This window comes from Tamandua tetradactyla, chromosome 6, assembly GCF_023851605.1.
Source record: "Tamandua tetradactyla isolate mTamTet1 chromosome 6, mTamTet1.pri, whole genome shotgun sequence".
Taxonomy (NCBI): domain Eukaryota; kingdom Metazoa; phylum Chordata; class Mammalia; order Pilosa; family Myrmecophagidae; genus Tamandua; species Tamandua tetradactyla.
The window spans coordinates 69,516,147-69,588,235 of record NC_135332.1 but is presented as its reverse complement, the minus strand read 5'-3'; the positions used below and the strand labels follow the sequence as shown (position 1 = coordinate 69,588,235).

Genomic DNA, 72,089 nt, shown 5'->3' with positions numbered 1-72,089 from the left:
ATTCACATGTGAAGCCTTCTGGTCCTGGACTTTTCTTTTTAGGAAGCTTTTGAATGACTAATTCAATTTCTTTACTTGTGATTGGTTTGTTGAGGTCATCTATTTCTTCTTGAGTCAAAGTTGGTTGTTCATGTCTTTCCAGGAACCCGTCCATTTCATCTAAATTGTTGTATTTATTAGTGTAAAGTTGTTCATAGTATCCTGTTATTAACTCCTTTATTTCTGTGAGGTCAGTAGTTATGTCTCCTCTTCCATTTCTGATCTTATTTATTTGCATCCTCTCTCTTCTTAGTAATTGCATTCTTAAGTTTTTCCTAAAGGAAATGACAAGACATGCCTACGAAAAAGCCTTACCTACAAAGTCTTAGAAGCTTCCTTAATAATGGTCCAAAATTGGATAAATAGCACACATATACTTTTTTTTTAACTTTTTACTTTGAAGTAATTTCAATCCTATAGGACAGTTGCACAAATAATACAAATCCCTTACAGAGAACTCCAACATACCCCACACACCCCGGATCCACCAATTTTTACATTTTGCACTTTTGCTTTTTTCTTCTTCCTTCCTTCCTTCCTTGCTTCTTGCCTTCCTGCCTTCTTTCCTTCCTTTTACATTCTTTCTTTCTCTTTCTCTTTAACTATATCTATATCTATCTATCTATGTATCATCTATCTATCTGTTTTCTAAACATTTGAGAGCAGGTTGCATGAATCATACTCCTTGTACATATAATACTTCCTGTTCATTAATTGAACAAGGACATTCACTTAGGTAATCACCTTAAATACATTTATCAAATAAAGTCAAGAAATATAACAGGAAGCTTACCTTCTTGTGCTGGTTTGAACTGTGGTATACCTTAGAAAAGCCATGTCCTTTAATCTTCATTCAATGTTGCTGGGAGGGAGCTTTTTGATTATCCGTGGAGATGTGACCCATCCAATTATGGGTGGTAACTTTTGATTAGATGGTTTCCATTGAGATGTGTCTACACCCATTCAAGGTGGGATTGTTTACTGAGCCCTTTAAAAGGGAATTATTTTGAAAAAAGTTTTAGAGCCACTAGAGCCCGCACAGGCAGAGAACTTTGGAGATGAAGAAGGAAAACACACCCGCGGAAGCTTCATGAAACAAGAAGCCTGGAGAGAAAGCAGACATTGTCATTTTCACCATGTGCCTTTCTAGTGAGAGAGAAACCCTGAATGTCATCGGCCTTCTTGAACGAAGGTATCTTTCCCTGGATGCCTTATATTGGACATTTCTATAACCTTGCTTTAATTTGGACATTGTCACAGTCTTAGAACTCTAAACTTGCAACTTAATAAATTCCCCTTTCAAAAAGCTATTCCATTTCTGGTATATCACATTCTGGTGGCTTGCAAACTAAAACAATTCCACATTCCAATTTTTTCTTATGTCCCCAAAATGTCCACTTGAGTCTTTTCTCCTCCACTCTTATATCCTATCCAGTATCATGTATTGCAGTTAATTGACATAATCTCTTTAGTTTCCTCTTCTATTTTTTAATTGTGGAAAGATATAGAACATAAATCTTTCCATTCCAACCCCTCCCAAGCATTCCATTCAGTGGGATTAATCATGTTCACAATGTTGCAGTACCCTCACCATCATTCATTACTAGGACGTTCCCTTCATCCTAAACAGAAACTCTACCCTCATTTTGCAGCAACTCCCTATTGTCTCTGACCCTCATCTCTGGTAAACTGTACTCTACTTTATGCCTTTATATTTTCTATGTGGTTACCCTGGGGCACAAATTTAACCTCCTAAATCTATGTGCTGGTTTGAAATGATGTATGTACCCTAGAAAAGCCATGTTTTAATCCTAATCCCATTTTTTAAAGGCAGCCATTTCTTCTAATCCCTATTCAGCATTGAATGTTTGAAACTGTAATCAGATCATCTCCCTGGAAATGTGATTTAATCAAGAGTGGTTGTTTAAAAAACTCAGAAATGGACAGCACAATACTACCTAACTGTAATACAATTATGTTAAAACACTGAATGAAGCTGCATGTGAGAATGATAGAGGGAGGAGGGTTGGGGACATAAATGAAATCAGAAAGATAGATGTTAAAGATTGAGATGGTATAATCTAGGAATGCCTAGAGTGTATAAAAATAGAGACTAAATGTACAAATTTCAAAAATGTCTTTGCATGAGGAAGAACAAAGGAATGTCATTACTGCAGGGTGCTGAAAATAGATGGTAATTAATATTTTAAAATGTCACCTTATGTGTGAGACTAAAGTAAAAAATGTTTATGTGGTACAAAATTTATATTATGACTAGTGCTTTTCCTAATATAACTTATGCAGATAGTTTGATTGAACACCATAAGTACTTGGAATCTCAGGTAGGACATGAGATTTTGTTGGTTTGCCCAGAGTGATGCCCCGATAAACCCAGAGTGACTTGATCAGTGAGTAGAAAAGTATTTGCAAAGCCCGCTTCAGGGAATGGTGAGAACGGGGAGAAATGCAACTTCCCCAAGTTGAATTCTTGATATTCTCACAAGCAGTGTGGACAACCAAAGCTATAGGCTGAGCCCCCAGTCTTGGGGTTTGTTCATATGAAACTTAACCCCACAAAGGATAGGTCAAGTCTACTTAAAATTTAGGCCTAAGAGTCACCCCCAAGAGAGCCTCTTTTGTTGCTCAGATGTGGCTTCTCTCTCCAGCCAATACAACAAGCAATCACACCACCCTCCCCCTGTCTACGTGGGACATGACTCCCAGGGGTGCGGACCTTCCTGGCAACGTGGGACAGAAATCCTAGAATGAGCTGAGACTCAGCATCAAGGGATTGAGAAAAACCCTAGAATGAGCTGAAACTGAGCATCAAGGGATTGAGAAAACCTTCTCGACCAAAAGGGGGAAGAGGGAAATGAGACAAAGTGTCAATGGTTGAGAGATTCCAAACAGAGTCAAGAGGTTATCCTGGAGTTTATTCTTACGCATTGAGTAGATATTACCTTGTTATTCAAGATGTAATGGAGAGGCTGGAGGGAACTGCCTGAAAATGTAGAGCTGTGTTCCAGTAGCCATGTTTCTTGAAGATGATTGAATAATGATATAGCTTTCACAATGTGACTGTGTGATTGTGAAAACCTTGTGTCTGATGCTCCTTTTATCTACCTTGTCAACAGACAAGTAGAATATATGGAATAAAAATGAATAATAGGGGGAACAAATGTTAAAATAAATTTAGTTTGAAATGCTAGTGATCAGTGAAAGCGAGGGGTAAGGGGTATGGTAGGTATAATTTTTTTTTCTGTTTTCGTTTTATTTCTTTTTCTACTGTCTTTTTATTTCTTTTTCTGAATTGATGCAAATGTTACTAAGAAATGATGAATATGCAACTAAGTGATGATATTGTGAATTACTGATTATCTATGTTAATTTTTATTTCATTTGTTAATTTTTTAAATAAATAAATAAATTTTTTAAAAATGAAAAAAAAAAGAGTGGCTGTTAAGATGGATTAGGTGGAGGCGTGTCTCCACCCATTTGGGTGGGTCTTGATTAGTTTCTGAAGTCTTATAAAAGAGGAAACATTTTGGAGAATGAGAGATTCAGAGAAAGTAGAGCAGAACGACATAGCCATGAGAAGCAGAGTCCACCAGTCAGCAACCTTTGGAGATGAAGAAGGAAAATGTCTCCCAGGGAGCTTCATGAAACAGCAAGCCAGGAGAAGCAGCTAGCAGATGATGCCATGTTCACCATGTGCCTTCTCACTTGAGAGAGAAACTCTGTGTTCGCCAAGTGCCTTCTCACTTGAGAGAGAAACCCTAAACTTCACTGGCCTTCTTGAACCAAGGTATCTTTCCCTGGATGCCTTTAATTGGACATTTCTATAGATTTATTTTAATTGGGACATTTTCTTGGCCTTAGAACTGTAAATAGTAACTTATTAAATTCCCCTTTTAAAAAGCCATTCTGTTTCTGGTATATTGCATTCTGGCAGCTAGCAAACTAAAACAATCTAAAACCATGTCATTTCCTTTTATATCAGTTTAACAACTTCAATAGAATACATAAATTATGCTCCTACACCCCTCCAACCCTCTCACCTTTATATATTTTTTTTACCACAAATTACATGTTTATGCACTATGAGTATACTGATTTATCATACCATTTTTTGTATTTTCATTTTAGATCCTGAAGAAAATAAAAAGTACAGTTACAAATTTAAAATACAATAGTGTTGGTATGCATAGTCATTATTTTTTCAGAAATCTTTACTTATTAATGAGGCTTCAGTGAACTGTCTAGTGTAATTTCCTTTCAACCTGCAGAACTCCCTTTACCATTTCTTATATGGTCAATCTGTCTCATGGTGATGAACTCCTCCAGCTTTTGTTTATCTGAGAATGTCTTAAACCCTCTATGAATTTTAAAAAGATAGTTTTTCCAGATGTAGAATTCTCAATTGGCTTTTTTTTTGCTTTATTTGGCACATTACATATGTCTTCCCATTGCCTTCTTGCCTCCATGGTTTCTGATGAGAATCTTAATCTCATTAAGGTTCCCTTCTACATGACACATTGCTTCTCTTTTGTAGCTTTCAGAATTCTCTTTATCTTTGGTGTCTGACAACTTGATTATAATATGGCATGGTGTGGTTCTATTTGTGTTGATCCTATTTGAATTTTGTTGAGCATGATGACTATCTATAGTCATGTATTTTTTTAAATTTGGGATGTTTTCAGCCATATTTATTTGAATGTCTCTAGTCCTTTTTCTTTTATTTTTATGGGATCTCCACAATGTGTATGTATATTGGTATGCTTGATGATGTCCCATAGGTTCCTCACACTCTGTTCACTATTTTTTTTATTGTGTTCTTTCTGCTCTTCAGACTGGATGATCTCAATGGTCTTATCTTCAAGTTCTTTGATTTTTTCTCCTACCAACTCCAATCTGCTGTTGAACTCCTCTAGGGAATTTTATATTTCTGTAACTGTGGTATTCAGCTCTGTTTGGTTGTTTTTCATAATATCCATCTCTCTATTGATATTCTGTTTGTGTTCAACTATCATTTTCCTGATTCTCTTTAGTTGTCTATGCTTTCCTTTGAGAATATTCCTTTGAGATATTTGAGAATATTCAGGACAATTTTTTAAAGGCTTTGTCTGGAATGTTCCAGGTCTGATCTTCCTCATTGATAGTTTCTAATGCTTTAATCTTCTCCTTTGCCTGGGCCATCACTTTCTGTTTCTTTTTAACATTTCAGTCTTTTGTTGAAACCTGGACATTTTCATATTTTAATGTGTTATCACTGGAATTTAACTTGTATCAAATAGTGTTATGACAGTACTTTCCTTGAATGCCAGGAGCTAACCAAAAAAAAAAGGAGAAGAAAGAAATGGAAACATCTTTTCCCAGTCTTTGTAAATAGACCTGTACAATGCTGCCTTTCAAAGCTAATTTAGAAAATAGCTCTAGGCCAAATTGTAGGGGCCTCCCTGGTCTTTTCTGCACATGTATCTTGTCTCAGGTATGCACAAATGGCCCTAGGAATATGCTTATTTACACATATATGAATATCACATCTTTCCTAGGAAGCAGTTTCCATATGATCCCTGGGGCACTGAACCATATGTCTCACAGCCAGCAATGCCTTGCCCCAGGCAGCCACCTGACTGCTCTCCCACAATGCTCTTTGAATTGTCATCTGCATGCAGGGAGAGTCCCTTGGGCTACAACCAGACAAGCTGGGCCAGATATATATGTCCCAGTATGTGCATGAGGGTTAATCTACTCCTTTTGGAACTGGACCTGGGACCTGTACTTGGAATATGGCTGACTCCATACTGAGCCAGTGAGGTGATGGAGGAGGGTCCAGCTAGGGCCCCAAGAGATCCTATCATTTTTAAGTGGCTTATATTTTCATTTGGTACTTGCCCTGTGTTCTAGTTTGCTAGCTGCCAGAATGCAACACACCAGAGACAGACCAGCTTTCAATAAAAGGATATTTTATTTAGTTAATGTATAGTTCTTCAGAGGAAAGGCAGCTAACTTTCAATTACGGTTCTTTCTTGCGTGGGAAGGCACAGCGCAATCTCTGCTTCCTTCTCTTCAGGCCTCTGGGTTCCAACAATGTCCCCCAGGGTGATTCCTTTCTGCATCTCCAAAAGCCTGGGCTGAGCTGTAAATGCTGAGATGAGGTATGCTGAGCTGCTTGGGCTGGGCTGCATTGAGCTCTCTCATTTAAACACCAGCCAATTAAATCAAACATCATTCACTGCATCAGGCATGCCTCCTAGCCAACTGCAGATGTAATCAGCAACAGATGAGGTTCACATGCCATTGGCTCATGTTCACAGCAATAGAACTAGGCACCTTCACCTGACCAAGTTGACATCTGAATCTAAGTACCACATGTCCACCCCTTGTCAGCTTGGCAATAACACACATCACTTTAGAAAATATTAAAGTGCAAACAATTTTCTTCTATCTGTGGACCTATGAATCTCAAAACAAGTTATCAGGTGCAAAGGAGGACATAAACAGGATACAGGTTTTCATTTCCATAGGGAGAAATTGAAAGGAACACAGGAGTGACAAGACCCAAGCAGTTCTGAAATCCTGCAGGACAAACACCGTTGGATTTCAAAGTCTGAAAGTCATTTTTCCTTTGGCTTTAGAAAGTGGCAGTCCCACCCTTTCCAAGGGCCTATGCAGTGGCCCACCTCTTTCCAAATCAACCTCAGGGGACATTGAGGAGACCACCTTTTTCTTGGCTCCACCCTCTCCAGGCATCGGAGCCACAGCTGGGCTCTCTGCCATTTCCAGGGCACATGCTCAATCCCTCCATGGGGTGGCAGCCAGGCTCTCCCCAGTCCCCAAGGTGTGTGCTGTACCTTTTCCAAGGCCTGAGATGGCACAACTTTTCCACTGCAACAAGGTGGGAGACTCATCCTCCCCATGTATATGGGTGGGTCCACTCTCCTGGCTGAGGTTCCTTGGGTTCAGGCCCGAGCTTCCATGGTTCTCACTCTGCAAACTCCAATTTGTCAATTTTGTGTCCCCCTTTGTCCAGATTGGAAGTGATTTCTTTTACACCAACAGTCTCTTCAAGCACTCCAGGACTTCTCCATCATTCTCTTCACAGTTCCTCCAAAATCTTCCCCTTATCCATCCAAAAAACTTGTCCAACATGTCTGGTGTTTGCAAACTGCAGCAGCACCCCACTTCTCTGGCACCAAATCTGTTCTAGTTTGCTAGCTGCTGGAATGCAACACACCAGAGACAGATTCGCTTTCAATAAAAGATTTATTTAGTTAATGTATAGTTCTTCAGAGGAAAGGCAGGTAACTTTCAATTATGGTTCTTTCTTACGTGGGAAGGCACAGGGCGATCTCTGCTTCCTTTTCTCCAGGCCTCTAGGTTCCAACAACTTTCCCTAGGGTGATTTCTTTCTGCATCTCCAAAGGCCTGGGCTGAGCTGCAAGTGCTGAGATGAGGTATGCTGAGCTGCTTGGCCTGTGCTACATTGAGCTCTCCCATTTACACACCAGCCAATTAAATCAAACATCATTCACTGCAGCAGGCATGCTTCCTAGCCAACTCCAGATGTAATCAGCAACAGATAAGGTTCACATGCCATTGGCTCATGTCCACAGCAATAGAACTAGGCACTTTCACCTGGCCAAGTTGACACCTGAATCTAACTACCACACCGTTACTGCAATCTTTTAATTGTTTTCTGTAGATTTGAGAATGTTCTTCCTGCCAGATTTGCTGTTTCTTTTGAAGCTTCTATGGGGGGACAGGGCCCCAAAGTGTCTCACTTTGCCATTATGATCGGATTGGGGACCCACATATATTTTAAATGGAATATTTTATATACTTTAAAATTTTTTCACTTTACAGTATATAGAATTTATTAAATACTCTTCTATAGCATAATTCCTAATGGCTTGATGGCACTTTGAGGATCCCAATAGTTTATTCAACCAAGTCTTTGGTTTTGGTCATTAAAATCTTTTTTTTCTCTCATTTTGACTATTAAATTCAGAATTACAATAGTCTTACCTGGCTATTTACAAACAGGAAACACCTGTTTTAATCAGTAAATAAATAGTTTAAAGAAATCGCCTGGGCTTTACACACATTCTAGGAGAAGACAGGCTAGAGGATGAAACCTCTACCCTATCAGGTCATGACAGAGAAAACAAACTATCTAAAGCTGCAGGTATAAACACGTCACCCCCACCCCCCCAGCCTACTCCAGTGATTCTGAAACCTCTGCCTTATCAGGACTGAATGAGGCCCATACTGTCCCCAGGTCTTTTTGCCATTTGCCCCCCTCCAACGTGTGTGGAGCTCTAGAGTCACCACACTGGTGCTGGTAGACAAGCAAGGGCCAGAAAGTCGAACCTTGTTCATAGAGAGTGTATTTAACTGAATATAGGACCTATACTGGCTTGAAAGGATTATGTGCCCTAGAAAAGTCATATTTTAATCCTGATCCATCTTGTGGAAGCAGTTGTTTCTTTTAATCCCTATTTAGTACTTTAGGTTGGAAACGTGATCAGATTATCTCCATAGAGATGTGACAGACCCAATTGTGGGTATTAACCTTTGATTAGAGGGAGATGCGACTCCACCCATTCCAGGTGGGTCTTGATTAGTTTCCTGGATCCTTTAAAGAGGAAGCATTTTGGAGAAACCTTCAGAGTCACAGGAATCACGAGAGCCTAGGCAGCCAGAGACTTTTAGAGATGAAGGAAAACATCCCTGGGGGAGCTTCATGAAACAAGAATCCTGGAGAGAAAGAAAGGTAGCAGATGTCACCATGTTTGCCATGTGCCTTTCCAGTTGAGAGAGAAACCCTGAACTTCATTGGCCTTTCTTGAATGAAGGTAACCAACCTCTTGTTGGTTCCTTAATTTAGACATTTTTATAGACTTGCAGAGCCTTAGAACTGTAAACTTGCAACTTAATAAATTTCCCCTTTTAAAAGCTGTTCTGTTTCTGGCATAGCACTTTCTGGCAGCTTACAAACTAGAACAGGACCCATATGGTAAATCTAGTTCCAGGGAGCAGGGCAGGTACTGGACCAGGATCTCATTCATTGAGTTCATTTTGAGGGTGTTAACGGAAAGCCTCAAATGATCATCATCTGCACAACAGAGTTTCATTTTCCCCTTTGTACTAGCTCATGGAGTCCTAATTCCTCTATGACACAAGCCTGCTTATGACCTCAGACTTAGTACCTTGCTAACAAGGTTATAGATGAGAAAGAGGAAGAATGTATCATGATTTGGCTGTGATTTATTACAGTGTTCATGGTGAAGGAGTGGAATTATTGTGATAGGACTTGTAAAGTTATATTTGGAGTCTTATAAAATCTTTATAACTCTGAGTCAGATTGGACCTGGAACATTTACTAATTCCCATGATGTAGGGAAGATCATGTGGTCACTCCAGAATCCCAAAATTCTATCAGCCAAGTGGTCTCTGCCTCAAGTGTTATTAATATCAGCCAAGGCCCTATTGTATTTTCATGCTATATTGGTACGGGGAGGGTTCTCTTGGGAATGACCAAACCTCTTTGATGCTTCCAGTTTTGTGGCTTCAGCAGGCTGAACATGCCATTCATGTTGACTTTACTGTATGAGGTAACTTCACCAAGAGGAAATCTGAGTGGTCTTAAAAAGTACTTTTTCCCAAGCATTTCTCAAAAATCTCTGCATTTTAAGTCCCCTTGGGGATCTGGGGATAAAGAAGGAAGTATTCAACTTTCCCATTTGGAGAATTTCTGATACTCTCATAAGCAGTGGAGACAATCAAATTAATAGGATGAGTCCCTGATCTTGGGGTTTGCCCCAATGAAACTTATTCCTGCAAAGGATAAGATAAGCATACTTACAATTAGGTCTAAGAGTCACCCCCAGAGAATCATTTTGTTGCCTTACTCACTAATCCAATTCAGCAGGTGAACTCACTGCCCTCTTTCCTATGTGGGACATAACTCCCAGGGGTGTAAATCTCCTTGGCAATGTGGGACAAAAATCCCTGGATGAGCTGGGACCTGGCATCAAGAGATTGAGATAGCTTCTTGACCAAAAGGGGGAAGAGAGAAATGAGACAAAATAAAATTTCAATGGCTGAGAGATTTCAAACAGTCGAGAGGTTATCCTGGAGGTTATTCTTATGCATTATATAGATTTCCCTTTTTAGTTTATGGTGTTTTGGAGTGGGTGGAGGGAAGTACCTGAAACTGTTGAACTGTGCTCCAGTAGCCTTAATTCTTGAAGATGATTGCATAAAGATAAAATGTTTACAATGGGACTGTGTGATTGTGAAAGCCTAGTGTCTGATGCTCCTTTTATCCAGAGTACAGACAGATGAGTAAAAAAAAATATGGATATGGATAAATAAATAAATAATAGGGAGGACAAAGGGTAAAATAAATTGGGTAGATGGAAATACTAGTGGTCAATTGGAGAGAGTGATAAGGTGTATGCTATGTTCGAGTTTTTTCTTTTTGTTTCTTTTTCTGGAGTGATGTGAATGTTCTAAAAAATGATCATGGTGATTAATACACAACTATGTGATGATATTCTGAGCCAATGATTGTACACCATGTCTGGAATGTATGTGTGTGAAGATTTCTCAATAAAAATATATTTTAAAAAAATCTCTTCATCTGAAATCCTGCTGTTATATACAATTTCTTTGACACATGAAGCATTTTTAGGATATTAATTTGGTGTTCTCACTTCCACTATTCACTTTTTTAGAGAAGGAACTTTGGAACAAGGGAATTCTATTCCAGGAATGTTCTAGGGACTTTTTTGGGAGCAAGCTCTTATAGAGTCGGACAGAGTTAGCTATAAATATGACATTTCCTTCTCACTTTTGCTCTGTAACAATCCTGACTTCATTGGTCATTTATCCCCACTAGAACCAGAGCCTCCAGAGAGTAAGAAAGGATATAAAGGACAAGAGGTTAGTGGTTTAGATTCAGCTTTAGCCCGATTATACTCTAACTTTCTTCCCTTCTGCCTTATAAAAGACATGAACATTAGTCTTCAAAAAAGTCATAGTTTTCAGCGGAAAACACAAGTTCAAAATCTGCCCAGAAGAATTTTCTTACCTAAGGATAATATCAGTGAAAATATCACACGAACTATTTTCTCAGATTGCTGGGTTGTCCTGGGATACCTACTGCCTTGGAATGTAGAACATCAGGATTTTTATGATAGTTATATGACCTTAACCGACAGTGTGGTGTTTTACTCATATGAAGGGGTTAGGAGAAAATCTTGGTGTAGTGGGGATGGATGAGGCTGAAAGTAATCCTGTTTACCTTAATTATTTTGCTACCCCATAAATTCTCAAAAAGTTCATTTCCTTCTTCTAGAGATTTCACATGGAAAGAATAACCCTTCTTTTCCAATTTCTGTGGATGTGAAATTATCAAAACTTTGAGAAGGCAATTTTATTAAAATATGAATTATAAAAAGGATGTGATTGCCTGGTAATGGCCAAGATGTGGTAGAAACAGGCTGGTTCATATAACTGATGAAAGTGCAAAGTTTTGGGAAGGCATTTTGGCAATGTATATTGAAAGAACTTATTGACATGTATACTCTGCACTAGCAATTCCATTTCTAGGGATCTATGGAAAAAGTTAAGGTTGTTTGCAAGTATTTTCTATTACTGTTATCAAGATTGTGTGTCTTACAGTAGAAAACTAGAAGCAATTTCCTTAGCTCTTCTGTTCCATAAGTAGGGTCTAGTTTTCAAGACATTATAGGAGATTGTTCCAAGTTGAGTTCCCCAGGAAGCAGATTTGGAGATGGAAATTTGTTTGGAAGCATTTGGATCACAACCTGTGGAAGAGAAGAGAATGAAGCAAGATTGGGTAAAGGGAGAAATTCGGCTGTTACATAGTCATAGTGATAGCATTAGCGGACTCCACGAAGAGCTCCAAAACTGATACGGCCCATCATATAGTCCCAACTTTGATTTAGATGTCCTTATCTTATACCCTTATGTCAACCAGTCACTGGATGTGGGTTGCCCCAGAAATGTGGTGTGCTCTAAGGTCTGGTGATTTTCTTCACCTGAGGCCTATTTGCCAGCACCATCCTGCAGTTAGTGAATAAATTTTTCAGTTCAGAAACAGGAAACTGGACAGCATATCACAACATTCACTATAGTTCAGACTTTTCACCACTTATGTTCAAGTCTTCATACAAATTTTGGGAGAGGCAACTCCATGATTATATTGGGACTTTTTCTCCTGAATGAAACTTATAAGAGATAAAGAGTTGAACTATAGTCCTTGTCTCTGCAAGATAAAGAAGACACTTCATAACATCAAATGTACAATTTACTGGGAAGATTTATGTTCTAACTTTATATTCACTTAGAATACAATTTAAACACAATTTAACTGAAAATGACATAAAGTAAAATTTAATGGCACTAAAGTAAGGAACAAAAAAATCTGCAACCATGATCAGAGAGTTTAAGAACCTTTTATCAATAACTGATAAAATAAACTGACAATCAGTAAGTACAGGGAAGATTTTAACAACATGACTTATAAACAAGGCCTCTTGACTTGATATCTAGAACACTGTTTTCAATAACTGCAGACTTAACATTATTTCACATGCATATAAGATGTTCACAAAATTTGACCTTGTGCTGGACCTTAGAGCAAGTCTTAGGGTTGCAATTTGAATTCATTGTTGCCCTTCTCTGTTATCCATTCTAGGTGTCCCTCAACCCCAGTAGCTTCTCTGCTGATGTTGGTGGCTTTTGTGGCATGACATAGACACTCATTCTTCAGTCCCTGGACACCAACTGTATCTCAGGATATGACTGCTGTACTTATCAATTTACTATTAAAATGGAGCAAGATAGTACTAAGAGGCATTCCAGTATTAAAGTGTATTTCACCTGGATGCTAAACATATTTCTCCCTTATCTGCTCCTGAAGATCAGGGTAAATTACCTACCATATATGGCAGCACTTCCTCTTGCCAGCTGGTCCCTTGGCAGCTGTAGCTTAAAACACAAAAAGATTCCTGATACATTTACTGATTTCCCTTCTGGCTCTCTAAACTTGCAGTGTTCAGATTTGCTGAGAAAGGAAGTACATATTTCTCAAAGATTCCCCTGTTTTTAGCCCTTTGTTCCCAGTGTGCATTCTACCTATCAGGAACACAACCATATAGAGGTAGTTATTTCAAAGTATACACTGCACCCTGAGGATAGTAGACCATCCTTGTAAATTAGTGTTTTTAATAAGTCACTTCACCCCTATCACTCTTTCAGGCTGACAGCTTCTGGGGAATGTGGGATGTGATAAGATCAGTGTATTCCACGGTATATACCCATCCACTCATCTCCTTTGCTATAAAGTTGATTTCTTTATTTGGTGTGTTGTTATATGGGATCCCATGCCACTGGCTCAAACACTCTTTAAACCTACAGATAGTAAGTGGTTTTGTCTCAGGCCCTGCAGGTAGGAAAGTCAAACACAAACCCAGAAGATGGACTGAATCTGACCCAAAAGAATTTTTGCTGCTTCCATAATAGAAGAGATGAAATGTAACCAACTTGCCACCAAGTGTCTGATTAATCCCCTAGTAGGATGGTAACCATATTGGAGATTTAGCATTGGTCTCTGTTGCAGGAAAGTTGGACGTTTACAAGCTGCAGCAGCTACAATCTGTCTTGTAAAAAGGCAACCCGTGCTATTGGGTATAAGTATAACCTCATCCCTGCCACCACGGCTACTCAATTCATGCTTCATTACGCTAGCACTGGTGGATAATGACAGTAGCGGCTGATGTTAATTATCTTTGAAAAAAAGGAAATATAAGAGGTGAGCTATACATTTACCTGGCTTTTCTTCTGTGAGCAATTTGTAGTTCGCTGAGGCCAAGGAGAAAATAACACTTATTTTCAGAGTTTAGGTATACTACTGGAAGTAATTGGCAATATCCTAGAGGTGGTAGCTTAGCACTTTCATTACAGTTTTCCTCAACTCTTGAGCTGACTACTCGGCTGTCCATGTGCATGATGAGAATTAGAGAAACCCAGTGGAAAGCGGATGCTAAGAGCTTAAAGAACTGAGCACAGATTTTAGCAGCTGCCCAATACTAGGATGACAAAGATTACAGCTCAAGATCAAGCTCTTCCAGTTAGAGGGGCTTAATAAATATCTTGGAATTTATATTGAGATCCCCAAAGAATCAATCTATAGAAGTAAGGGCAAAACTGAATAGACCAGGCCTCACAAAGCATAAAATCAGTCATAAATGGGATGAGGGTGATGCACTAATACTTTAGCTATTTGTTAAAATAAAACAATCCTCATTGGTGGGAGATACATCAGGAGTCTATGGATTTTTCTTCTATAATAATTGGGGTCATATTAAAGAAGGTATGATTAAAAAAAAAACAGGATCTGGTAACCAAATGGAAGAAAAAAACAACAATAAACATGAGAACAGACTCACACATGATTCAGATACTGTAGTTAAGCCAGGGAATTTAAAATAAATATTAATATGTTCAAGAAAAAAAATGAAGAATTTCAGCAGACATCTAGTATCCATACAAAAAGAAGAAAACAAATTATAGAAATTTAAAATCTGACTAAAATTAAGAATTCAAAAGTTGCATTTAATAACAGATTAAAAACAGAATAAATATTAGTTAACTGGTCAGTAGAAAGTGTCCAGATTAATGTACAGAAAGAAGAAAGGATGGAAAATACAGAAAACCTTGAGACACTGGACATAATGTAAATATCTAATATATATATAATCAGAACCCTAGAATGAGGCAGGGGGAAATGGGCAGAAGCAAAATTTGAAGAAACACTGGCTGAGAATTTCCCCACCCTGGTGAAAGATCTCATAGCAGTCTCAAGAAGCTCTACAAGCTATAAGCATGATTAAAAAAAATACCTACACACCTAGTAACATACACCACAATAAAACATTAAATCCAAAGGCAAATAAAAAATCTTAAAAATAGCTATTAAAAAACGCAAGTTGATAGCTGACTTTTAATAGAAACTGTTAGCCAGAAGACAATAAAATGTAATATTTTTAGAGTGATAGTTAATTAGTCACAAGTACTCACAAGCCAGGGGAGGACACAAAAGCCATTTGGGGTCATGGTGGGAAGTGGGGAAGTAAGCAAGTAAAGAATGAACCAGCAGGAGCTATGGGAGGTGGGAGTTGTGTTATAGGATGGGGTGAATCCTACTTCTTGCAGAGGATGTGATAATCTCGTTTGAATAATTCCACAGATTGGCAGGGAACTGCTCAGGGATAAACAGAAACAATGTCCTCAGCTAAAGACGGTTATTTGGCTAAAGGACCCAAAAGGAGCAGAGAGGGAGGCGACCTTACAGTTAGGCCATTGGAGGCCCTTCCAGTTTCCCCAGATGTCAAGGCAGCATGTTGTATTCGACCTTAATTTTGGGCCTTACAACACAGAAAGGCATGAGAGAGGTAGCCACGTGGAGATCTAGGGGAAGAGCATAGGCGAAACCATCAGTACAAAGGCCCGGAGACAGGAAAATGTCTGGTCTGTTTCAGGGCCAGTGGCCAGAGCTGAACAAAACCGCTGGGGAATTTGGGGGGTTATTCTGCAAAATGACATTACAAAAAGAAAAAAAAGTGCTGACAATTTAAAAAACTGCCAGCCTAGAACTCTATTCCAGGTGAAAATATCTTTTCTAAATGATGCAGAATAAAGATATTTCAGACAATGGCAGCATACCTATAGTAGAAGAAATGCCAAGTGGAGTTAATCAGACAGAAGTAAAATGATCCTAGTTGGAAAAAGTAACTTCTGGAAAGAATAAAGAAATACCAGAATGTAAAAATATATATTGGTAAATATAAATAAATATTGCTTAAAATAACAGCAATGATCAGTCAGGGTTCTCTAGAAAATGAACCAAAAGAATTTATATATACAGAAAGAGATTTGTTTTTAAGAATTGTCTCACATGATTGTGGGAATTGGAAGGTCTGAGATCTGTATTGCATATTGCTGAGACTATGCATAGCTTCCATCCCTGCTACCATGGCCACTTTTTTCATGAGTCCATTGGACAATGACAAGAGTGGTTGAGAAAAGATGCTGAATACTGTTCACAAACAGGTCATCCTATCCACTTGATTATTAAAATCTTTCTGTGCTAAGGTCACTCTTTGGTGAACATTAAAATGGTCTTAATGTTTTTTGCCCACTCAAAAAGGTCTATTCACATATTGTTCCTCTAAACGTTCCTGTCATCAACTCTCCAATCATGTTCCTTCAAAGTTCCTGACCATCCAGACGAACCATTGGCCACAGCCTATAAATTGGTTTATAACCACACCTCTAACAATTTCTCCTTCCAAGAAAAATGAACAACCAAGTGCACGACATGGTCTTGGCCACTGGATTCCCCTCATTACTGTCCTGCAAAGATGTTCCACAAAGTGGCAACAGTGCTTCAGCTATCCACTTTCATGTGGTACCTGTACGTCCTGCAAAGCCAACATAAACCAGGTCTGAATTTTCATTTCCTTAGTCAAATGATCTTAGGGAACTCCCTAAGAGCTCCAGGCTGGGAGTAAGAAAGTAATGTGGGAGGAGTAGATGCACTATGTATAACTTACTTGTGCCTTATGTCCTGCTTGAGTCTGCTCTCATATACACCACTTCCATTTGATAATGGAGTCCTTCTGTGCACATCTAAGTTTACGGCTTTCTTGGTCACGTAATCTGCACGGTAACTTGGTGGATCATGGTTAAGTGTTCAGTCTCTACTAATGCCCAGCAGCAAGCAGTCAAAAGTTGTTTCTCAAAAGGAGAGCAGTTATCTGCTGAGATTTGACAAGAGCTTTGGTCCAAAATCCATACCCAAATAAGGAATATGCTGTCTCCAAAATCCAGAAAGGTTCATTTGGTATTGCACTTTCTTTTTGGTTGTAAGCAACACTTTATTCTCCACCTTAAAAGGGCAATTTTGACATGCTCCACACATTGTGTCCTACGTTAAGCACATAATTGGATCCCTGAAAATTTCACTCATGTGGAAGGACCTCGAATTTTTGCCAGATTTATCTATCAGCCTCCAACACACATATTGCAAACCAGTAAGTTTGCAGTAAGTACTACTTCCCTTGCTCATCTGGCCCAATCAGATACTGTCATCAATGCAAAAAGGCCAGTGTGATATAAAGGAAAGGTAATAAAGATCCCTGCCGATTAAATTTTGGCATAGGGCTTAAGAGTTGATATGCTCCTGGGGTAGGAAATAGGTATTGCTGGTCTTGCTGGCTTAAAGAAAACTGCCTCTGATGGCCTTTACTATCAGATGTCAAGAGAAAAGCATTTGCCAGATCAGTGGCTGCATACCAGGTACCAAGGATGTGTGAATTTGATGGAGCAGTGATACCACGTCTGAGGCAGCAGCTGAAACTGAAGTTACCACCTGATTAAATTTACAATCTACCGTCATTCTCCAAGATTTATCTGCTTTCTGCACATGACAAATAGGTAACTTGAATGAGGAGTGGTGGGAATCACCATCGCTGCATGCTTCAAGTCCTTGGCAGTGGCACTGTTTGCAATTTCTCCAGGAATACAGTATTATTTTTTACTATTTTCCAAAGTAGATACAGTTCTAGTGGCTTCCCCTGGCCCTTCCTATCATAATAGCCCACACTCCACAAGTCAGGGAATCAATGTGGGGTTTTCTGCCAGTTGCTGATTATGTCTATTGCAATTATACATTCCCAAACTGGAGAAATAACCATAGGATGTGTTCAGGAATTCATTGGACTCACTGAGATGAACCTGGGCTAAACCTTCAACGGATAACCTAACCTCCATAAGCCACTACTCTTGACAACTAGACCATAGCAATGTTTTGGGTCTCCTGGAATTACCATCTGTCCAATAATCCCCCCAAGATCTGGTTACTTCCTTTCTGCCAATGCAGTCACCCTAGTAAAAGGCTGTACATCCTTTTGGGGGAAATCTTGGAGAAAGATAAACAGTAAGAATTCTTGGCATTGTAGAAGGGTCTTTCCTCAACGGAACTTCACCTTCCTTTCATTCAAGGAGTTCTCAATCTGTAAACTATCTCAAGCTTGGGAATTGATTGACCCTCTGGGTGATCTGATTCTGTTTACTTGACCTAAAAATTCTCCACTTATATGAATCAAGTAAAACTCAAGTAGACTGTCCATCTATTTTGTTTCTAGGCAAGATCAACTAGCCAATATCATAGGTTTCTGCAAGTCAGACTACTCTACTAATTTGATTCTGCTGTTCATTATGATTACCAGTCCATCTTGTCTTTGATGATTAAGGGCTGCCACTTGGCCCCTGCCACTCTGAGATCCAATTACCCCCACTGCCTTTAAGGATCCCAGCCCAGTGGTAGAAGTTTCAGCTGTAATTCCCAACTTACAGGCAGGGGCAACCACAGAGCTTTACAAGGATATTGAGGCTCCCCTCACAAATTTATTTCTCACAGCAGTGATGAAAGGTGTGTTCTTTGGACACTCCCATAATGGGTAAGCAGGTCTTACATGATAAATTCACCCTAACATCCCAATCTCTCTAAGTCATTGGATACTTTCCTCTGCAGTTCTAGTATCTCAAGTTCATTTAATGCAGGCCATTTGAGGGTACATCTTTCATCCAACCAGCCAACACATACTGTGAGAACCTTTTTCTAAGTTCTCAAGCCACTAAACTGAAGCCTAAACCTGTGCTTAGTGGGCCCATAGCAATAAATTCAGGCACTTTATGCTCCTTCCATCATTATCCCACACCATTAATATCCATTCCTATATATTTCCCCTGATATCTGTCTGAATAAATTGTAAAAATCACTTGCGTTTTTTTTGGAGTATAGCCCACCTCCCCGGATCATATTCTGTACCTTACCTTTCAGGGTTTGCTGGGACTTCAGTCTAATTATAGTGCTGGAAGCAAAGAGGTGGGTCCTGAGGAGAAATATCAGTGTTTTCCAAGTCAGCTATCACAGTGGAAGTCATTACAGGTTCACCAAGCAAAGCAGAGTTGAATTCTTCAGTTGGGGCATGGAAAGGTTGTTTTTATTGGCAAAGAAGACTCAGCAGACTTTAGGAGTACAATGTCCCCAGATCATCAAGATCTACACATACATCCCTGTTTCAATTTTCAAGAACCCGTTTCTCCCAAACAATGCCCTCCCTTTAACAGAAGACCATGTGAGACAAGAAACTCAACTTGCATTGTAATTTAGCCACTCACATGTTAAGATTCTGGGTTTGGTTTTCAGAAATCACAACTCTGAGGCTACAAGAGACATGTTTCTTTCAAGAGACACAAAAAAAGTTTCAGATGTTACAACCTTTGCTTGGGTGTCATGTTGAAAATGGCTTGTGGTATCGTGGCATATAGCCTGGACACAAGTCCCAGATATTCTTGAATTTATTTTTGATATATCTGGAATTTTCCTCATCTTTGCATTCCCCTCCAAAAGAAATTCAGGGCATGTGGAAAGTGAAGTGCTGGGTACCTTTCTTGGGATCTAGGCAGAACCAATTCCTATACTCTTGGATTGATGAAATTCCAACCACTCGCTTTTCCTCCAACCACAGTGTATACCCAGCATCTAGGAAAGTTCCTGGTGCATACAAAGTAGCCAATAAGTAAGTTTTGCAAGCAAAATAAGTTTTTCCTCTTTAGTAAATATTACGTTTGTTGAAAGGAAAACTTTAAAAATACAGAAAACCAACTAAACAAAAAACATTTGATACCCTACCAACCATGAAACACCCATTGTCAACTTTTTGGAGGACATAACTTCATTCATCTCTCAAAAGTACACACAAATGCATAATTTTACATGGAGATTCACACCATAAATTCTTCATTTTCTTTTTTAAAAGTCTTTTAGGATTTTTTTCCGTATCTCCCACTTCCCATTTTCTCCCTTCCCTCAAGGTAACCAATACTAACAACCTGGTGTATATGCTCATTTAATCACATACCTATATATACATAAGGGGGAGGTCATTATTTTAGAAAAAATGAAATTGTATATATACATTTACTTCATGTAAGTGAGACTTACTAGGTCAACGATTATGAATATTTAAAAATTTTTAATATATTGCTGGATTGCTGATAGAAATGTAAGTTGACATAACCTTTCTGGAAGAGCACATCATTCGTACAGATCTGATTTTGCCAACTCAGTGAGACTCAAGTGACATCTCATTGGTATTTTAATTTGTACTTCCCTGAGTACTATTTAGGTTGAAAATCTTTACAGATGATATGGCCATTTGAAGTTGCTCTTCTATGAACAGCTATCCAGTACAGATGGATTAAAGACAGTGTAAAAAACTAAAATTATCAAAATCTTAGAAATAAATTTAGGAGACTCTGTATAACCTAAAGATTAATGACACCCTTTTAACTAAAAGGCAAACCAAGAATCTAAAATGGAAAAGATATAAACATTTTACTATAAAAGTTGTGGCTTCTTTTGCTAAATAAAAAGATATAAAGGCAACTGCTAGATTTAGAAAAACATATGCAAAACACGTGATAAAGGATTAATTTCTACAACATACAGAATGTTTACAAATTATAAGAAGACTGACAAACCAATATAAAAAAGGCAAAATTATGTTTATGCAATTCATAGATGATAACCTGTTGAATGAATAAAGTATGAAATCTGGATGAAGTCTTTCATTCGTCCATTTTTCTTTAGTGTGACTACTCTTATAATCTCTAAGATTCAATATGGCTAAATGTTTTTTCACACTCATTAAATCTGTATAGTATCTTCAGTGTGCATTTCTGGTGAATTGCTCTAGAAGATTTTCCCACATTCATGAAAATATATAATTCATAAGATTCTTCTTGTGAAATTGATATTTTATTGATTTATTGTTCTCTATATTAACTGACTTTCTCTCTGATGTATTCTTTGATGTACAGTAAGACTTGAGCTACTCCTGAAAGCTTTTCCACATTCATTACATTTATAGGGTTTTTCTCCAGTATGCATCCTCAGATGTACAGTAAAATCTGAGTTAGTTCTGAAGGCTTTTCCACAATCTTCACATTTATAGGGCCTTTCCCCAGTATGAATTCTCTGATGTAGAGTTAGCTGTGATAAGGTAATACAACCTTTCCCACATTCCTTACATGTATAGGGTTTTTCTCCAGTGTGTGTTCTCCAATGCACTGTGAGGTATGAACCCCTCCTGAAAGCTTTCCCACAGACATCACATTTATAAGGTTTCTCTCCACTATGGATTTTCTGATGTTCTGTGACATGTACCATCTGGCTAAATGCTTTTCCACAGTTACTACATTTAAATGGTTTCTCTCCAGTATGTGTTCTTTGATGAGTATTAAAACCTGAGTTACTTGTGAAAACTTTCCCACATTCATTACATTTATACGGTTTCTCTCCAGTATGCCTTCTTTGATGCACAGTCAGCTGTGATGTATTAGTGAAAGCTTTCTCACATTCATTACATTTATATGGTTTTTCTCCAGTATGGGTCCTCTGATGTACAATAAGGTATGATTTAGTCCTGAAGGATTTTCCACAATCATAACATTTATAGGGTTTCACTCCAGTATGAATTTTCTGATGCTCCTTGAGATTTACCATTTTGGTGAACGCCCTCTCACAGTCACTACATTTATAAGGTTTCTCTCCAGTATGAATCCTCTGATGTACAGTTAAATGTGATTTTATTCTGAAAGATTCCCCACATTCATTACATAGATATGGTTTCTCTTCAGTATGAATTCGCTGATGTATAATAAGAGATGAAGAACGCATGAAGGCTTTTCCACATTCATTACATTTATATGGTTTCTCTCCTGTATGCATTCTGTGATGTACAGTAAGGCATGAATAATTAATGAACGCCTTCCCACAATCATTACATTTATAAGGTTTTTCTCCTGTATGAATTCTCTGATGCTCTGTGAAATTTGCTATTCGATTAAATGCTTTCCCACATTCATTACATTCATAGGGTTTTTCCCCAGTATGAGTTCTTATATGTACAATAAGGCTGGAATTACTTCTATAGGCTTTCCCACATTCATTACACCTAAAGGGTTTCTCTCCAGTATGAATTCTCTGATGCACATTAAAAATTGTAGTATTCTTGAAAGATTTTCCACACTCATTGCATTTATATGGTTTCTCTTCAGTATGGGTCTTCTGATGCACACTAAGATATGACTTATTCCTAAAGGCTTTCCCACAGTCATTACATTTGTAGGGTTTTTCTCCAGTGTGAGTTTCCTGATGTCTTGCAAGTTTTGATTTATCACTAAAAGCTTTTCCACACTCACTACATTTATATGGTTTCTCTCCAGTTTGAATTCTCTGGTGCTGATTAAGGCGGGCACATTGGCTAAATGATTTTCCACAGACATTGCACTGATAAGGTTTCTCTTTAGTATGAATTCTCTGATGTACCATAAGAGATGAAGATGCAATGAAGGCCTTTCCACATTCATTACACTTATAGGGTTTTTCTCCAGTGTGTATTTTTTTATGCTGGCTAAGATATGAAGGCTGGCTGAACATTTTCCCACATTCATTACATTCATAAGGTTTTTCTTTAGTGTGAGTTCTCTGATGTTGTATAAGTAATGACCTATAACGAAAGGCTTTTTCACATGTATTACATTTATAAGGTTTTTCTTTATTGGTTTTCTTTTCCAACATAAGTTCTGAAGCTTGCCTTATGGTTTTGCTGCCTTCAGTATCTTTGCAAATTTTCTTCCCAAAATAAGTGTGTGTAAACACATCTAAATTGCCTGTGAAATTTTCTTTATATGTTGGACATTTGCTACAGAGCTTATCTGGTTCTGGGAAAAGAAGAGATTCAAAGCTAAAGCCTCTCTGAGCAGTGGGAGCTTTCTTGCATGTAACTATTCTTGGATTCAAATTACTCTTCTGATTATTTTGCAAACTCAATATTCTATCATTCCATTTCCACGATCCTCCCAAACTGGAATCCCATATGGCATTTTCTGTGAATTTCCCCATTATAGTCCCCTGTGATATATCTTCAGAAATATTCTCTATTGGTAAAGCATCTTTGGTTGCCAGTTTTGTCTCCAAATCTGAGAGCAAAAGAGAAAAATCAAATGACTTCTTTTTCCTCAATTGGGGAGAATCACTAAACAGGATAGTAAAATGGAAAACTGTCCAAAAATGAACATGAGGCTTTAAATGCTTGTAAATTGGAAGTTAATAATATGCCAAATAGAAATTGACATATGTATAAAATTTAAAGAAAAAATGCCAATAGCATATAAGTGAAGTAACTGAAATAAACAGCTCTAAGAGCTGTACTTTATTTGGAAAGAGGGAAAATTCTATATATTTAACCCTGCTGACTCAAGGTGTTTTAATCTCTAGTTTAACCACTTAACAAATAATAAAAGAATTCATAATTATTGTGTGTTCAGAGGAAATTAGAACAATAAAAGATGATAACATAAAGAGTGAACAATAAAAGATTACAAATCTAAAGTCAGGCATGAATGGGGAGAAAAAGAACATAGAACAGGCAAGACACACAGAAGGAAAACAGATGGTACATTTAAACATTATGTAATTACATTATGTATAAATGGACTAACAGACAAAAGACTTTGGATTGGTTAAAAAAAGAAGAAAATCTAAGCATACGTTACTTATAAGAAAACACAAAATAAAAGGAAATAGAAAAGATGACAGTGAATTGGTGAGAAAAGATATGTCATGCAAACAATAAACAAAAGAAAAATGTAAGAGTAATATTTTCAGGTAAAACAGACAAGATAAAAAGCATTATCAGAGATACAGAAGACACTTCATAACATCAAATATACAATTTACTGGGAAGATATATGTTCTAACTTTGTATTCACTTAACTTAAAAAGACATAAAGCAAAATTTGATGGCACTAAAGTAAGGAACAAACAAATCTGCAGCCATGATCAGAGAGTTTAAGAACCTTTTTATCAATAACTGATAAAATAAACTGACAATCAGTAAGTACAGGGAAGATTCTAACAACATGACTTAAAAACATGGCCTCTTTATCTAGAACACTGCTTTCAATAACTGCAGACTTTACATTATCTCACATGCATATAAGATGCTTACAAAATTTGACCTTGTGCTGGAACTTAGAGCAAGTTTTAAGAAATGTGAAAAGACTGAAATCATATAGAGTATGTTCTGTGACTGCAAAAAAGCTAAAGATAGTATTGTTAGAAAAACGTCAGAATGTAGAAACTTAAGAAAACTTTTCTAAAAAACCCTAGTGTCAAAAGATATCACAATGGAAATTATCAACTATTTTGAAGGCAATTACTATGAAAGTATTACATAATAAACACAGGTAATATATCCTGATAGCTCTAGATACATTATCAGAAAAAGAAAAATGGCTGAAAATCAATGATGGAAAGCATCCAAATGAAGAAGCTAGAAAAGATCAGCAAATTAAACCCTAAAAAGATAAAATTTATGAAATAAAAATAAGAGCAGAAAGTTATTAAGCAGAAAACAAACAATAGAAAATATTCAAAGATTAAAAAAAAGGTTCTTTAAAAGGCAAATAACACTGACAAACCCTGGCAAAACTACGATAAAAGAGAGAAGGCACAAAAAAATCAAATTAAGAATGAAGGAGACATCACTTCAGAACCATATTGACATTTAAAAGAAAAAAGGAGGTTATTATACCAATAAATTTAAATTTTAGATAAATGGACCAACTTCTAGATAAACATAACTTACCATACTAAAACAAAAAATAATGAAAATAATGAACAGCCCCAAGATTACTGAAGGACTATACGCTGTAATTAAATGCCTCCCACACTAAAAGTTTCAGCTCAAGATGGCTTCCCTGTTAAATTATATATAACATAAAAAATACAACTTTTCCTCAATCACTACTCTCTTTTGCCCTTTCTGTAAGCTGATGATCTTGCTTCCCTACTATTTTATAAGAAGCTTTCTTAATGGAATGAATGCCTTGATCTTTCCACCACCAGCTAACCTTTATCTGTACCCATCTTCTGCATCTTTCCCTGTGTTACAATAGAGAAAATGGCCTCACTGTGTATCAAAGATAAATCTTTTCTCTTCCATCTAGATTCTATCCCTTTTTCTCAAAGACTTTAGGCCTTCAGTGATTCCATTTATCTTGCAACATTGAATTCTTTCTCTCTATTGGGCATTCCTATCAACACTCAACATGCCATAGAAAGGCCCATCAAAAATAAAACAAAGAAGTTTTTCTTAAGTTCGTATTTTCCTCTAGCTTTTGCCACATTTTTGTTCCTCTTCGTGGAGAAAAAGAAAAATATCATCTCTAAATTTTCTACAGTATCTTTTATTCACTCTTTTAAAAATATGTAATATTTGACATGTAAAAATACAGGTAACACATATGTAAGTTATGGATAGCTTCATAATAAAATCAATACCCAAGTAAACTAGAATTCATTTATTTTTTCCTTTTCCACTAACCACCACCCTAATTAAAGTTATGATAATTTCTTGCCCAAACTATTATAATAACCTCTTAACTGATTGCCTGATTCCTCCAAATTTAATATTCATAAACAGGGTTGTGCCGGTTTGAAAGTGTTATGTACCCCAGAGAAGCCATGCCCTTTTTCCTCATCCAGTCTTGTGGAGGCAGACCTATTGTTTAGGATGAGACCTTCTGATTAGGTTGTTCCCATGGAGATGAGTCTTTGCCCATTCAAGGTGGGTCTTAATCTACTTACTAGAGCCTTTTAAGAGGGAATCATTTTGGAAAAAGCTCAGAGCCGACACAGACAGACATTTGGAGATGAAGAAAGAAAACATCCCAGGAAAGCTGTTTGAAACCAAAAGCCAAAGGACCAGCAGATGCCAGCCACATGCCAGCCATGTGCCTTCCCAGCTGACAGAAGTGTTTTGAATACCTTGGTCTTTCTTAAGTCGAGGTATCTTTCTCTGGATACTTTAGTTTGACATTTCTGTGACCTCAGAACTGTAAACTTGTAACTTAATAAATCTCTTTTATAAAAGGGGATTTCTGGTACATTGCATTCCAGCAGCATTAGCAAAATACAAGGCTTGTCTTCTAAAATCCATGATTAAGACTTTACAATGCTTTCCCATTCATTTAGATTACAATTTGAACTCCTTACCATCATCTACAAAGTACTGGATGGTTAGGCTCCTGTCTAATTCTCCAGTCTTATTTTATACCAGTCCCTCCCCTTTAAGCTAGTTTAAGCAGCTTCCATTTGATTACTAGAATGCATTACATTCTTTTCTGTATTAGGTCCTGTTTCCTTTACCTGGAATGCTCCTCTTCTTCTCTTCCCATAGCTGACTTCTTCTGAACCTTCAAGTCTCAGCTAAAGTATCACTGCCTCAGAAGCCTTCCCTGACCACCCAATCGGTAGGAGGCATTCTCATCCCAATCCCAATTACTCTTTCATGTGATTTAGTTCATCTCATACCTAAACTTATTGTAACCAGTATTTAACACATTTTGCTTATTTACTAATTATCTATATCTTAGAATTAAAGTTTCTGGTCAATCTAATTTTATTCATTATTGGAGCCCTAATTTACAGCATACACATGTTCAATAAATATTGGTTAAATAAATAATTTTTGAATCTCAACTTATTTCTAGTTTGTATTCTGAATTGATGAAGAACGTGGATGGCAGGAGGAAGGTTCCCCCAATGTTTTGACAGGCACACAGATAAAGAATGCTAAACAATACGTAAATGGCTTTGATTTACAAGAATCAGGGATGCCCTTGAAGAAAACACTTTCAGGAAAACTAAGGAAGAGATATAAAATAATGGTGAAACAAACGACAAAAATGTAAAATTAACTAGAGTGGATATTTTATACATGTTTGATGAAAAAGGACTGACGGAATAATTATGATAGTCATGTCCCTAAGAAAGCAGAGTAGAATTGGATGGGACCAAAAGTAGAGAACTGAGAAAGAGAGCAAAAGGTGTGTGTGGGGGGAGGGGGTGAAAGGAAGGGACAGGGTGAGAGGAAAAGAGAAAAGATATCTTTTTCTCTCAGATATTCTTGAGTAAAGCTACTCCCCAAAATATTTCAAATGTTCTCCTCCATCCTTGATTTATTAACTGAAATAAATCCCATCTTCCTTGCACTGATTCACTCACCTGAACAGGGAGCTCTTGAAATTTCTCTTACTAGTACCCAAGGTCCTTTCCCATCCTCCAAATGTGATATCATGTCTGGTTTGGAAACTGCAAGACCTGTTCAGAGAAAATATACTGGAATTTGATTGTGGCTATGAGAAAGAACTATTTTCAAATTCGGTCTCATTCTTAATCTTCTATGCAGAGTGGCAACAGTAGGAAGCTCTAGAGTCGTACTGTCTAATACAGTTGCTACTAGCCATATGTGGCTATTTAAATTTGAATTTCAGTTAATTAAAATTAAACAAAATTTAAAATTAAGTTCCTCAGTTGCACTAGCCAAATTTCAAGTGCTCAAAAGCCATACATGGCTAGTGGTGCCATTACTGGACAACACAGCTACAGAATACTCCCACCACAACAGAACATTAATTATAATGTGCATGTTTTCATTATAAATATATTATATATTAATTATAAATTCATTATAAGTAATGTTTAGTGGTATTCTAGGAATTTAAAAGGTATCTCAAAAGATCTCAACACTATGATTCCACACTTGATGGGATAACAAATCATGGGAATAATCTGAGTTTAGAAAGGAAATGAACACATTGTTTCCCCTATCTAAAGGCACTGATAACAACTTCCATATATTGAAGTGTCTAGAAAAGGCTGGTCCTAAGTTTAGAGGAACTTCAACAATTTCTAGTATTCCAATGAAATATGTATTTCTTACTTTATAATGAGCAGAGGCTTTAGTTAAGAGTAAGGAATAGTATAGCTCCCAACAACATGTCCTTAAGATTATGAGATTTTGATGCCTAATTTCTAAACCAAAATTCAGTTAAGAACTAGAGTCTCTATATTGTTGGCAAACCTGGTAAAATGGATATATACAGAAATACAGAATAAAAGTTATCCTTACCCAGGGAGGCCAGATTCCTATAATTCTCCAGCATCACATCCTTGTGCAGGTCCTTCTGTGTGGGGTCCATCAGCCTCCATTCCTCCAATGTGAAATCTATAGCTACATCCTTAAATGTTACTGATTCCTAAAACAAATATATTGTGATTGCACAGGGACTGTATAAGACATGTTAGGCAAAATAATACATACAAAACCAAAGAACTCCAGAAATCACAATCACCAAATGACTTATGGATATCAACCAGTTCAACAGCTACAAGAATGTATGAATTTCTCCAGTGACAAGAATTTAAAACATCAAGAGGAAGCCCATTCCATTTTCAGAGTTTTAATTGTTAGCACGCTTTTTCAGACTAACTCAAACCTGACTTTCTATAATAGCAACATATTGGTTCTCAATGAAAATGTTTTGGAAGTAGATGGTGGAGATGGCAGTACAACACTCTGACATATATACATGAATGTGATTAGAAGGAGAAACATTAGGTTGTATATATGATAAGATAATAAAAATTTTAAAAAAATCCATATAACTACAGTGAACCCTAAGGTAAAACATGAACTATATTTAATAGTGGCATTATAAAAATGTACTTTCATCAATTGTAACAAATGTTCCACACCAATTCAAGCTGTTTATAACTGGGTGATATATGAGAATCCTGTGTGATTGTTCTGTAAACTCACAACTGTTCTAATAAAAAATATATTGTTTCTATTATATTACCTGGAATCAAATATGATTGCTTTCTCCTTCCCTAGAAAGTCTTTTCAACTAGCAGTTACCACTCAAATTATCTTTTCTCCCTCAAAACCTGGGCTTATCTATAATATCAGCTATCTTTTGATACTACTCTACAGAACATGGCTCGATAAAAGATAGTTTGTCATTCAGATGGTGTAAATAGAATACTTTAAGTTCTCTCCTTGAGTAAGAAAAATAAGAAATAATGGGACTTTGGGGAATGTCTTTGGTAAGGATAAAAATATACATATACAGTTGTATTATATATATATATATTCAGTTGTATAAAAAAATAGAAGAATTACTCAAAAAAGTTGTAATGATTACCTATAGGGAAAGGAAGAAATATTGTAGGGGACTTGTCACGGTTAGGGACAGGTGTCAACTTGGCCAAGTTGTGGTACCTGTTCATCTGATTGGGCAAGCGCTGGCCTGTCTGTTGCAATGAGGACATTTCATAGGATTAGGTCATGATCACGTCAGCTACATCCACAGCTGATTCCATTTGTAATCAGCCAAAGGGGAGTGTCTTCTGCAATTAGTGATGCTAAATGCAATCATGGGAAGCCTTTTAAGGAGGACTCAGAGGAGACAGGTTGCATTCCTGCTTTGGCTGGTGAGCCTCTCCTGTGGAGTTCATCCAGGCCATCCATTGGAGTCATCGGCTTCGCAGCCTGCCCTGTGGATTTTGGACTCTGTGTTCCTACCGTCACGTGAGACACTTTCATAAATTTTATATTTGCAAGTGTTCCCTGTTGATTCTGTTTCTCTAGAGAACCCTAACTAATACATCTTGGTACCAGGAGTGGTTCTTAAGGAACAGAATCTTAAAAATGGGTTTTTCTGAATGGTTTTCTACTCTGACCGGGCTCAGAGACACTAAGGACTCTGATTCCCATAATCAGAATGACACTCCCAATCTATGGACTGAGTTGGCAAAGGAGATAGTCAAAATATCATCATTCGATTCTCCTAATGCTTCGCTTGTACGAAGCCAGACTCTTGGGGATAATGTTTTTGACACCTTTACAGAGTTTTGTAGAAATAAGAATTATAGAGATGTTGGTTGGTTGTTGTTAGATACACTGTCTACATTAAAGGGTGAAAGGGATGGGCTTAAGGCTTCAAACAAGAAGCTTAAGTGCCGTCTGAAAGATGTAGAGGTTGCTATGAGTATCCTGAAGGAAAATTTTATTTCCTGTAGCCTTAGACTTGAGATCTCTGAAAATCAGACTCAGAATCTTATTGTTAGAGTAGCAACTTTACAACGTAAACTGAAATCTCAGTCTTGCATGGTGTCTGCCGTTAAAGTGAGGGCATTGATTGGAAAGGAGTGGGACCCTGAAAAATGGGATGGTGACATATGGATTGATAATGATGTTGGGGGTGAGGTTGAAACCCTAGACCATGCTGAGCCTTCTTTAGATAACCCTGTAATAGTCTGCCCAGAGGACATAGCCGCCCCACCTCCAGCCTGCCTTGAGGAATTGGCCACCCAACCTCCTCCTGAAGGGATTAGCCCTAGAGTTATTAATCCTGTTTCACCCGATGAAACTGCAAATGAAAGCCCTGAAGCAAATGGCTTGGAAGATATTTCTAATTCTTTTCATGACCCATCCCCACCACCCCTCTTTTCTTCTAGACCTATAACTAGACTAAAGTCCCAACAGGCCCCTAAAGGTGAGGTACAAAGTATCACACATGAGGAGGTACGTTATATTCCAAAAGAACTGTGTGAGTTTTCCAATTTATATAGACAGAAATCAGGGGAATATGTGTGGCAATGGATTTTAAGAGTGTGGGATAATGGTGGGAGGAATATAAGGCTGGATCAGGCTGAATATATTGATATGGGCCCACTAAGCAGAGATTCTGCATTCAATGTTATAGCTTAGAGCAGTTAGAAAAGGTGTTAACAGCTTGTTTGGGTGGTTGGTTGAAACATGGATCAAAAGGTGGTCAACATTACCTGAGGTTGAAATGCCAGAACTGCCCTGGTATAATGTAGATGAGGGGATCCAGAGGCTTAGAGAGATTGGGATGTTAGAGTGGATTTATCATGCAAAGCCTGCTCTTACACCCCAGGAATGTCCAGAGGATGCACCTTTTACCAGAACAGTGAGAAACAAGTTTGTGAGACTAGCACCATCATCCCTCAAGAGCTCTGTGGTTGCACTTCTCTGTAGGTCAGATATTACTGTAGGAACTGCTGTCACTGAGCTGGAATCCTTAAACACAATTGGGATGACAGGATCCCGAGTTCGCAGAAGCCAGGTGGCAGCACTTAATCACCAAAGACAGGGTAGACCCGGGTATTATAATAGACAACAAACTCAAAGGAGGCATCAAAATTATATGACACGCAGAGATTTGTGGCATTGGCTAGTAAATCATGGGGTGCCTAGAAATACAATAGAAGGGCAGTCTACTAAATTCTTGCTGGAGCTGTATAAACAAAAGAGTTCTAGGTCAAGGGAACAGAAGTCTAACCTGAATTACCAAAACACAGAGTCACGGCCACTTAATCAATTTCCAGACTTGAAACAGCTTACAGACCCTGAGCCCCTTGAATGAAGGGGAGGCCAGGTCCCTATGGGGGAGAAACCTGTTACACTGCCACAAATTTATACTGTTAACCTTCCTCTAAGTCTTCCCCAAGGAGACCGACGGCCTTTTACCAGGGTAACTGTGCATTGGGGAAAAGGAAATGATCAGATATTTCGGGGATTATTAGACACTGGTTCAGAAGTGACATTAATTCCAGGGGACCCAAAACATCACTCTGGACCACCAGTCAGAGTGGGGGCTTATGGAGGCCAGGTGATCAATGGAGTTTTAGCTCAGGTCCGTCTCACAGTGGGTCCAGTGGGCCCCCGGACCCATCCTGTAGTTATTTCCCCAGTTCCGGAATGTATAATTGGCATAGACATACTGAGCAACTGGCAGAATCCCCACGTTGGTTCTCTAACTCGTGCAGTGAGGGCTATTATGGTGGGAAAGGCCAAGTGGAAGCCACTAGAACTGCCCCTACCAAGCAAAATAGTAAATCAAAAGCAATACCATATTCCTGGAGGGATTGCAGAGATTACTGCCACTCTTAAGGACTTGAAAGATGCAGGGGTGGTGATTCCCACCACATCCCCGTTCAACTCTCCTATTTGGCTTGTGCAGAAAACAGATGGGTCTTGGAGAATGACAGTGGATTATTGTAAACTCAACCAGGTGGTAACTCCAACTGTAGCTGCTGTTCCAGATGTAGTATCATTGCTTGAGCAAATCAATACATCCCCTGGTACCTGGTATGCAGCTATTGATCTGGCAAATGCTTTTTTCTCAATAGCTATTAGTAAGGACCACCAGAAACAGTTTGCTTTCAGCTGTCAAGGTCAGCAATATACTTTCACTGTCCTACCTCAGGGGTATATCAACTCTCCAGCCCTATGTCATAATCTTGTTCGCAGAGACCTTGATCGTTTCTCCCTCCCACAAGACATCACACTGGTCCATTATATTGATGATATCATGTTGATTGGACCTAGTGAGCAAGAAGTAGCAACTACTCTAGATTTACTGGTAAGGCATTTGCGTGTCAGAGGATGGGAGATAAATCCAACAAAAATACAGGGGCCTTCCACCTCAGTAAAATTTCCAGGTGTCCAGTGGTGTGGGGCATGTTGAGATATCCCTTCTAAGGTGAAGGATAAATTGCTGCATCTGGCCCCTCCCACAACCAAAAAAGAGGCACAACGCCTAGTTGGTCTTTTTGGATTTTGGCAACAACATATTCCTCATTTGGGTGTGCTATTCCGGTCCATTTATCGAGTGACCAGAAAAGCTGCTAATTTTGAGTGGGGACCTGAGCAAGAGGAGGCTTGGCGACAGGTCCAGGCTGCTGTGCAAGCTGCTCTGCCACTTGGGCCATATGATCCAGCAGATCCAATGGTGCTGGAAGTGTCAGTGGCAAATAGAGATGCTGTCTGGAGCCTTTGGCAGGCCCCTATAGGAGAATCACAATGCAGACCCTTAGGATTTTTGAGCAAAGCCTTACCATCTGCTGCAGATAACTACTCTCCTTTTGAGAAACAGCTTTTGGCCTGCTACTGGGCCTTAGTAGAGACTGAACGCTTAACCATGGGCCACCAAGTTACCATGAGACCTGAGTTGCCTATCATGAGTTGGGTGTTGTCTGACCCACCAAGCCATAAAGTTGGGCGTGCACAGCAGCACTCTATTGTAAAGTGGAAATGGTATATACGAGATAGAGCCAGAGCAGGTCCTGAAGGCACAAGTAAGTTACATGAAGAAGTGGCACAAATGCCCATGGTTTCCACTCCTGCTGCCACATTACCTTCTCTTTCCCAGACCAGAGCTATGGCCTCTTGGGGAGTTCCTTACAGTGAGTTGACTGAGGAAGAGAAAACTTGGGCCTGGTTTACAGATGGTTCAGCACGATATGCAGGTACCACCCGAAACTGGACAGCTGCAGCATTACAACCCCTTTCTGGGGTGTCCTTGAAGGACAGTGGTGAGGGGAAATCCTCCCAGTGGGCAGAACTTCGAGCAGTGCACCTGGTTGTTCATTTTGCTTGGAAGGAAAACTGGCCAGAGGTGCGTTTGTAAACTGACTCATGGGCTGTTGCTAATGGTTTGGCTGGATGGTCAGGGACTTGGAAAGACCATAATTGGAAAATTGGTGACAAAGAGGTCTGGGGAAGAAGTACGTGGATAGACCTTTCTGAGTGGGCTAAAAACATGAAGATATTTGTGTCCCATGTGAATGCACACCAGAGGGTGAGTTCAGCAGAGGAAGATTTTAATAATCAAGTGGATAAGATGACCCATTCTATGGATACCAGTCAGCCTCTTTCCCCAGCAACTCCTGTTATTGTCCAATGGGCTCATGAACAAAGTGGTCATGGTGGTAGGGATGGAGGTTATGCATCGGCTCAGCAACATGGACTTCCACTCACCAAGGCTGACCTGGCTACAGCCACTGCTGAGTGCCCAATCTGCCAGCAGCAGAGACCCACACTCAGCCCCCGATATGGCACCATTCCCCGAGGTGACCAGCCAGCTACATGGTGGCAGGTTGATTACATTGGACCACTCCCTTCATGGAAGGGGCAGTGATTTGTTCTAACTGGAATAGACACATACTCTGGATATGGGTTTGCTTTCCCTGCACGCAATGCTTCTGCCAAAACTACTATCCGTGGGCTTACAGAATGCCTTATCCATCATCATGGTATTCCACATAGCATTGCTTAGATCAAGGAACACACTTCACAGCAAATGAAGTGCGGGAATGGGCACATGCTCATGGAATTCTCTGGTCTTACCATGTTCCCCATCATCCAGAAGCAGCTGGATTGATAGAACGGTGGAATGGCCTTTTGAAAACTCAATTACAGTGCCAACTAGGTGGCAAAAACTTGAAAGGCTGGGGTAATGTTCTCCAGGAAGCTGTGTATGCTCTGAATCAGCGTCCGCTGTATGGTGCTGTTTCTCCCATAGCCAGAATCCATGGGTCCAGGAACCAAGGGGTGGAAATGGGTGTGGTGCCACTCACTATTACTCCTAGTGATCCACTAGGAAAATTTTTGCTTCCTGTCCCTGCTACCCTGAGTTCTGCTGGTCTACAGGTTTTAGTTCCAAAATGGGGTGTGCTTTCTCCAGGAGAAACAACAGTGATACCACTGAACTGGAAGTTAAGATTGCCACCTGGCCACTTTGGGCTACTTATGCCTCTGGATCAACACACCAAGAAGGGGATTACATTATTGTCTGGGGTAATTGACCCTGACTATCAGAAGGAAGTAGGACTGCAACTACATAATGGAGGTAAAGAAGAGTTTTCTTGGAATATAGGAGATCCCCTGGGGCGTCTATTAGTACTACCATGCCCTGTGATTAAAATCAATGGAAAACTGCAACAACACAATCCAGGCAGGACCACTAATGGCTCTGAGACTTCAGGAATGAAGGTTTGGGTCAACCCACCAGGCAAAGAACCATGGCCAGCTGAAGTGCTTGCTGAGGGGAAATGGAACATGGAATGGGTAGTGGAAGAAGGTAGTGATAAATATGAACTTCGACCACATGATCAGTTACAGAAACGAGGACTGTAATGCTGTTTTGTTTGTGTTATACTATTTAAGTTGTAAGATATCAAGTTTAAGAATGAATGTTGCCCAAGGATTTGCACCCTATTATGGAGAGATTTACTGTGCTTCCAGTTATATGCAGGACAGTTGAGTATTGTCAGGTAAAAGAAAAAATGTGTGCTTATTTGTTTTCATTTGGCAATTAAGTATGGTCTAAGGTGATATATATATATATATATATAGGTGCCAAGTTGACAAGGGGTGGACTGTCATGGTTAGGGACAGGTGTCAACTTGGCCAAGTTGTGGTACCTGTTCATCTGATTGGGCAAGCGCTGGCCTGTCTGTTGCAATGAGGACATTTCATAGGATTAGGTCATGATCACGTCAGCTACATCCACAGCTGATTCCATTTGTAATCAGCCAAAGGGGAGTGTCTTCTGCAATTAGTGATGCTAAATGCAATCATGGGAAGCCTTTTAAGGAGGACTCAGAGGAGACAGGTTGCATTCCTGCTTTGGCTGGTGAGCCTCTCCTGTAGCGTTCATCCAGGCCACCCATTGGAGTCATTGGCTTCGCAGCCTACCCTGTGGCTTTTGGACTCTGCGTTCCTACGGTCACGTGAGACAGTTTCATAAATTTTATATTTGCAAGTGTTCCCTGTTGATTCTGTTTCTCTAGAGAACCCTAACTAATACAGGACTAGCATAGAAACCAGATTCTTTTGAATATTTCTTACTTTGTAGATCTGACTTTTGGACCATGTAAATACCTTACATTAGTATAAAACAAAAATTTAAATTTTAAAAAGAAAATACTGAAAGTTAAAAGTAAAAGGAAGCCAATTGGTAACATATTCATTCAGAGAGGAACTATTTTGAGTGCCTTTAAAACACAGTGATTTGGAAAAAAACCACAGTAATTTGACTACATATTCCCAGTAAAATATAATATATCCTGTGGACAGAAAGAGCTGCCAAAAAAGAAAGTAACAGTTGTTAATGGATAATCATATTGTTGGTGGTAGTGATGGTGATGCTCTTCTGTAACTGTTGTGAGTGTGGTGTCAGATAAAGTAAATGTATAATTACATTGAAGTCATGGAGAAGTAGGAAATTTGGCTTGGGAGAAAGAAGATAGAGATATAATATTGATAAGATGAGGTAAAAACACTCTCGTTCTTAATTTGATTTGGAAGTATAATTATAATCACACGAACTATTTTATTTTGAAGGAAAAATTAAAACCATAAAAACATATTTTCCGGCGTCATCCATTGAAAAGGCCTAGAAAAAATAACCAATCCAGTACCATTATTTAACCCAGACTGTGACCTATAAATAGTATTTCCCACTAAAAGGAACCAGGAGCATTCTATTATACTAAAAACCAAGGAAGCTATCAAAGACCACTAAGATTCATGTCTAAGACTCAGGAAAAACTTGAAGAGGCTCCCACTAGCCAATGTTGGGACAATTTGAGCATCAATAAGTATAATTGCAATGGATTTGAAAAAATATCTAATACATTTAAATTTATGAGTTCAAAATGATATTTAAATAAAAACTCTGTTCATCTTTGTAGGATGTCTGGAAACCGGTAATAGAAAGACTCAAGCTCTTGTGCTTTCTTTCTTATACAAACTATACATCAATGTAATCAAATATATGGTAAGAGGAGGATTCTCTTTATGGAAGTGCTCAGGCTAATAAATGACAAAGGAATGACAGAATTAGAGCATCACCACTCTGCAACTTTTAGTGAATTAAAGGATCTAGACTATGATCATCTGTGGCTGTTAATACAGCAGAAATGCCTAGAATTCTACTAGGCCTTTATATACCCTATTTGGTGTATGAATAGGGTATACAAATTGTATACCACCAATGAGATAGTCTTTTTAAAAAAAAAAAACAAATTAAAACCCAAATCTAATCAAGCCTTTAGAGCTAACAATTCAAAGGAAATGCAAGGAATAGAGGGACAATTTAAATAAACACATAACGGATATAATTAGTAAAACTCAGGCTGGCGGAAATTCTAAAGCAATGCATCCAAAAGAAATACAATGCAAGCTACATATGTAATTTAAAATTTTTGATAGCCATATTGATAAAAAAAAGAAAGATAAATTCAATATTAACAATATATTTTATTTAATCCAATATATTCAATATACTATCATTTTAGCAGGTAATCAACATATTTATTAATGAGGTATTTTACATTATTTTTGTATTGTCTTTGAAACCTTTTTTTTTTAATTTACAGCCCATCTCAATTTGGATTAGTCACATTTCAAATGCTCACTAGCTCTGTGTGGCTGGTGACTACTGTATCGGATGATATAGCTCTAAAGTACAAATGACCTAGTTTCTTGAATAAACGATTAAGGGTAAAGAGGGAAGGGAAACCTCCTGAAAGTCGCCTAAGAGACTATTAACTAATTAAAACATATGAATCACCTGGAAAAAAATATTAACTAGATATTTGATTATATGAAGATTCATTGTTAATTTTTAAACTATAAGTCAAATTATACTTAGCACTAAAAAATAATCTGTTAAAGATATATAATAAAATATTTATAGATGAGATGAAATGATTATCTTGGATCTATCTAAAAATAATTAGTAAGGGAGGGTAGATTAGAGAGGAAACACGATTGTCCCTGAGTTGACAATTTTTGAAGATGGGAAACAGATATATGGGGATTCATCAGACAACTCTCTCTGCTTATAACCACCATAGGCTACGAGCTAGTAAATTGAATAAATTAGTGAAATAAGTAAAGAGCCCTGATTAATCAGACAAAGGTCTCATGTTAGTTCAAATCTGGCTACAGTCTGTTCTACGTAAAAAAAAAAAAACACAAATTTCTTGTGAGGTCATTTTCTACTATTTAGATATATAGGCTTGTCAAATTGCTTAAATCTCTATTTATTTGGACAGGAAAGTTTGTGAAAAATGTTTATACTTCTGCTAATAACAACCATGGCTAGTGTGGGATACGATGGCATTTCAAAATTGTATTGTTAATCACTGCAGATGTAACTCAAATTATAACAAATTTACTGGGATTAATTTTTTTCCCACCACCAAAATTTAAGTCCCAGAAAAGTCCTGTTAACGCTTTCAGATCACATCTCTGCCTGACAAGGTTTCTTTAGTTCAGTGAACACCTCTGTAAAAGTCTATGTCTGTTAAGTACAGTGCCTTTGCTTCTTCAGGAAGAATTTTTATTGACTGCCTTTTTTTTTTTTTTTTACTGTGATTGGGTCTTACTTTCCTGTTTTGTGTGTGTGCGTGTGTGTGTTTTATAATTGTTTGTTGAAATTGAATGTTTTAAATTGTATGATGTGGCAACTCTGGAAATTAGAGTTTCCTCCTCCCCAGGATTTAATTGTTTGTTGTTGTGGTTGTTGTTGAAGCTGCTGCTGCTTGTTTAGTGATTTTCCTGGACTAATTCTGTAAAGTCTTTATTCTTTGTCATGTGTGTTTATTGAAATCACTCTTTGCTAATTTAGGGTTAGCTGGACAAATATTTCCTTAAATGCCTTGAACTTAAAAGTCTCTTGGTGTTTTCTAAAGCACTCTGTGTGCATGTTGGAGTGTACCTTCTATTCTCAGGCAGGCCATTTATAATTCTGCCTTAGCCTTCACTACTTGCTTGTACAGAGTCTCAGGTCAGACATAACTTTTGAGGTGATCTTCTCTGATTAGAAATAATTTATAATCTATCAATCTTTTACAAAGTAACATTTTGAGGGACTGGACATTAGTCAATAGGAAATAATAAATCAAACAATGTAATGCCCCTAATATGTCAGGTGACCCTTAGATAGGTGAGACAATAGTTGAATATGAGACTGAAAGAACACACAATTATCTTTTGCCTTATTCATAAGTTTTGGATATTTTTTCTTGGAAGTTCAGGTAAATTCTGTACCTACAATAAGAAAGTAAGCTTAACCAACATAATAAATATAAAAATCTAAACCAATTTAAACTCATCTTTAAAATATTTTCCCCAATATTGATGTTTTCCTGGTATTTTTAATAGCACTGGAACTTACAAAGCAAACTCAGACTATCTGATGACAGATTGAATACTTATCATCAGAAATTATGATGTGACTATTTGTCAAATTAGGGCTGCCATTTCTGAGAGAAATGAAATCTGTCAAATTGATGCTACCAAATTGATACCGTACTTAAGAAGCAAGCTGGTATTCATTATAAACGCACAATGGACTGAGCACCTTAAGAATTACAGACAGTAAAACCAGGCACTTTCTCATTCTCTTTTCCTAACATACAATGCTAGGTACTACCTTTACCAATTCTGGTTCTTCTGCTTGACACTGAAGATCTTCATCTGGCTGGATGGTTTCAGGACTCTGAAAGGACATACAACAAGATCACTCAGTGACAGGCTGTCTATAACCTACAGCAGAGTCTCAACAAGCACCATTGTGGATACAGGTATAAATGAGGGACCTTTTTAAAAAAAATTGTTTGTTTATTTTTTATCGATATATGTTATATATTCATATACCACGTAATCATTCATAGTGTACAATCAGTGTTTCATAATATCATCATATAGCCATGCATTTATCATCACAATCGATTTGTTTCTTTTTTCTGAAAAATAACATATACAAACAAGCTACAAATTTCAAAGCACATCACAACAATTAGTTGCAGAACAGATTTCAGAGTCTGGTGTGGGTTACAATTATACATTTTTAGGTTTTTACTACTAGCTGCTACAAAACACTGGAGATTAAAAGAAATATCAATATATAATGATTCAGCAATTATACTCATTTGTTATACCCTAACTTCTCTGTATAACTCTACCATCATCTTTTATCTTTCTCCCACTCTTAAGGGGTATTAGGGCTAACTTTTTCATGTTGGAAGTGGCTGTCAATAAGTGATAAGGGGATAGAATTAGTTGATGTTCTGGAGAAGCTGGCCCCGCTGCATTTCAGGACTTATCTGGTCTAGAAAGTTATCCTAGTGCATAGAACCTTTGTACAATCTTATATAACACCCTGGGTGGTCTTTAGGATTGGCAGGAATGGCTTTGGTTGGGGTTTGGCAAGCTATGATAGGTAGCAATGTCTAACTGAAGCTTCCATAAGAGTGACCTCCAGAGTAGCCTCTCAACTTGTCTGAACTCTCTTAGCCATATGGAGGACCTCTTTTATTGTTTTACTTAGGGGTGAAATTAAGATCCCATAACATCCAGTCGTAATCTTTCATCTTGTGACAAGGACAAACACACACATGACTGAGATAGATATAACTGCAAAATTTTTAAAGGGCACTGTGCCTGTTTGCATCTGTTGTGTACCCCAGAAAAGCCAAATTCTTTAATCCTCATTCAATATTGCTGGGTAAGAGCTTTTTGATTGTTTCCATGAAGATGTGACCCACCCAATTGCGGGTGGTAACTTTTGATTAGATGGTTTCCATAAAGAGGCATCTCTGCCCATTCAAGGTGAGGTTGCTTACTGGAGCCCTTTAAGAGGAAACCATTTTGGAAAAAGCTACAGAGCCCATGCAGCCAGAGACATTTGGACATGAAGGAGAAAAACACCCCCAGGGGAGCTTCATGAAACAAGAAACCTGGAGAGAAAGCTAGCAGATGTTGCCATGTTCACCATGTGCCTTTCTAGTTGAAAGTGAAATCCTGAACATCATTGGTCTTCTTGAAGGATAAGTACTATTAATACGTTATATAAATAGTAATAAAACTATTTAAATTCAAATGGGAAAAATGTTATCCTAGTTCCCCACCCCTCCATTGCTACTTGGCCTTTTGGCTAAGATCAAATGTAGTATCTAGTTACCCCCTCTCAAGTTCTTGTCTAAAAATGTATATATATTCACCTTCCAGAAAATTAATGCCAATGTGAATCTCAATTTCTAATAATTAGGGATGTGTTTGATCAGACCATGATACATGACTAGACAAATATGGGCGGACCTACTGATCAAAGGAAATATTTTCATTTTTATTTATTTAAAAAACATTTTTTATTAGATAATGTGATGGTTAGATTATGGCCAGGTGATGATGCCTAGTTGTCTGATCAGATAAGCAGTGGCCTAACCATTGCTGCAAGGATAGTTCATGGTTGGCTGATTAGCCAGAAGGCTAGATTATTAAATCATCAGTCAGTTTATTGTAGCTGTGGCTGATTAAATGTATGATCAACTAAGGGCATGTCGCCCACAAATGATATAATCCAATTATTGGATTTGATTCAATTGATTGAAGACTTTTAAGGAAAACAGCCAGCCTCTCCTGTGGAGTTCGTTGAGACCCTTCATCAGAATTGGCAACTTTAAAGGCTGACCTACAGATTTTAGACTCTTGCATACCCACAGTTGCATGAGACGCCTTTATAAATCTCATATTTACAGATATCTCCTGTGGGTTCTGTTTCTCTAGAGAACACTGGCCAATACAGATCAGTTATAGGTTTACAGAAAAATCATGCAAAAAATACAGAGTTCTCATATATGACCCAATTATTAGCACCTTGCATTAGTGTGGTACATTTGTTATAATACATGAAAAAACATTTTTACTGTTGTACCTGAAGATATATTGAGTAAAATAAGCCAGACACAAAAGGATAAATATGGTATGATCTCCCTGATATAAAGTAAGTAACTATTTATCTTTTTAAGGGTATGTTTTAAGGATTAGGTACATGTTCTATATACTGGCTACAAACAATAAAAAATTAAACTACAGATTATGACTGATAACTACTATAATGAATTATATCTGATGGTATTATCTTTCTTCTGAATCTCCTTGTGCTGGTTTGAAAGGATGTATGTATCCTAGAAAAGCCATGTTTTAATCTTAATTCCATTTTGTAAAGGCAGCCTTTTCTTCAAATCCTGATTCAGTACTGTATGTTTGAAACTTTAATTTGATTATCTCTCTGGAGATTTGACTCAATCAAGAGTGGTTGTTAAGCAGGATTAGCTGGAGATGTGTCTCCACTCATTCTAGGTGGGTCTCAATTACTTTACTGGAATCCTATAAAAGTGAGATTCAGAGAGTGCAAAGAAGAACGACAGCCACAAGAAAGTCACAAAAGAGAACACCACAGAACTACAAAGCAGAGAGTCCACCAGCCAGCGACTTTTGGAGATGAAGAAAGAAAACACCTCCCGGGGAGCTCGAGAGGAAGCTAGCAGATGACCCCATGTGCCCTCCCAGCTGAGAGAGAGAAACTCTGATCCTGTTCATCATATGCCTTTCCACTTAAAAGGGAAACTCTTAATTTCACTGGCGTTCATGAACCGAGGTATCTTTTCCTGGATGCCTTAGATTGGACATTTCTAGAGACTTGCTTTAGTTTGGACATTTTTATAGGCCTAAAAACTGTAACTTGCAAGTTATTAAATTCCCCCTCCTTTAAAAGCCATTCCATTTCTGGTATATTGCATTCCAGCAGCTAGCAAACTAGAACACTCCTATTAAAAAAATCACTAATAAAATGCAGCTTTTATCACACTGACACACCTCAAACATACATTCATGCACACACTCATATGTCTTCAGGGAAAGATTAAAAAATTCAGACTAAATACCAAATTTCCAGCCTTATCTTTCACAACTTTCTAATTTGAACCAACAGCTTACCCATTGGTTTCTGCCTTAGAGCTTTGCCCCTAAATTCCCTTCTTACCTGCAGTACCCTTACAGGTACTTTATTACTATTTAAATCCCATTTGTAATTGAATAACAACTTTAATCTAGCTATCCTCATGAGCTTTCCATGGCCAATTCAGCCCACACTACTCTACAATTTCTTTCCTTACATAGCCTTCATCATTTCTATCATTCTGTTTAGCAACTATCAACAAATTATGTGACTATTTCTTTTATATGCCTTACCTCAATGAGACTGTAATCTCCCTACAGCCAAGCACTGTGTCTTACACATCTTCTTTCTCTCCACGTCATCTATTAAGCTTGATCACTTCATAATGGGTAAAAAAGAGGAGATCACTGAGAGTGGGCACAAGGGGAACAGTCCCTATGAATTAGGAGTATGAAGGTTGAGTGTGAACAGACCTTTTCTAAAATTTACTAAACAAAATTTCCCAATTAAAAAACATCCACTCTACTGCCCCATAAATCACTGAAATTTCCTGGGAACAAGAAAATTTTAACATTAAAAGTAAATTTCTCAGACAACCTATCAGATCTCAGGATAACTCAGATATTCCTGAAAAGACATGCTTCCTGATATTTGATTCAATAAGTTTAGTGAATCCTCCTATAGATTACAATCTTTATATGACGAACTCAAGTTCACAGGTCAAGAAATTTGGTTCAGTTTCCAGATGGGGAGTGGGTGAGATAGAGAAGTCACAAGACTTCAAGAAAAGTAGAAATGCTTTCAACCCAAGACAGCAATTCAGAAACAGAAGAAGCACCAACTTACCAGAGGTCCAACTGAAAAAAACACAGCAGCCATAATCTTTTCCTCTGTTTTCCCCTTTCTGGAAAGAGTGGAGGTCCACAAAGACATATCTGAGGAATAGAAATAAGGCATGAAAACAAATCTTGCCTTGGAAATCTCAGACTCACCATTTTAGAAATACTGACTTCAAATGAGTGTGACTGCCCTTAAGGAAAACAACAGTAGTTGCCAAAATCAGTAAGGGCAAAGGTCCTTAATAGATTAAGAATTCTAAAAAAAAACAAAAACAAAAAACAAACAAAAAAAAAAACAACAACAAAAAAACTTCAAGGAGTTTTAAAAAACATCTCATTGAATTTTTACAACAACCCAGTTGGCATCCTATTTCCATTCCAGAGATAAAGGAAACTGAGGCTTAGAAAAATTAAACCACTTATCCAATGCCATGCAGATACATGACTCCAAATCGGTTTCATTCCAAAGCCCACACTCTTCCCATTAAGTCAACTTACTATGCGATGTGAAAGAAAATAATCCACTCTTTCTTTGCCACAATCACCTACTTATCTAACATGAAATGTTCTAAGAATGTCTTTTTTCTGCCTTTCCTGTTAAGAGTCAATTGCTAAAATTCTCAGAGACCCCAGATTTATGTAAAGAGAATCCTAAAGAACATCTAAGGCTCTGAGACTCAACAAAAGTTTCATGTACTAAGTTTATGTTCCTGAAACCTATAACCTCCACAGGGTTCCTAGGCCAGATATGTTCTGAAACCCAGAAGGACCAGCCTCTCTAAGAATAACAGCTAATTCCATCCCCCTATTCTATATTGTTGACTGTAGGAGCCAGGGTTAATGGAAAACCTGCGGAATTTGTTGGGAGCAACTGGCTTCAGAGCGGCGTCAGCAGTAAACTGTGGAGACTGCTATCGGCTTAATTGGAGGATAGTCTGAGAGGGAGAGAATGCTTGTTTTTTCTTAAGCCCCAAGGTCTTCTTAGCTATCTATTGTATGTAGAGAATAATATACTGATAAGTAGGCACTCTGTTTTTTCACGAAATGTATGCCTGCTTTTAGTCACCTAAACCCTGCACTATATAAGCAGGAACTAGTTAAGAATAAAGTTGTCTGTTGTCTGTTATGGCTAAGCTTCAGACCCCCTGAACCTGTCTGTCTCTTTCTTTCTTTCTGGCTTTCTTTCTTTCTCATCATTCCTTAATATCGTTCGAGCTCCGTTTCATAGGAAACAACAGTTGACTCCCCTTTTCAATATGAAAAAGTTAGAATAGACATAGTCCAAAGACACCTATAGATTGGAAGTAGAATCAAAGGGGAAGGAATTATAACAGAGAAGATGGGATTTCACAGTGAGTATGACTGCTGAATGACCATAATGATATTTCTTTTAGCTTCCATTGTTTTGAAGCAGCTAGAAGTAAAAACCTGAAAATATGGAGTGGTAATCAATACCAAACTTTGAAATCCTGTTATGTAACTACTGTTAAAATGTACTTTGAAAATCATTGCTTATTTTTTTTTACATCTATATTTCACACACAAAAAAAAGTTAAAAAAAAGAGAGAACTAGGGTTTCCAAATTCAAATGATAGGAGAAACCTGACACACCCCTCCCAATTTCAATATTCAAATTGAAATTTATACATCCTTTCCTTATCAGGCAAACCTAAATAAAAAGAAATTAGGTATAACAATGAATAATGTAAGAAAAAGTGGCATTCAATACATGAAATCCTTTTATATTGAAAAAAAAATCTATACACCTAATAAAGGTTTTATGCTGTGGAGAAATAGGGTAGCAGAGATTTTGTTCAGGTATCCCTAGCCATTAATTCTGCTTTTCTACCTTTGGATAAGGATATCAGCCTTTACTCACGCCGAGTTTGGTCAAAAACAAGGGCAGCCTGATGTCTATAAACATTCCCTTAAGGCTAAGGTTACATAAATCCTTCCAGAATGATGTTGCAAGTTCAGAGTATAAAAGGGCTTTCACATAGCAAGAGTTGAGCTTTTCAGATCTGTGAAATCTTGCCCTGCAATGATAATTTCCTAGGCAGTTCTGTTCCTGCCCCTACCCTATTAGGACTCTGGGGGGCTAAAGGGCACCCTGCCGAATTATGCTGCATTTATCCCTGTTTTCTATGGACAATTTACTTCTATTAAGAATTAATATCCTTGCCTTATTAAAGGACTCCTGTCTTTAATTAAACTTTATAAGAATAAGTATTTGTGTGTATGTTACATGTGGTCTTTTCCTGTCAGTCCATATCCTTACCTGAAACAATAAAGTTGGCCTAAGAAATGGAACTGGAAAGAAAACTCTTTTCCTTCCACCCCCACCAGTTACATTTTGGAAGAGGTACCAGGAAGACGATGAAATTACCAAAGAAAAAGTAGCTTGTGGTGTGAAACTGATGGGTCCTAGAAAAAGGTTTTCCAGGGAATGTACCATCAGTGTTCATATATTGTTTCCCTACCTGTCAGGTTTAGTGGTAATGGGTCAAGCCAACGCTAAAGTGACCTAGGGCACAGGGGCCTGTAGTTTTCCTGATCATGCTAGCAAGGGAGCAGGAAAAATTGAGGATCCTAAAATGGATCTCAAAAGCTCACAGGAGACACTTTTGGGACAAGAGGGTAAATTGAACACATGCATCAAGTTTTACTCTCTCCTGAAACTCCACTAAAATCAAAGGGATGGTTTTTTTCAAGGCATAAACCCGTATGTGAGGCAGGATAGAATAGGGTATTGATGCTGTGGTCCCTGGTTTCCTACTCAGCTCTGAAGGAGTTAATGCATAAGTGCAAACTCCCTAGAAAAAGAATTTCCCGTAAAACCCTGATACCCTCTAAAACCATAAGGCTTATAAAATCATAGGCCCAAAATGGACTCTCAGTTAAATAACAGAAAGCCTGTGGTCATAAAGATTATTAATGTGCTCAGAACAAATGTTCAGTAAATGACAACAGGGAGCAAACACCCATAGTTATCTCTTCCTAAAACAAAGAAGACACCTGGCATTCAAAGGTTAAAATAGAAAATCACTGCTAGCAAAACTTTTCTATAAAACAAGCTAAATCCAAGTTACTCGGGGCATGCCTCTCCCTTGAGCACATACTAATTTCTCTAGTGTGTACTAATCTTTCAACAAACTTCACTGAGTACTACTACTTGCTTTCTCTTCCTTTAATTCTTTCTCATGGTGAGACTCCAAGCCTGAAGTGGAGCTCAGCTCTGGATGGGAAGAACTTTATAAAAGCCACTCTGTTTCTGGTATATTGCAATCTGATAGATAACAAACTAGAACAGCAGCCTAGGAAACTTAAACACCTACTATTAGGATAAAATAATCAAGACAGTATGGTACTGGCAAAAGGATAGACATAGATCAACGGAAAACAAGTGAGTCTAGAAATAGACTCCACACAATGTGGCAAAAGTGATTTCTGAGAAAGGTGTAAAGGTGATTCAATGGAAAAACAGGCAGGCTTTTCAACAATAACAACTGGACAGTTATATGGGGGGAAAAAAAACCTTGATCTGCACATCACACTATATACAAAAAAAAAAATCCTCAAAATGGATCATAGATCTTAATATAAAACCTAAAACTATAAGACTTCCAGAAGAAAAAACTGGAAAAAAATCACTGTGACCTTGCATTAGGTAAAGATTTCTCTGACACCTCACTAAAGCACAATTCATAAGAAAAAAAATTGATATACTGAACATCATCAAAATTAGGAACTTCTGCTCTGTGAAGTACACTGCTAAAGAAAATGGAAATAAAAGCCACAGACTAGAAGAAAAAATTGTAAATCACATATCTGATAAAGGATATATATCCACAATACATAAAGAACTCTCAAAACTCAAAAAAGAAAACAATGTAATTTAAAAAATGGGCAAAAGAAGCTTCACCTAAATGGATATATGGATATAAATAAGCATATGAAAAGATATCCAATATTATGGAAATTTAGGATGGCTCTTAAAAAATCTAACAGTACCAAGTACTGTTACAAGGCAAGAATGGGAAGCAACCGAAACTCTCATACATTGCTAATGGAATGCAAAATAGTATCGCCATTTTGTATAACAGCTTGGGAATTTCTTATAAACATATACTTACCATATGGTCTAGGAAACCCACCAATATGTATTGGTGGAATGAAAACATGTATTCAAACAGAAACTTTTATGCAAATATATATAGGGGCTTTATTTTTAATAGCCAAAAACTGTAAACAATCCAAATGTCCTTCAACAGTAAATAGATAAACTGTGGTACATCCATACAATGGAACAGTACTCAGCAATAAAAAGGAATTGACCCCGATAGGTGTGGCAACACAAATGAATCTCAAATGCATTGTGCAAAGTGAAAGAAACAAGACTTAAAAAGTTTTATATGGCATTCTAGAAAAGACAGAAATTTTAAAGGCAGAAAACAGGTAAGAGGTTGCTAAGGACTAGGAGTTGGGGGGGGAAACTGACCACACAGGAGTATGGGCAATTTTTTTGGATGATGTTTTATATCTTGATTTTGGTGTGGTTACATGATTGTATGGAGTAGTCAAAACTCACAGAACTATATACTTAAATAGCTGAGTTTTACTGTATGTAAATTATATCCAAATTGAAAAGGAAAAAAGGGGAAAGATAGTAAAAGTATATGTAAGAAAAAATAGCTCTTTTTGGGAATCATATTTGTGGTAGGAATATTGGTATTATTATATATGTGCAATGAAGTAAAGGCAAATAAGCAAATATGTGATGTCACAATTCTATCACTCCTTGTGTCCTTGCGAACCAAGATTTCAGGTGTGAAATAACAGAGATACAAACATAAGACAGGTTAAAAATCCTGTGATCCAGAGTTTTAATTTGAATTATAAATATGAAGTCATGAGTGTCTTTCATGACGAAATGATTGGTTCCATGTGTGGGCAGAACATTAAAAGATAAATCTAGAATATTTTGTCACACTGGATAACAAGGAAATATCAATAATCATTTCTAGGGATCTATGTTAAAAGGATTCAAGAGACAATTTGAAGAGGCTCCCACTGACCAAAATTGGAAGCATTTGATCAGTAAGATATAATGACTGCAAGGAAAGATTCCAAGATGGTGGCTTATGAGGTATGGAATTTAGTTCGTCCTCTGGAGCAGCTAGTAAATAGCCAGGAAAAGTACGGAACATCTGTTGGAGCAACATCAGTGACCAGGCACACAGCGTACACCAGCCTGGACAAGCTGGACCAGCTGCAATTCCACCCAGAACTGTTAAGTCCCCCAAGCCATGGAGGTCAGCACCCCTACCCTGAGGACACAGCAGCCTGGTTCCCAGAGGGGAAAGGAAAGAGGCTTTACTAGCAGCAGGCACTTAGCTCAACCAAGCTCTACTTGTAGAATTAATTAACAAATTCTGACTACTGAAAATAGGCCCCCAGTTCAGATAAACCTCAAATAAGAGCTAAAGGTAGTAGGAATTTTTTTTCCCCTGGCACAGAGGGGGCAGGGATGGGGGGGGGGAACAAAAGAGTTTTTTTGGGATTGGAAAGCACAAAATACTTGAAAAGGGCTGGACCCTAAAAAAGGGAGGTGGGGTGGGCACACAGAACCTGGAGATGCACAGAGCAACGTACTAACTTAATCTCTTGATTAACAAACCTGAGAAATGGGGGTCCTGTTCCAAAAAGGATTTTTTTTTATTTGTTTCTACTATTTAACTGCTCATTAGATAGAACTGCAAGCCTTCTCAGGCTCCAACTGCCCCAGACACTGGCAGAATTAAGCTTGTCTGAGAAACGCAGGGGCAGGTCAGGTGAAAGGAAATTAATTCCCTGGAGGCTGTGCCTTCCCCAGGGGAGGGGTGGAGCCCAGCTCAGGTGGAATCCCTTCCTCAAGGAATTCAGACCCCAGGGACTGGAAAACTGAAGCAATTAAAGCCAGCCTACAACCTCTCCTCTGTAGCAACTATGCCCCCAGCTAGGCCAGTCTACTGAAGTTAAAGGCACTGCACCACTTTATACTGGCGGGAAACTTTAGGCAAATAAGCACTACATACTGGGCAGGAAGGGAAAAGCACAGTCTAGAGGCTTCATAGTCTGTCAACCTGCTGGGTTGCAGCCTCAGGGAAAACTGATGCAGGTGACACTTCCCTCCTGAGAGGAGGCCAATCTGGTCTGGGAAAATCTGACTGGGGTTTATGATATCTGAGTAGACCCTCCTAAGGAAAAAAAAATGCTGCATATAGGCAGGTCAAGAAACAAGAAAATAAGAACTGAAAAATTCTGATCAGTCAAAGAAAACCATGCTAGAGGTCTAGAATAAGCTGAATTGCATTTCAAAGAAGAGATAGAGAACAAAGCCATCCAGCAAGAAAATCCTAGATAAAAGAATGAAAAATAATCTCTAGAATAAACTAACTAAGGAAATTAAATGCCTAGATGCCATCAAAGAATAATAGTGATTTTAGGAAAATTGAAGATATGGCCCAGTCAAAGGAACAAACCAACAACTGAAGTGAAACACAGGAGTTGAAACAACTAATTCAGGATGGTCGAACAGATATGGAAAAATCTCATCAAAAATCATATCAACAAGTTGAGGGAGGATATAAAGACAATGAGCGAACAAAAAGAAGAAATCAAATGTCTGAAAAACAAATCACAGAACTTATGGGAAGGAAAGGCATGGTAGAAGATGAAAAAAACAATGGAAACCTACTATGTTAGATGGAAGAGGCAGAAGATAGGATTAGTGAACTGGAGGATCTAAAATCCTCCACATCTGAAATCCAACAAGCAAAAGAAAATATAGGGAAAAGAATGGAAAAATATGAGCAGGGACCCAGGTAACTGAACGATAACATGAAGCACATGAGTACATGTGCTGTGGGTGTCCTAGAAGGAGAAGAGAAGGGAAAAGGAGGAGAAAGACTAATGGAGGAAATTATCACTGAAAATTTCCCATCTCTTATGAAAGACTTAAAATTAAAGATCCAAGAAGTACAGCATACCCCAAACAGAACAGATTCAAATAAACATACTCCAAGACACTTCTTAATCAGAATGTCACATGTCAAAGAGAAAGAGAGAATTTTGAAAGCAGCAAGAGAAAAGCAATCCATCAATTACAACGAAAGCCCAATAAGACTATGTATAGATTTCTCAGCAGAAGACAGTGGTATGATGTATTTAAGATTCTAAAAGGGAAAAACTGCCAACCAAGAATTCTATATCCAGCAAAATTGTCTTTCAAAAATTAAGAGGGGTGGTGGTGTGATGGTGGCAGAATTCTCGCCTGCCATGCCGGAGAACCAGGTTTGACTTATGGTGCCTGCTCATGCAAAAAAAAAAGAGGGGGAAATTAAAACATTTTCAGACAAAAAACCACTCAGAGAATTTGTGAACAAGAGACCGGCTCTGTAAGAAATACTAAAGGGAGCACTAGAGGCAGATAGGAAAAGACAGCAGAGAGAGGTGTGGAGAAGAATACAGAAATGAAGACTATCAGTAAAGGTAAAAAGAGAAAAAAATTAGATATGACACATAAAATCCAAAAGCCAAAATGGTAGAAGTACTGCCCACACAGTAATGACACTAAATGTTAATAGATTAAATTCCCCAATCAAAAGACATAGACTGGCAGAATGGATTAAAAACAGGACCCATCTATATGCTGTCTATAGGAGATGCATTTTAGACCTAAGGACAAATATAGGCTGAAAGTGAAAAGTTGGGAAAAGATATTTCATGCAAATAACAATCAGAAAAGAGCAGGAGTAGCTACACTAATATCCAACATATTAGACTTCAAATGTAAAATAGTTAAAAGAGACAAAGAAGGACACTATGTATTAAAAAAGGAACAATTCAACAAGAAGATACAACAATCATAAATATTTTAAGCACTGAGCCAGAGTACTCCAAAATACATGAGGCAAACACTGAAAAAAGAAATAGACACAGCTACCATAATAGTTGTAGACTTCAATTCCCTACTCTCATCAATGAATAGGACACCTAGACAGAGGATCAATAAAGAAACAGAATCTGAATAATACATTAAATGAACTAGACTTAACAGACATTTATAGAACATTACACCCCACAACGGCAGGATATACCTTTTTCTCAAGTGCTCATGGATCATTCTCAAGGACAGACCATATGCTGGGTCACAAAGCAAGTCTCAATAAATTCAAAAAGACTGATATCATACAAAAGACTTTCTCAGATCATAAAGTAGTGAAGGTAGAAATCAGTAACAGGCAGAAGACCAGAAAATTTACAAATATACGGAGGCTCAACAACACACTCTGAAACAACCAGTGGGTCAAGAAAAAAATTACAAGAGAAATCAGTAAGTATCTCCAGGAAAATGAAAATGAAAACACAACATATCAAAATTTATGGGGGTGGACCATGGTGGCTCAACAGGCAGAGTTTGCCTGCCATGATGGAGATCCAGGTTCGATCCCTGGTGCCTGCCCATGCAAATAAATAAACAAACAAACAAACAAACAAATAAATAAATAAATAAATAATGGGATTCAGCAAAGGCAGTGCTAAGAGGGAAATTTATTGCCTTAAATGCCTACATCAAAATAGAAGAGCAAAAATTGAAGAATAAACTGTTCACTTGGAAGAACTAGAGAAAGAGTAGCAAACTAACCCCAAAGCAAGCAAAAGGAAAGAAATAATGAAGATTAGAGCAGAAATAAATGAAATTGAGAACATGAAAACAATCAAGAAAATTAACAAAACCAGAAGTTGGTTCTATGAGAAAATCAACAAAGTTGATGGACCCTTAGCAAGGTTGGCAAAAAGAAAAAGAGAGAGGATGCAAATAAATAAAATAAAAAATGGAAGAGGAGACATAACCTCTGACTCTGCAGAAATAAAGGAGGGAATGAGAGGATACAATCAACAATTTTATGCTAATAAACTAGACAACATAGATGAAATGAACAACATCCTAGAAAGGCGTGAATAACCAACATTAACTCGAGAAGAAATAGACAACCTCAACAAACCAATCACAAGTAAAGAAACCGAATCAGTCATCAAGAAGCTCCCCCAAAAGAAAAGTCCAGAACCAGATGGCTTCACATGTGAATTCTACCAGGCATTCAAGAAAGAATTAGTACCAATCCTGCTCAAACTCTTAAAACAAACAAACAAACAAACAAAAAAAGCTGAAGAGGAGGGAAGGCTACCTAACTCCTTCTACAAAGCCAACATCACCCTCATATCAAAGCCAGACAAAGATACTGTAAGAAAAGAATTACAGACCAATCTCTCTAATGAATAGAGACACAAATATCCTCAACAAAATTCTTGCAAATAGAATCCAGCACCACATTAAAAGAATTACACACCATGACCAAGTGGGATTTATTCCAGGTATGCAAGGATATTTCAACATAAGAAAATCAATTAATGTAATACACTATATCAACAAATCAAAGCAGAAAAAACCACATGATCATCTCAATGAATGCAGAAAAGGCATTTGACAAAATTCAACTGCCTTTCTTGATAAAAACACTTCAAAGGATAGGAATAGAAGGGAAATTCCCCAATATGATGGGAATATATGAAAAACCCACAGCTAACATCATTCTCAATAGGGAAAGACTGAAAGCTTTCCCCCTAAGATCAAGAACAAGACAAGGATGTCCACTGTCACCATTGTTATTCAACATTGCTTTGGAAGTTCTAGCCAGGGCAATTAGACAAGAAAAAGAAATACAAAGCACCAAAATTGGAAAGGAAGAAGTAAAACTCTCACTATTTGCAGATGATATGATACTATATGTTGAAAAACCCTAAAAATCCACAGTAAAACTACTAGAGCTAATAAATGAATACAGCAAAGTGGAAGATCACAAGATTAACACTCAAAAATCTGTAGTGTTTCTATACACTAGTAATGAGCAACCTGAGGGAGAAATCAAGAAAAAAATTCCACTTCCAATGCCACCAAAAGAATAAAATATTTAGAAATAAATTTAACTAAAGAGACAAAAGACCTACACAAAGAAACCTATAAGATATTCCTAAAAGAAATCACAGAAAACCTAAATAAATGGAAGGGCATACCATGTTCATGGATTGGAAGACAATATAGTTAAGATGTCAATTCTTCCTAAATCGATTTATAGATTCAATGAAATACTAATTAAAATCCCAAAAACTTATTTTTCAGAAATAGAAAAACCAATAACCAAATTTATTTGGAAGGGCAGGGTGCCCCAAATAGTTAAAATATCTTGAGAAAGAAAAATGAAGTCAGAGGTCTCACACTATGTGACTTTAAGGTGTATTTCGAAACTACAGTGGTTAAAACAGCATGGTACTAGCATAAAGACAGAAATACTGACCAATGGAATCAAACAGAGTGTTCAGATATTGACCCTCTCATCTAGGGACAACTGATCTTTGATAAGGCAGTCAAGCCAACTCACCCAGGACAGAACAGTCTTGAATAAGTGGAGAACCAGATATCCATATGCAAAAGAAGGAAAGAGGATCCATATCTCATACCTTCTACAAAACTTAATTTAGCCCTCTATCCTCCCATATTCTGGAGCACCTAGTAGGAAAAATATGAGAGGATCGTATGGTAGCCCATGACAAACTCTGGGATCTGCCCTTTAACTACTTGTGGAACAGTACTTTGAAAACTATTGCCTTTTTATTTCTTTGCTTTGTATATATGTTATAACATACAATAAAAAAAGTTTTAAAAATTAATTAAAATTTTAACTTATGTGTGAGACTAAAGCAAAAAATATTTATCTGGTACAAAATTTATACTTTGACTAGTGCAGTTCCTAATATAACTTATGTGGGCAGCTTAATTGAATACCATAAGTACATGGAACCTTGAGTAGGGCATAAGATTTTTTAGGTTTGTCCAGAATGATGCCCTGATAAATCCCAGAGTGATCTGAACAGTGAATAAAAAAGTATTTGCAAAGTCCCCAATGGTGAGAAAGGGAGAAAATTCAACTTCCGCAAGTGGAGAAATCTTGATATTCTCACAAGCACTGGGGACAACCAAAGCAATACAATCCTGGGGTTTGTTTATACAAAACTTAACCCCATAAAGGATAGGTTAAGCCTATCTTAAAATTAGGCCTAAGAGTCACCCCCAAGAGAACCTCTTTTGTTGCTCAGATATGGCCTCTGTCTCCCAGCCAACACAACAAGCAAACTCACCGCCCTCTTCCTCTCTATGTGGGACATGACTCCCAGGGGTTTAGAACTTCCTGGCAACATGGGGCAGAAACCCTAGAATGAGCTAGGACTAAGCACCAAGGGAGTGAGAAAACTTTCTCGACCAAAAGGGGGAAAAGAGAAATGAGACAAAATAAAGTGTCAATGGCTGAGAGATTTCAAACAGAGTCGAGAGGTTATCCTGGAGGTTGTTCATATGCATTAAATAGATATCACCTTGTTAGTTAAGACGTAATGGAGAGGCTGGAGGGAACTGCCTGAAAATGTAGAGCTGTGTTCCAATAGCCATGTTTCTTGAAGATAATTGTATGATATAGCTTTTGCAGTTGACTATATGATTGTGAAAACCTTGTGTCTGATACTCCTTTTGTCTACTTTATTGACAGACAAGTAAAACATATGGAATAAAAATAAATAATGGGGGAACAAATGTTAAAGTAAATTTAGTAGATTGAAATGCTAGCGATCAATGAAAGAGAGGGGTAAGGAGCATGGTATGTATGAATTTTTTTCTATTTTCTTTTTATTTCTTTTTCAGAATTGATGCAAATGTTCTACGAAATGATTATGATGATGAATATACAACTATGTGATGATATTGTGAATTACTGATTATATGTGTAGAACGGAATGATCATATGTTAAGAAAGTTTGTGCTGTTTGTTGTTATATTTTTTAAAATTAAAAAATTAATAAATAAAAATTTTAAAAAATTAACTTAAAATGAATTAAAGATCTAAACATTAGAGCTAAGACTTTAGAAGAAAATATAGGGAAATACCTTATAAAACTTGTAATAGGAGGCAGTTTCCTAGATCTTACACCCAACACATGAGCATTGAAGAAAGAAATAGATAAATGGGAACTCTTCAAAATTAAACACTTTTGTGCATCAAAGAACTCAGTCAAGAAAGTAAACAGGCAGTCTACATAATGGGAGACAGTATTTGGAAACAACGGATCAGATCCAGAATATATAAAGAGACTGTTCAACTCAACAACAAAAAACAGTCAACCCAATTACAAAATGGGCAAAAGATATGCAGACACTTCTCAGAAGAGGAAATATAAATGGCTAAAAGGCAAATAAAAAGATGCTCAATTTCCCTGGCTATTAGGGAAATGCAAACCAAAACCACAACAACATATCATCTCATACTCACCAGGATGGCCATTATCAAAAAAAAAAAAAAAAACAGAAAATAATAAGTGGAGAAAGAGGCACACTAATCCACTGTTGGTGGGAATGTAAAATAGCACAACCACTGTGGAAGGCAGTGTGATGGTTCCTCAGGAAGTTAAGTACAGAACTGCCATATGATCCAGCAATACCATCGGTAGGTATCTATTCAGAGGACAGGGCAAGGACACAAATGGACATTTGCACACCAATGTTTATAGCAGCATTATTTACAATTGTCAGGTGATGGAAAGAGCCTAAATCTCCAACAACAGATGAGCAGCTAAACAAGCCATGGTATATACATACAATTGACTATTATACAGCTGTAAGAGAATAAATTCATGAAGGATGTAACAATGGATGGACCTTGAGGACATTAAGCTGAGTGAAATTAGCCAGAAACAAAAGGACAAATACTATATGGTCTCACTGATATGAACTAACATGAATGAATGAACTTGGAGAATTTATTCTTACGCATCATACAGATATCCCCTTTTTAGTTTATGGTGTTTTAGAGTGGTTAGAGGGAAGTACCTGAAACTTCAGAGCTGTGTACCAGTAGCCATGTTTCTTGAAAATGATTATATAATGATATACCTTTTGCAATGGGACTGCGTGACTGTGAAAACCTTGTATCTGATGCTCCTTTTATGTACAGTATGGGCAGATGAGTAAAAAATATGAATAAGAAATAAACAAATACTAGGGGGAACAAAGGTTAAAATAAATTGAGTAGATTGAAATACTAGTGGTCAATGAAAGAGTGTGGTAAGGGGTATGGCATGCCTGAGTTTTTTGTTTGTTTGTTTTTTCCTTCTTTTGCTGGAGAGATGCAAATGTTAGAAAAAACGATCATGGTGATGAACATACAACTATGTGATGATATTGTGAGCCATTGATTGTAACCGTGACAAGAATGTTTGTATGTCAAGAATGTTTGTATGTTTGTTCGTGGTTTATGTAAAAAAAAAAAACATAAAAAAAGATATATTGACTGCAATGGGTTAATCAAATATATTTAAACATCAGTTCTTATTTTTACAAAAAAAAGTTTAACTGGTTATCTCTACAGAATGGCTCAAAAATATTAGTTACTTGAAAATGAGTAAAGATTAGTCAAGAAGGAGAAAGTATCAAATATTTATTCTGCCTTTCTTATTGAAAAGAGACCAAATAGTAGATGAAGGGAACTCTGTTTTTATACAAGTAATCCAGCTCATTAATGAACAATGAATTACTGAACTGTAATCATTGGAATGCCACAATCTTGCAGCTCCAAATGAACTAATGGCTCTAAGCTAGAACTAGGCATTGGGCAGCAATGGCTGGTAATAATGCAAAAAGTTTTTGAATGTGATTATATATCACCTGGTTAAAGAACATACCAACACCTATGATGTAGTCCTGCCAAAATTCACCCAACCTAAACAAGGTTGAGCCTATAGATACGATTAGCAATTTTCAAGAAAAGCAGAGGACAGAAAAATATGTAATATCATGGGAATGCAATTAGAAAAATACAAACTGTGGGAAATGACAGGTCAAATGATATGATTTCTTCAACAGGGAGAAATAATAAAGGCAAAACAGAAACTAATAAATTAGAAAACGATTTAAAAAAATAGAGAAAGCCAGAAGCTGATTTTCTTGACAATGAAACATACAAAGTGGCTAACTAAAAAAATAACCAAATTAGAAACAAGCAGGGAACTGTAACAAATAAAACATTTTAAGACCGTATGCCAACAAAAATAAAATTTCCCTAAGAAAATCTTTTTGTTAATAATTTTTTAAAAACTGGTTCAAACAGCAGAAAAATAGGCCAGTGTAGCAGAGACAGTGAACTGCCTTCCAACATCCATACTCCTCTCCTTCTCTTTGATAGAGCTTTGAAATTAGACCACAAAGCTAGACATTTCCTGGCCTCCCCTGCAGTCAGGTGTGGCCTTTATAGCAAAAGGGATCTAAGCAAAAGAGATACAGTCATTTTCCAGGTCCTATCTTTAAAAAGGGGCTACTTGCTCTCTGCTTGCTTTCCCCTTCCTATGGGCTGAAACACAAACATATGATACCAAGCCAGCTTCCACCATAGGGAGGGGAACATCGACCCCTAGGGAATGGTGGAGCAACAAAAGGGAAGGAACCTGGTTTCTAGAAGACCTAATAAACAAACTAGAAGCTGCCTACACCTCCCACCCTGATCACTACCAGCCAGCCACCAACTCAGACTTTCATGTGAAAAGAAATGAACTCTTTCTTGTTGAAATCACTGTTATTTGGTTTTTCTTAAAGTTCCAAACTAATTTCTTAATTTATAGGGTGACTTGTCATGAGAGAAAATCTTTACGTTATCAAGGACATAGGGGTTAAATCAAGGATATATATGGATATCTTAAGAATGCACTAGTTTTTCCATGACACTGGGGTTTCACTAGGCACAGAAAAAGATTTTGGTGGAAGAAAAACAGTAAGAAAATGGGGGAACAAGAACACAGTGCAGTATGTAGGATTTTGGTAAAGGAGGAATTATCTCAAGGATTTCTATATTGAAGTATCAAGGCTACGTATAAAAGTGGTATTCCCTTATACCAGTGTTTCTCTACATTTATTTGGGTCATGGATCTCCTAGTAAATCTAATGAAATTATTAATTCTCTCCCAGAAACCCCCCACATATAACTAGAGGGGTCTTAAATTTGAAAACCCATATAATTCACTATGCATGTTTATTAAAAAAGAAATTCTTTGGTTCCTTCCCAGCTCTTCTAAACCAGGACCTCTACTTGAGGTGTGCAGCACTTAAATTTAAATTTTCAACAAATACCTCAAGTTCTTCCCTTGAGAGATACTGTCCTAACTGTAACTCTTGAACTTAGATTTACACATTTGAAAATGACAATTAAATGTTTTATCAAGAGGACCCCAAAGTCCAAGAAAGCTATGGCCTTCCATTAGTTCCCTCAGAAAGTTTCCGCTTTGAACCTGATGAGGTATCTTGAACCACTTCTCATTGAACATTTAAGGCGCAACACTTTTGCCAAATCAGAATACAATTAAAATGACAAATAAGGCTGTTCTAACAAATATTAATGACTAAACAGTAACACCAATAGATTTTAACTTTTTGAGTGGGTGGGGCTTTTATCTGATTTGAGAATTGGATAAAAGCTATAGCCCTTTTCCCCAGCATAAAGCTCATACATATAAAATGAGTCATAGTATTTCAGGGATTTTGAAGACTCCCCGGCCCAAGTCTACACATTTACACCCATGTAAAGAAATGCAGTTTTATAAAGGTGGGCCGGGGGTGGGGGGGGGGGGGGGAAAGAGGGGTTGAAATGGGCTAAGAAATAATAAAGAAAGCCTAATTTTTTCCCCCAAACACAAAAGCCAACCTATACAGAGCAACATAAGAGATTTTCAATTCCAAGGAACTAGAATAGTAGTTTTCTGCATATTTAAAACTTATTCTGAATGACACATCTTCATTTCTTTTGAAATCAGAAAAAATTAATAAACTTCTTGGCAATAAACCGTACAGTTACCGCAGGTCAACTATGCTTATCAACTAAAATCTGCAATAAACACCTTTCAATTTTTATAATCAAAATTAAAATTTGTATTTAAAATTCAATATATTCAACATGATCTGAACTGTGTAAAATGTAGGGGAAAAAAAAAAGACTGAAAGTGAATAGGCCAAAACGGTACTGAGACTCCTGAGACTCAGAATTGAGATGTTCACCTTTCTTTCTACTTTTCCATACTTTCCATGTATTTAATAAGAAGTATCTACATATATATGGGAGCTTAGTACAAGGATAAAATCCAAGAGTGGCTGTCCACATGCCCAGATTCCATTCTTTGATTTGGCTACTGTAGAAATGTGACTATAGACAAGTCCTTGGAAAGACTGAATTTCAGTTAACTTATTAGCAAAAGAGGTTATTCACATTTCATGTGCCAATTTTCCCCTCGGTCACTATGCGGAAGAAATCTAGGCCAGGACTTCCGCAGTCATAACTTCAGATATTTTTTCTGGATATTGTGACTTCATCTAAACCCAGTCTTCCCAAGAACTGCAGAAACACCGGGGGCTTGAGGAGAAACGTCCCTCGCTGTGCTTGCCAAGCCAATGCTGTTACTGAAAAGAATAATGAAGGACCCATGTTCCTGCTGTGAAGTTCAACGCCACGGGCCACTCCAGCATTTCCCAGCCAAAGCAACGACACTATTTCAGGGAGAGAGGCGTGATTTAAAAGTTATTGTTTGGAATGCCGCAAAGTGAGCCAAAAGGGAAAAAGCTGCCTCCGACAAATCGGAGGCGGGGTTGGGGGCGTGGGGGTGGTAGAACGCCCACCTGTCAGCGCCGGTCATCAGATGGGAAACCCAGGTCCGTCCCTGACACCTCAGAAGCCAGGGGGAACTTCTGGCCCAGCCTCGCGCTCTCGTCCTGCCTTCGTTCCCCACCCGGGGGGGACCCCTTCTCGCTCCACCAAAGGTGCGGGACTAGGAAGACAGGGAAGGTTCGGGAGGGGCCGGCCCGCCTCGCCGAACCCCAGCCCAGCCCCCGCGCCGCGAGGCCCGCCGGACCCTCCGGGGAGCCGGTGACCGCCCCGGAACCGGGCAAGGGGTCCTCTTCAGCCCCAAGGCCGATACACCGGCCGGCGGCCCTGCCCCAATCCTGTCAGGGGTGGGCGGGTCCGCTCCGGAGGGAAACAGCCACGCCCCGGACGCAGCGGGGAGGCCAAGCGCCGAGGGAGGGGCGGCGCGGACCCGGGCCTGGTGCCCTGGGCAACGAATACCTGGCCGCCGAACAGAGGACCACTGAGGGCGCTCGCAGGGCAGGGCGGGAACTCGTCCAGCAATGGCGCCGGCTTGGCGGAGCCCGGCCGCCAGGTAGCCAGTGCGCGTGCGCAGCCGGCGAGCGAACTACGCTTCCCAGAAACCTCAGCGCCGGCCCCTCGACACCCGCCCCCCACCCCTTTTAAAAGAGTGAAAATCCGAGCCCCAGTGTGAGAAAATATTTGCAAACCACTTATCCAAAAAAGGACCGGTATCTGTAATATATACAATTTTCAAAACTCAAAAAACAAACCATCCAATTAGAACATGGGGAAAAGACATGAAGAGACATTTCACGAAAGAAGTATAAAACGGCAAAATAATCACATGAAATGATATTCAACATAATTATCTATTAGGGAAATGCAAATTAAAACCGTAATGAATTATAAGTACACATTTACCTGAACAGCGAAAATAAAAAGTAGTGACAATATCAAATGCTGGCAAGATTAAAGAGAAACCAGATATTCATACACTGCTGATGGAAATATAAAATATTACAGCTACTCTGAAAAACAATTGGGCAGTTTCATAAAAAGGGAAACATGCAACTACCATATAACCTAACAGTTTCACTCCTGGGCATTTATCTCAGAGAAATGAGAACTTGTGTCCACACAAAACTCTGTATGTGATCATCTATGTCAGCTTTATTCAAAATATCCAGAAACTGGAAACAATTGCAATGTACCATAGTTAATCTGTGGTACAACCATACATGGGGTACAATTCAGCAATAAAAAAGAATGAACTATTGATATATGAAACAACTCAGATGAATTTCAGCGGCATTATGCGGAGTGAAAAAAAGTTGATCTCAAATGGTCACATACGTTATTCCACATATATAAAATTCTAAAAATGATAAAATTAGAAAGATAGAAAACAGATTAATGATTGCCAGGGGTTGGTGGGGAGAGGGGATGGATGTAACTACATAGAGGTAGCATGAGATCTCCGTGGTGATGGAATAGCTCTGTATCATGATTGTAGAGGTAGTTATATACATGATACAATGGCATAAACTATATACATACTTGCCTTCCATGCAGGAGACTGGGTTCAATTCCTGGACCATGCACCACCACCACCATCAAGACCCAAAAAAACAACTGTATACATATATTGTACCAATGTCAAATTCCAGGATTTGTCATGGTATTATAAATATGTAAGATGTAACTTCTGAGGGAAACTGGGTGAAAAGTATACTGGGACTTCTTTAGTGCTATCTTTGCAATTTCCTGTAAAATTATAATTATATCAAAGTAAAAAGTTTTAAAAAATCCTTTGAAATCACAATATATCTTAATCAGACCTTATTCTGATAGTGATCAGCAATAGAAATAAATATAATGTTTTCACTGAGATGAACTTATATTTAAACCAACCTTCCACATGTTTTATAGTTATACTATGGTACAGGGCCTGTGTGTTCACAGAAAAAAATTCTACCTTTAATTTTCAAGGTAAATAGAAATAAAAAATGTATTTCATATCCAAATGCCATGGCCATTTTGAAAACCAAATGACCAGTTTACATAGTTCATTTGAACATTGTTCTAGTTTGCTAGCTGCCAGAATGCAATATACCAGAAATAGAATGGCTTTTAAAATGGGGAATTTAATAAGTTGCTAGTTAACAGTTATAAAGCTGAGAAAATGTCCCAATTAAAATAAGTCTATAGAAATATTCCATCTAAGGCATCTAGGGAAGGATGTCTTGGTTTAAGAAGGCTGATGAAGTTCAGTTTCTCTCTCAAGTGGAAAGGCACATGGCGAACATGATCAGGGATGCCCTCTCAGCTGGAAGGGTACATGGTGAACACAGCGTCATCTACTAGTTTCCTCTCTAGCTCCCAGGGAGGCATTTTCCTTCTTCATCTCCAAAACTCGCTGGCTGGTGGACTCTCTGCTTCATGGTGCTATGGTGTTCTCTGCTCTCTCCGAATCTCCAGCTTTCTCCAAAATGTGTCCTCTTTTATAGGATTCCAGTAAACTAATCATCACCTGCCTGGAATGGGTGGAGACACGACTCCACCTAATCCAGTTTGACAACTGCTCTTGATTGAGTCACATAAAGGAGATGATCTAATTGCAGTTTCAAACACCCAGTACTGAATAGGGATTAGAAGAAACGACTGCCTTTACAAAATGGGATTAGAATTAAAACATGACTTTTCTAGGGTACATACATCCTTTCAAACTGGCACAAGCACATTCTAGCTATCTCCAACGTGAAAACTGGCAGTAATATCCAAATATAAGGTTAAGGTAATTTGGGTATGTTTAAAATTCATTTATGAGTGTTGTGTGAAACAATCTTCAATGGACTCTTCTCTTCCAAAAATATATATTACATTCCATGTAATACAGATCCCAAGTTTAAGGTGGAATAGAGATGACTGCATTAAATGGAATTTACTTCCCTGTAAGAGTCAGAAATTTATTGTTTTATTTGAATTTCCTATATTTCTCATGTTAAGTGAATTGCAAACTAATAAAAAAAATTACTATAATTCCAAACAGAAGAAAATGTAGGAGAAATATTTGTGACTCTGGGTTAGGAAAAAGAAATTTAGATAATACTACAAAATAATGATCTGAAAAATTTAAAACTTCATTTCAAAATACAATGTTAAAAGAGGAAGAAAATCCACATATTGTGAGAAAATATTTGCAAAATACATATCTCATAAAGATTTCTCAACATATATACTTTTCAAAATTCAACAGTAAGCAAACAACCTAAACAATTTTTTATTTTCATTTTTTTGGCAGGGGCAGGCATGGGGAATAGAACCCAGGTCTCCAGTATGTCAGGTTAGAACTCTGCCTGCTGAGCCATTGTGGCCCACTAAGCAACTTTTAAAATAGGTCAAATATCGTTTACAAATGTCAAAGAGCATATAAAAAAGATCGGCAACATATTAGACATTAATATAATACAAATTTATACCACAATGACATTCCTTTTAACCCCTAATAGAATGGCAAAATATCCAAACAAGAAAATGATCCAAGAAAGGAAGGAGGGAAGGAAGAAAGGCAGGAAGGGAGGGAGAGAGAGGAAAAACCTAATACCACCAAATGTTGACAAGGATATACACTGTCATGGTTAGGGACAGGTGTCAACTTGGCCAAGTTATGGTACCTGTTATCTGATTGGGCAAGCGCTGGCCTGTCTGTTGCAATGAGGACATTTCATAGGATTAGGTCATGATCACATCAGCTACATCCACAGCTGATTCCATTTGTAATCAGCCAAAGGGGAGTGTCTTCTGCAATTAGTGATGCTAAATGCAATCATGGGAAGCCTTTTAAGGAGGACTCAGAGGAGACAGGTTGCATTCCTGCTTTGGCTGGTGAGCCTCTCCTGTGGAGTTCATCCAGACCATCCATCGGAGTCATCGGCTTCGCAGCCTGCCCTGTGGATTTTGGACTCTGCATTTCTACGGTCACGTGAGACACTTTCATAAATTTTATATTTGCAAGTGTTCCCTGTTGATTCTGTTTCTCTAGAGAACCCTAACTAATACATACACCAACAGTATTGTCAAAATATCAGTCAAAAACTTCTCATGATAATGAAAAATACTACAGACACTTTGTAAAACATTTCTCAATTTCTCATAAAATTAAACATCCTCACATTCAATCCAGCAACCTCACTCCTAGTTATTTACAAAAGCGAGATAAAAACTTAGATTCACACAAGCACTTATAAATGAAGGCTTTAGTGCCTTCATTTATAATCAACCAGAACCTTGGGAACAACTCAAATGCCCTTCAATATCAATGGATAAATATTTTGTATTACATTTATACAATAGTATACTAATCAGCAATCAAAAGAATGAAATACAAACATGCAAAAACATGAATAAACCTCAATGTGTTATGCTAAACAAAAGAAACTACCCTTAAAAGGTTACAAACTACATGGCTCCACACACCTGCTCACCCATGCTCCGCCCCCACAACCCATGCCCCGGAACCCCTGTGACCTTTGCCCCTTCCCTGCACACCCATGCATCCACATTCCGGACCCCACTCCCACCTTGTAAACTGTAACCCGCACAGCACATGAGCACATCCACATCCTGGCCACCCTGGACCCCCTTTCCCATGCGCAAGCGCACACCCATGCCCCACCAACCCTGAGCCCTGACCTATGCATCCTGATCTTTGCACCCTAATACCCGCGACCCCTGCACTCCACCCACTCTGCAGCCTACCTGCACCTGCCCCTGTGCACCCACACATTCCCCCAAACTTATCTCCCTCTGTGCCCTACCTCTGTGTCACCCATACTGCTCCCTACTCCTGCGCTCCAAGGCTCATGCTGCACCCCCCCAGGCCCCCATGCCACTCATCCATGACCCTGAGCCCTGCATCCCATTCTCCCTGAACTAGGGCAGTGCCCCTGCCTGCACCTACCCATGCACCACAACCAGTCACTGCACCGCTGGGCCCTGCCCCACACCCCACATCCTGCTCCATACCTGTCCTGCGAATACAAAACTTTAGACTACTGAAGGAAATCAACATCAAAAGTAATCCTATCAAGATAATTACATGCCTCAAAGGCAGCAGAAAAATCACAAAGCATATGAAAATGTTGACAGATATAGGCCAGTCTAATGACCAAATTAAAACACCAGAGGAAACACAGACTTTGGAAAAACTAATCAAAGATGTTCACAGAATTCAACTGAATAAAATCTACTATATACAAGGAACAGCACATAAGAACGAGTTTGGACCACTCAACAGGCCCTATGGAAGTAAGAAGGCAGGAGTATGATATATTTAAGATCTTAAAAGAAAAAGACTTCCAGACAAGAATTCTGTACCCAGTCAAATTGTCTTTCAAAAGTGAGAGATTAACAGTTTCACAGACAAACAAATGTTGAGAGATTTTGTCAACAAGAGAGCAGCCCTACAAGAAATACTGAAGGGAGATCTGTCGATTGAAAAAAAAAAAAAAAAAAGACAGGAAAAGAAGGAGGGAGGAGGGCACAGAATTGAAGAGTACCAGTAAGGATAATTTAACAGATGAAAAAGAGAAAGAGGAGAAAGAATACAGAGATCTGACAAATAAAATTCAAAGGATAAGATGACAGATTCAAGAAATACTTTTACAGTAATAACTTTGAATGCTAATGCACTCAACTCACTAATGAAAAGATACAGATTGGCAGAATGGATTAAGAAATATGACCCACCCATATGCTGCTTAAAAGAGACTCATCTTAGACCCAAGGGTACAAATAGATTGAAAGTGAAAGGATGGAAAAAGATTCTATACAAGCTGTAACCAAAAGAAGTAGGAGCTGTTAAACTGATATTAGACAAAATAGACTTTAAATGCAATGACACCATAAGAGACAAAGAAGGACACTATATATTAATTAAAGGGACAATTTCACCAAGATGAAATAACAATCATAAATGTATAAGCTCCCAATCAAGGAGCTCCAAATTACATGAGTCGAACATTGGCAAAACTGAAGGGAGTGATAGACGGTTCAACAATAATAGTAGGAGATTTCAATAAACCACTCTCCTCTATAGATAGTACAATCATACAAAGGATCAACAAGGAAATAGAAAACTTAAACAATTTGTAAATGAATTGGATCTAACAAACATATACAGGTCGTTAAACCCCCAAACACCAGGATATACATTTTTCTCTAGTGCTCATGGAACATTCTGGAGGATAGATCATATGCTGGGGTACAAAACAGGTCTTTATAAATTTAAAAACATTGATATTATTCAAAGCACTTTCTCTGATTACAGTGGAATGAAGCTGGAAATTGATAGCCACCAAAGAACCAGAACTTTCACAAATATATGGAGATTAAATAATACGCTCTTAAACAACCATTGTATCAAAGAAGAAACTGCTAGAGAAATTGGTAGCTATCTGGAGATGAAGGAAAATGAGAATATGACATCTTAGAACTTAATAGATGTGACAAAGGCAGTTCTGATAGGGAAATTTATTGCCCTTGATGCCTATATTAAAAAAAGAAGAAAGAGCAAAAACCGAGGACTTAACTGCTTACCTGGAGGAACTAGAGAAAGAACAGCAAACTAACCCCAAAGCAAATAGAAGAAGAGGAATAACAAAGATTAAAGGAGAATTAAATGAAGTGGAAAACAAAGAACAATAGAAAGAATCAATAAAACCAAAAGTTTATTTTTTGAGAAAATCAATAAAACTGATGGACCCCTAGCAAGGCTGACAAAGAAAAAAGAGAGAGGACGCAAATAAATAAAATCAGAAATGAGAGGGGGGTTGTTACCACAAACCATGAAGAAAAAAAAAACGTTAAGAGGCTACTATGAACTATATGCCACCAAAACAGACAACTTAGTTGAAATGGACAAATTCCTAGAAACACATGCACAACCTACACTGACTCGCGAAGAAATAGAAGATCTCAGCAAATCAATAACAAGTAAAGAGATTCAATCAGTCATCAAAAATTTTCCTCCTATAAAGAAAAGCCCAGGGCCAGATGACTTCACAGGGGAATTTTATCATACATTCCAAAAAGAATTCTGGAACACTACCTAACTCGTTTAAAGAAGCTAACATCACTCTAATACCAAAACTGGGTAAAGATACTATAAGAAAGGAAAACTACAGGCCAATCTCTATAATGCATATAGATGCTGTTCTGGTTTGCTAGCTGCTGGAATGCAACACACCAGAGATGGATTGGCTTTTAATAAGAGGGGATTTATTTTGTTGGTTCTTCAGAGGAAAGGCAGCTAACTTTCCACTGAGGTTCTTTCTTACGTGGAAGGCACAGGATGGTCTCTGCTGGTCTTCTCTCCAGGCCCCTGGGTTCCAACAACTTTCCCCGGGGTGACTTCTTTCTGCATCTCCAAAGGCCTGGGCTGAGCTGCTAGTGCTGAGATGAGGAATGCGGAGCTGCTAGGCTGTGCTACATTGCATTCTCTCATTTAAGCACCAGCCAATTAAGGCAAACGTCACTCATTGCAGCAGACACACCTCCTAGCCGACTGCAGATGTAATTAGCAATAGATGAGATTCACGTACCATTGGTTTGTGTCTGCAGCAACAGGAATAGGTATGCTCACCTGGCCAAGTTGACAACTGAATCTAACTAACACAGATGCAAAAATTCTCAACAAAATACTAGCAAATCGAATCCAGTAACACATTAAAAGAATTACATATCACGACCAAGTGGGGTTCATACCAGGAATGCAAGTGTGGTTCAACACAAGAATATCAATTAACATAATATAGCACATTATCAAATCGAAAGGGAAAATCATATGATCATCTCAATTGATGTTGAAAAAGCATTCAACAAAATTCAACATTCTTTTCTGATTAAAAACACTTCAAAAGGTAGGAATCAAAGGTAACTTCCCCAATATGATAAAGGGCATATATGAAAAACGCATAACCAACATCATACTCAATGCTGAGAAACAGAACACCTTCTCCCTAAGATCAGGAATGAGACAAGGATGCTATCTATAACCACTATTATTTAATACTGTACTAGAAGTTCAAGTTAGAACAATCAGGCAGGAAAACAAAATAAAAGGCATCCAAATTGGAAAGGAAGAAGTAAAACTTTCATGATTTCCAGATGACATGATACTATACTTGGAAAATCCTGAGAAATCTATGATGAAGTTACTTGAGTTAATAAACAAATTCCGCAAGATGGTGGGATATAAGATTAATGTGCAAAAAATCAGCAATTTTTCTATACACAAGCAATGACCAAACTGAGGAGTCCATTAAGGAAGAAATTCTAATCAAAATAGCAACTAAAAGAATCAAGTATCTAGGAATGAACTTAACTAGGGACGTAAAGGACTTGTACACTTTAAAACCGCATAACATTTCTAAAAGAAATCAAAGATCTAAATAGGTGAAAAGACATTCCTTGATCATGGGTAAGAAGGTTAAATATAGTTCAGATGTCAATTCTACCCAAATCAATCTACAGATTCCTTGCCAGTACCAATCAAAATTCCAATAACCTACTTTGCATACTTGGCAAAGCTAGTTACCAAATTCATTTGGATGGGAAAGAGACCCCAAACTGCTAAAAATATCCTTAAAAAGAAGAATGAAGTGGGAGGGAAAAAATGTAGGGAAATATCTTCAAGACAAAGTAGTAGGAGGTATCTTCTTAAACTTTACAGCCAAAGCACTAACAATGAAAGAAAGAATAGATAAATAGGAACTTCTCAAAATCAAATGCTTTTGTGACTCAAAAGACTTTGTCGTAAAAGTGAAGAGGCAGCCAACACAATGGGTGAAAATGTTTGGAAATCGTGTATCATATAAAGGTTTGATATCATGTATACATAAAGAAATCGTGCAGCTTAACAACAAAAGAACTAACAACCCAATTATAAAATGGACTAAAGATATGAATAGGAATTTTTCCGAGGAGCAAATACAGATGACTAAAGAGCACATGAAGAGATCCTCATTTTCATTAGCTATAAGGGAAATGCAGATCTAGACTACAATGAGATATCACCTTACTCCTATAAGAATGGATGCTATTAAACAAACAGGAAACTACAAATGTTGCAGAGGATGTGGAGAAATTGGGATACTTATGCACTGCTGGTAGAAATGTATAATAGTACAGCCATTATGGAAGACAGTTTGCCCGTTCCTCAAAAAACTAAGTATTGAGTTTCCCTATGACTTGGCAATAACACTACTTGGTATATACCCAGAAAAGTTGAAACCAGTGACACACACAGATATTTTCAACCAATGTTCATAGCAGCATTCTTCACAATCGCCAAAAGATGGAAACAATCCAAGTGCCCATCAACAGATGAGTGGATTTACAAAATGTGGTATATACATACGATGGAATATTATGTAGCTGTAAGATGAAATGACGTCCAGAAGGACATGACAAGATGGATGAACCTTGAAGACATAATGCTGAGTCAAATAAGCCAGACACAAAAGGATAGATACTTTATGATTTTGCTTTTATGACCATAATAAAGGTAAAATCAGAGGCTTATAATACAGAATATAGGGGACCTAGAGATACATGGAATGTAGAGATGGGTGAATGGTTAGCTAATGAGGTTGAACTTAAATGTAAGGGAATAGACAGAAGTGAAGGCAGTTCACTATAAGTCTATAAGCACTATTGCCATACTGAAGGTGTACATGATTGAAAGGGGCTGTATAGACCCTTGTGTCCTATTGATTAACACTACAAATATAAATAAGTTCTTGCACAAACTATTTCAAAGGTATAAATCTCGTACAAAGAATGTATAATATCAGTGTATGGGGGAAAACTGCTATTGCGTTCTATGGGTATGTTTAACAGAAAACATCAACAGTAGTGCAGCAATACCAGGGGTAAATAATGGGGGGATGAACAAGAGCTAAGGGGAAGTTTGGATTTTCTATTTTGTGAGGGTGTGTTTACTGGGTATTTTTCTCTTGGGAGCAATGAAATTGTCTGAAATTGAGAGCGTTGATGGACTGCTAACTTTGGACATTATACATGATGCTCAAGGCATGCAGGTGACTGAAGGATGCACTGAATAAGAGTAGAATGGCGAATGGTGGTGTTTACATTTTATCAAATATTGTGCTGCTATAGAAAGGAGTAAAGTTGTGAGGCATGCAATGCTGTGAATGAACCTGTGGACATTTTGTGAGCCGAAATAAGCCAGAAACAAAAGAGAAAATAGCGTATGGTCTCATTAAGAAAATACTTCCAAGAGAACAGGGGCCTGGACTATAAGCTTTTATAGAAGTCAAATTCAGTTGGGAATAGCAATGGTTATTCCTAGATTTTGAGAGGCTGTACTATATATGTATAATCTGGCATTTTCCTGGAACTTTTGGTATCTGTGTAGCATCTAAGACTCAGAGTTAGAGTTCTGCAGTTCTGAAGGTCAGCATTGCCACGTACAATGACTGTTAAAGAAACTGAAAAAGATATCAGGCTTTAATTAGAAATCAAAACTAAGAAAAGATATCAGGCATCAAGTAGAAATAAAAACTAAGCTGATCAGGTCAGGATTAAGGTAATTCAGAATACAGGGGTAAGGAAGACATTATTTGTATTTTAGAACTTCACCTGCTCTATGAGACCAAAGAAAGAAAGGTTTATTTTGTCCAGAACCCAAATATTCTGTAGCACATAATCTAACTCAACCTGTCTGGATAGATCATTTAAACAACCCAAACATATGGAGCCCAGAATGGGAATGAGGGCCTGTAATCCTGTATATCTTAATGTAATTCCTGGAAACACCCCAGAGTATGTTAAGCAGATAATAAAAAACTATTAGCAGTCTGTACTGTGAAACCACATCTACTCTTTGAGACCAAAGGGAGAAAGGTTTGTTTTGTTCAGTATCTAAATTTTCTGTAGCATATAATCTAACTCAATTTGTCTGTACTCATTTGAACAACTGAGACACAGGGAGCCCAGAATAAGAATGAGGGCCTTTAATCCTGTAATGCCTGGATACGTACTAGAATATATTAAGCAGATAACTAAAAAGAATTGGCAAAGTCCCTTGAGGGATGGGGAAAAAAATATATGCAACTATTAAATTTTACCATCAGTGAATCCCCTGATACTGTGTCAAACATTAGGGACATCCAAATCAATAGGCCAAGCCCTTCATCTTGAGGCTTGCTCTCGTGTACCTTACGTAGGTAGCGGAGAAGCTAGGCCTACCTATAGGCATGCCTAAGAACTACTTCCGGAGGACCTCTTTTGTTGTTCACATGTGGCCTCATGCTCTCTAAGCTCAACCCTGCAAGTGAAATCATTGCCGTCCCCACTATGCAGGACATGACATCCAGGGGTGAAAATCTCCCTGGTGGCATGGGAGATGATTCTCAGGGATGAGTTCAGTCCTGGCACTATGGGATCAACAATTCCATCCGGACCAAAAGGGGGAAAAGAAGTGTAACTAATAAAGGATCAGTGGTTCAGAGAGTTCAAATAGAGTCGAGAGGCTATTTTGGAGGTCATTCTTAATGTAAGCTTCAGTTAGACATTGCTACCTATCATAACTTGCCAAACCCCAACCAAAACCATTCCAGCCAATCATAAAGAACACCTAGGGCATTAGATAAGATTCTACAAAGGTTCTATTCTATGGACTAGAGTAATGTGTTGGTTTGAAATGATGTATGTCCCCTAGAAAAGCTATGTTTTAATCAAAATCCCATTTCATAAAGGCAAAATAATCCCTATTCATTAC

At 37.9% G+C, this 72,089-nt stretch overlaps 1 protein-coding gene and 1 pseudogene across 7 annotated transcripts; both read right to left on the bottom strand.

Annotated features, from left to right (window-relative positions):
• Positions 1-1,640, bottom strand: part of LOC143686702 (R3H domain-containing protein 2 pseudogene) — a 9,446-nt pseudogene extending 7,806 nt beyond the window's left edge.
• Positions 1,641-19,037: 17,397 nt separating this feature from the next.
• On the bottom strand, positions 19,038-60,874 carry ZNF624 (zinc finger protein 624). Of its 7 annotated transcripts, none has more exons than XM_077166072.1 (7): positions 60,764-60,874; positions 60,319-60,467; positions 43,525-43,613; positions 39,370-39,435; positions 28,185-28,311; positions 27,278-27,373; positions 19,038-23,187 (listed from the first exon to the last, which is right to left on the bottom strand). In XM_077166072.1, the coding sequence occupies exons 3-7, from the start codon at positions 43,609-43,611 to the stop codon at positions 20,981-20,983; spliced, it is 2,583 nt and encodes an 860-aa protein (XP_077022187.1). In that variant the 5' UTR covers positions 43,612-43,613; positions 60,319-60,467; positions 60,764-60,874; the 3' UTR covers positions 19,038-20,980. The 7 variants fall into 7 exon arrangements, with proteins under 7 accessions (XP_077022187.1, XP_077022190.1, XP_077022192.1 ...); XM_077166075.1 differs by lacking the exon at positions 60,764-60,874 and adding an exon at positions 42,972-43,113 and having other exon boundaries at positions 60,319-60,330; XM_077166077.1 differs by lacking the exon at positions 60,764-60,874 and adding an exon at positions 42,972-43,113 and having other exon boundaries at positions 39,376-39,435; positions 60,319-60,330.
• Between the last annotated feature and the right edge of the window lie 11,215 nt (positions 60,875-72,089).

Excerpts from the sequence above, each read along its gene's own strand:
- ZNF624 (XM_077166072.1), bottom strand. The coding sequence starts at position 43,611 with ATGTCTTTGTGGACCTCCACTCTTTCCAGAAAGGGGAAAACAGAGGAA. Across the intron at positions 28,312-39,369 it reads AAGAACCAGAATTGGTAAAG|GAATCAGTAACATTTAAGGA; the intron begins GTAGTACCTAGC and ends TATTTGTTTTAG. Across the intron at positions 23,188-27,277 it reads TTCAAGAGCTCCCTGTTCAG|ATTTGGAGACAAAACTGGCA; the intron begins GTGAGTGAATCA and ends TTTTGCTCTCAG.